This window comes from Mirounga leonina, unplaced genomic scaffold (genome assembly GCF_011800145.1).
Source record: "Mirounga leonina isolate KUSES-001 unplaced genomic scaffold, KU_Mleo_1.0 Mir_101595, whole genome shotgun sequence".
Lineage (NCBI taxonomy): Eukaryota > Metazoa > Chordata > Mammalia > Carnivora > Phocidae > Mirounga > Mirounga leonina.
The window spans coordinates 3,235,701-3,307,789 of NW_023270158.1; the positions used below are offsets into that span (position 1 = coordinate 3,235,701).

Below are 72,089 nucleotides of genomic sequence, written 5' to 3' on the forward strand. Positions count from 1 at the left end.
TAGGAGCGTGCAGCTTGCCCTGGACCCAGAGCTCTGCAGAAAGCTGTGGATGAAGCTAGCTCTTGCATTAGTGAGAAGTTCCATAGGTGTAAGCACTTCCGGCCATTCTCTTTGTGACAGACAGACTGGCCAGCTGGAGTCAGAGGAGACGGGGACACCAATATGAATTCTTCCCTCCACAACAACCTCAAAGCCTATACAATTTGGGGAATGAGGGAAGGGCAAGAAATGGCAAAGGCTTGCATTGTTGTGTCTCTACACAGTAACTCATCATTCAAGTAAATTAAAACCTCAAGGAATATTAACAATAATGACTGTTACAACTACCTTGGGAAGATAAGATATGGAGTTGCTATGAATCAGACAGGCTGGGTTCATATTCCAACTCTTATTAGCTTAATTTCTTTTTACCTCAGTTTTGTCATCGGTAAATGGGGATAATTTATTTTTATTTTTTTTTGTCTTTTTTTTAAACATATAATGTATTATTTGTTTCAGGGGTACAGGTCTGTGATTCATCATCAGTCTTACACAATTCACAGCACTCACCATAGTACATACCCTCCCCAATGTCCATCACCCAGCCACCCCATCCCTCCCACCCCCCTCCACTCCAGCAACCCTCAGTTTGTTTCCTAAGATTAAGAGTCTCTTATGGTTTGTCTCCCTCTCTGGTTTCATCTTGTTTCATTTTTCCCTCCCTTCCCCTATGATCCTCTGTCTTGTTTTCAAATTCCTCATATCAGTGTGATCATATGATAATTGTCTTTCTCTGATTGACTTATTTTGCTTAGCATAATACCCTCTAGTTCCATCCATGTCATTGCAAATGGCAAGATTTCATTTCTTTTGATGGCTGCATAATATTCAAATGGGGATAATTTAATTATATAATCCCTATGTGCTAGTTAAGATAATGCTAACTATCATAGCAGAGACATCTTCATGCCGCAGTGGCTTAACACAATTGAAGTTTATTACTTGATCATGTAAAGTCCAAGTGGATGTTCTCCTTTGGTGGATGGCTCTCCTCCATGTGGTAGTGATTCAGGGACCCAGATTCTTTCCATATTCTGGCTTGACATCCGCTAAGGCCCTGAAGCCCTCTGCTGAAACCTCTGCATCCCGTTGACAGACAGAGGGAGAAAAAGTAAGAAGGCACACTAGCTTCTAAACCACTTTGAGGTTGAAAAAGACACATGCCACTTTTCACTCACGTTTAATTAGGAAGAACTAGTCACATGGCCAATCTAGGAGCAAGGGGGTATGGGAAATACAGTCTAGGTGTGTACTCAAGAGGAAAAGTATATCACCTATTGCTGCATTACAAGCCATCACAAAACTTAGTGGTTTAAAACAACAATCCTTTATTTAGTTCACAATTCTGTGGGGCAGCAATTTGGGATGGGATCTGCTAGGCAGTTGTGCTGATCTAAGTCAGGCTTACCTGATCAGCTGAGTGGGCTCACTCATGCAAATATGGCCAGCTGCTGTGTTGGCTGGGGACTGGTTGGTCTAGGATGGCTTTAGCTGGGAAAGCATGTCTTTGCTCCATTTGTCTCTCACCCTCCAGTAGAGCAAGAGCAGAAGTCTGCCCAAGTCTGGTGAGGCTCGGTCTCAGAATTCACCCAGCGTAGTTTCTGTTACATTATATTGGCCTGTTCCCAGAATCAAAGAGTGGAGATATAGAAGCTGCAAAGCACTGTGGCATTTTTTACATTCCATCACAAAAAAGAAATATATTTGGTTAAACGGGTTGTCTGTAACATGCTTAACAGAGTGCCTGACATTATACTAAGTGTCCAATAAACTTATCTATCATACACTATCATTATTATCATTTATTGAATACCTACGTGTCAGGCTCTTTACTAGGCCATTTACATACATTGTCTTATTTAATCATCACAACTATCCCACTTTATAGATGAAGCAACTGAGACTCAAAGACATGAAGAAAACGACTGAAGGTCATTCAACTAGTAATTGATGGTGCCCAAGCTTGTACTCCATATCACCCTGGGTCTTAGCTTTGCACCCTAAAATGCTGAAGGAGAAACTAAACTTGAATCTGAGATGGTATTAAACATTTAGGAAAGTCTGGGAAGTGATATGAAAAGAAAAACTCTGGCCTTATGACCTGAAATAAAAAGGTGAAGTCCAGAGCCAGTTTGGGCAGATGGCCCTCAAGTTGGTAACAGCCCATGTCAAGGACAAAGCAATGATGATTGTTGTGACTCATCTGCTGACCTATGCTGCCCGGTTCTTTCCCTTATCAGAGAGCATTGGGAAATTCCGTCCTGACCAGAGTCCATGTTAGTGTTAGAAAATCTTGGGTAGGGGGAAGGAAGTAGAGGAGAAGTGGGTTTAAGATAGAAAGAAAATCGGCCTTGGAATAGAAAATACCAGAGCAGAAGAAGAGTTTGAAATGCCCTTGGCCAGATATTCCCGATCTCTCTTTGGAATGAAGATACTGATAAGGTAGCACTTTATTGAAACTACACATGAGGCTTGGTGAGCATATGACTTAACAGACGTAATCTCACAGTGTCCCAGAAGTCTGCAGCCCACAGGTTGGGAACCAGTGAGCTAGTTCAGAAAAGTAGATAGGTTAACTTTGAGAGCCAATGCTGTTAATTTAGCAGTGGTTCCTGGAAGCATTGTGTTGAGTGGACTCTGAGGACATCTCTAGATATTCCTGGAAAGATTTCTATGACTGATTATTGATATCTCTCACTGGCCTGGACAGAGATGGTGGTATCATGCATGCTAGGTTTTTGCCATCTGTGATCCAGTCATGTCTTCATAAGAGGAAACTGTGGCTCAGAAGGATGATGTGATTTTCTCCATGTTACACAGTTAATAGCGGAATCAGGTCCATGTCCTTGGTCTCCTGATTAGTACATTAAGCATGATGCATTTTTTAATTTTCTTTCCACATTTGCCCCCTTTTTTGTTTGAAAGCCTGCTTCTATGCCAGATATGATATAATTTCCTTCATTGAAGAAAACAAAACTAAACAAGGCTTATTTGGGGATTTGCCTGGTGAATTTAATTGATTGTTGAGACAAGGCTTTCAATTCTGGTCTATTTCCACATCCATTCCCCTGTTATAACACATTCGTGCCCAAGCATTAGACTTTGAAATTAGAGGACTAGTTTATTGTTGAACTAAAATCTGGTGCAATTCAAGATGACCCAGTGAATGCCTCCCCCCCGCCCCGGCTCTCTCCTTCTTCAAACCTCCAAGGTCCCTCACTCCTTTTCTATTTTAATACTTTTCAGGCATCTGAGATTAATTAATTTCTACTTACTCATATGCACACCCACACACAACCCCGTGGAACTCATGGGTCCCATAAAACCTCATTACACTAGAGCTGGAAGGGACTTCGGCTTCATCCAGTCTATTTTCTGAGAAGACTAAAGCACGAAGAGCGAAGGGCTGGAAGTTTTCAGGGTTGCAAAGCTGGAAGCCAATTTTCCAGAATCCAGTTTGCCAAATGGCCAATTTGCTGAATGGCCGACTCACACCACTGTCTTGTTTTTATGACTTCTTGTTTAGACAATGGGTTTTCATTTTGTCTTCATGTTAAGGACTATCCCATTTGCCTCTGCCACAGCTCCCTCCTCCTATAGCTGAGCCTGGGGAGAAGAGAAAAGGGAGAGTGAAGAGCATGAGAAGACTGTATAAAGAATATGAATAATTTTTATTAGCATATTCTCTATGAATAATATATACAATAAAAATGCTGCATATTCAGAATGTATTTTTGACTAAGATTCTATTAATGAAGGATACTAATAAAGAACATATTCTTATGACTTCTTTCCTCTTATGAGTCAGAGGATAAATAGATTTTCCCTGTGCCCTTCAATCTTCTTCAGTCCCTCCCCTCCATTCCCCTCCCTTCCCCCTCCTTCTCTCTCTCTCTCTCGCTCGCTCTCTCTCTCTCACTCTTGTCTTCAGTCCTACCAGCATTTCTTCATTTTCTTTCAGTTCCCTCAAAACACCAAGCCCTTTTCTGTCATGACCTTTGCATTTGCTGTTCTCTGTGCCTTGAATGCCTTACTACCTCTTAGCATCCCTGACATCTTTTAAGTCTCAGATTAAATGTCTGCTTCGCTTTACCTGATCACCTAATATCTAACTTCACTCCTTTACCCCACATATCAATTAGCTTTCACCATGTAACCATCCTAAAATTTAGTGGCTTAAAACAACCATTCATTTAACTCACATCTACAGACATGTAAGAGAGCTGAGCAGAGATCAGCTGAGCTGGCCCAAATCAGAAGTACCTGGTCAACCCACAGAATTATGAGCTAAATAAGATATTTATTGTTTTAAGTCACTATGGTTTGGGGTAGTTTGTTACACAGCAAAAGCTGACCAGTACGGCGGGGGGGGGGGGCGGGGGGGGCCTGGATTAAGACACCAGACCCAATCAGGGAACAAAATTCGGTCCTATGGGTTTAGGTCTTGTAACAGACAGTTATAATGCCCCACCCTTAACCCTTCAGGCCTTACCATTTCTGTACAAATCTATCTGACTTCCAGCGGCCAACTTATACATTTCTTTGCCTGGGGGCTTTCCCTAGCTGCCAGATTGCACCCTGCCTGTACACACAGTAAACTAGAAGTTCTGGCAAATTGACACCTTCAACCAGGGACTATGGGAATTGGTGTGTAAATTCCCCAGCTTCCTCATCACTTGGATGGGATCATTCCATACTGTTTCCCAGAGTTGCCCAGTGAGATTGAGCTCTAAGAGGTGGTAAAGAGCTTCCATTACCTCCCTGCCCTTGCATTTTCCATTCACGACTGACCTGAAAGTACAGTACAGAACCCAAGGATGAGCCTAGGGTGCTCATGTAGGCTTGGTCCCAGACTGAAGCTGTATGTTTGCATTCCATACATTTGGCATGATGGTTTTGATGGATATGGGGAGAGCTTTTGATATGATTATCAGGGATGGAATGAAGGTGAAGAATAGATGAAGCCAAGGGATAAGAGTGAGCAATGGCACTGGGGGGAGATCTGCTTTGTAACATTATATGGCAAGAAACAAAAGCTGCAAGTTGAGTGTATCCATTTTTCTTATAATAGTCTTTTTTCCCCCCAATAATATTTGTGTGCATATGTGTGTGTCTCTGTTATAATTTATCTATAGTTAAATACACATTTCTTCAATGTATTATTCAGTGAGCTTGACAGTATACACCCAACCCTAACCTTACAAATTGAGATATAGAGCATTTCAATCACCCCAGAATGTTTCCTTGTGCCCCTTTGCAGCCAGTCTCCCACCCCTGCCAGAGGCAATCACTGCTATGATTTCTCTCATTGCCTATTAGTCTAACTTGTCCTATAACTTCACAAAAATGAAGTCATTCAGTATGTACTCTTTTATGTCTTACTTCTTTCACTCAGTATAATGCTTTTCAGATTACCCATGTTGTATATAACAGCAGTTCATTCCTTTTTTATTGCTGGATCCCATTTCATTGTATGACTACAGCATAATTTATTCATCAGTTCTCCTCATGTTGGATATTTGCATTATTTCCTGTTCTATCTATTACGAACAAAGCTTCCATGAGCATTTATGCACAGGTATTCTTACATACATGTATTTTCATTTCCCTTGAGTAAATATGTAGGAGTGAAACTGGTAGGTCACAGGATAGGTGTGAAGGCTTTGGTCTGGTTGCCTTTGTGACTGGCTCAGTTTCCCAAGCCCTCTGACTGGCCTGCCTTCCTGCCCCTCTGGTGGGTCTAGTGTATGGAAGTTCCAGCAAGCATTCTGGGGACGGGCCTCAGATACTTTCCTTTGAGTTTCCGAGCAAGGAGTGAGGGTGGTGTCAGGAAAGAGCATGGGATTAGAAGTTGAGCATGAGTGGGTAAGAGACCAGGGTCTAGTGTTAGTTCTTCCACTAATAATTTCCAGGCAAGTAATTCTCTGAACTTTGGTTTTTCTCTTTGGTTGCTCTTCAAGATTCCTTCCAGATGGTTCTATGTCTGTCTTGTGAGTTCGTAGTAGATGCTAAATTAGAATTTTTTTCCTATGTAGGACAGAGAAAAAATTAAATGATTTATATTCCTCCTGACTTCATAAACATGAAAATAGTTACTATTTCACTGCCTCCTAATAAGAGGAGATGCTAAGGATGATCTTTTGTTTTTTATGACCTGGATGGTCATTTGGCCTACAAAGGGGGGAGCCAAGAGAGACAAAACTAGAAGGAGGAGGAGGCTACAGAAGTAGAGCAACGAGCAGAAGAGGGGAGAGGCTTAAGAGGAGGAGGTGTGTGTGTGTGTGTGGAGCATAAGAGCAAGAGAAAGAATGAGAAACATACACACAAAGGATGCTAATTGCCATAGGGAATAAACTTTGGGGCGAAAAAAAGATGTTCTGAAGCAGTTTTACGGAGTCATGTGCAACGTCAACACGTCTTCTGCATCCTCTCCCCAAGAAACTTTCAGGGAAAGCATCCATTATTCTACAGTCTTTTTAGAGTTGGATATATATTTTGATTTTTTAAAATTTATTGGTGTTTAAGACTGGCTTCGTGGTGACCTCAAGATACAGGAGAATCTCCCCAAGGGGACCTACAACATTTAGGGTGAATGAATGAAAAGTATTAGGGTAAAAAGCTAAGTTGCTGTAACAAAGAGACCTAACAACAGAGTATAGCCTACAGAACCAAGAGGTTTATTTGTCTTTCAGGTAATAATTCAGAGTACATGGCTCAGATTGGCGAAGCAACTCTGCTCCACAGTTAGTCAGAAACCCAAGTTCATTTTATTGTGTGCCTCTGCCATCCCCTAGGTATTGTTGTTATCTGTATGGTTGAAACTAGATTGTGATGGGTTCCAGGTAGTGGGAAGGAGAAAGATAACATGGAGGAGACATGTCTACTATCTTACATCCTCGTCCTGGAAGTGGCTTAAGTCACTTCCTCTCACATCCTACTGGCCAGAATTCAACCACATGACCAAGCCTCATTACAAGGGTGTCTGGGAAATGTACTCAAGTTGTGTGCCCAGTAAGAAGGGGAAAGTGGATTCTAACGGACAGCTGGCAACCTTCACCCGCAACGCAAGCCCTCAGACGCCCCACGTCTTCCATGCCTGGAGGGAAGAACAATATTCTCCAGGCCTCACTGAGGGTTTTACCTGCTCTGGCCTATCCTGCATGAGCTTTGGGCGGGCCTGTTACTTACTAGTTGTTGAACCCTTGCCTGACACCACGTTAAGCCAGAGCTGATTGTGTTTCAGGAGCTGAGTAGAGCAGGAGGGAAGTGGCTTGAAGGGCTTCAAGGTAGCTCACTACCTGACTTTAGGCAAAGGAGAAGTTTGAGCTCAGACCAAAAGAACTACCTGGACAAGCCTCAGAACCATGATCTGAATAAATGATGGTTGTTTTGAGCCACCATGTTTGTCTCAGTGCGGAGCTGAAACTGAAGTCTCAAATCTCTCTCTCTTCCTGGAAAATCCTCCCAATCCAGATGTGCCCTTCCCCACCTACCTCCGTTACCCAACAATCTTTTCTCTCCCCTTGTCCTTCACAGGCCCCAACAGTGTTGACTGGCTGTGACAGTATGTGATTGAACACAGAGCATTTTCCCTCCACGGTGATTAGTCAAATTTTACCCCAGATGCACTTGAATCACCCTTAAAATGATGCCGCTAGGTCTGCGGGCTACAAACGCCTCCTGAGGTGTTGAGTGGTATATCTTAGGTGTTCCTTCATGGTGACACAAGGCCAGTTCCATGAACTGAGCATTTTCTCCCCTCTCACTTTCTTATTCCCTCTCCCTGTCTCCTCCTTCACGACTTTGCCACTGCCATTTTTCTCTACGTCAGGCCCACCGTGACCTGTGAGCCAAATTCACACTGTCAACAGGTTCCCTGGAATGGCATCCTATGTTTGACTTATAACCAGACTCTGGGGGTATCTACATTGCAGTCAATAGCTGATTAGGGCAATAGAGAATTTTCTCTTCAAGAGAAAGCGCTAGAGTTTAATTAATCTCAGAGCAAAATGGTTCATCTCAAAACAAATTATATTTTCTATCTGCTAGAACAGCTGTTGAACAAAGCACATTCTCCAGCAAGTGAGAAGAACGACAACCTGCAGATCTCAAAAGAGAGGAGAATTTTAAAAGAATAAAACAAACAGGTGTGGTAGATTATATGAATGATGGTCCCAAATACTTCACCTGCCTGTGGCATCACAGATCTTCCCATCAAGAGGTGGAATTTGTTTAAAAAAAAAAAAAAAAAGGAGATGGAATCTGTTTCTTCACCCGTTGAGTCTAGTCTGGCTATGTGACCTGCTTTGTCCAATGGGACATTAGCAAACACGAAGCAAGCAGAGACTTGAAACATGCTTGTGTACTTGGGCTTGTTCTTTTGTGGGTCCTGGGACCCTGAGACCCAGGATTGCCTGCTGGACGATGAGAGACATGTAGTTGTCCCCATTGCCCCAGCCAGTATCTTGCTAATACTAGGCACATGAGTGTGACCATCCTAGCACCCAGACTCTAGATAGCTCACTACCTGACTTTAGGCAGAGTGGAAATGATGGGCGTGACTTTTGGACAAACCTCAGAATCATGATCTAAATAAATGATGGTTGTTTTGAGCCACTAAGTTTTGGGATGGTTTGTTATATAGCAAAAGCTGACTGACAAAACCGAGTAGCTGGTATGCATATGTGTGTGTGCGTGCGTGTGTTTCTGTATGTGTGTCCCCCATATCAATTACAGATGTTTCCAACATACTCTGAAATCAGTACAGTCCAGGTAAGGCCTTTTCTTGGATGCTCTGTAGAAACTCTAAGCTCCATAAATAAACACGTAGAGGAATAAGTGATCATTCTTCTTTTCCCTCTCATCCCTTTCCTGTGCCAGACTCCTGAACTTGGATCTTGGCCAGGTAGAAACCTGGCCAAACTGAAGGAAGGAGGTACCTAGAATGGGCTACATCACTCATTTTCCTGGGAATATTGCTTCTCTCTGGCAGCCCCAGCAAGAAGGATTAAGGAAGACATATATGCACCTAAGTTCTTCTCATTGTAAGGAAATGGATAACCATTGGTGCTTTCCTCCTTCTTGTCATGGGGTTGAGATGCCAGAATCTCACAGCCTCCCCCACCATACCTCATGTTCCCCAAGGGTTGGTTGTTGCTGTTGGCTTTCCTAAGACAAGTTCCCTAGGAGCGTCCTTATATATCAGACATGGGTATTGGTTCCTAAAACCACAGATGTAGCATTTCTCGGGGAGTCTTCTTTGGTTAGACAAAGCCCACAGGAGATTCTGTAATGTTAGTTTTCCATATTTGAGTGGACATAGTTGGCCTAATTATTACTTGTCCTATATCAAATATGTTGGTTTTATTTTGGAAGAGACCATAGCAAATCTAGTTCTTAGAGTTCTAATGTGACTGCCAGTAGGGGTCCTTTTCGTCACATTTTTCTCTGTCCTACTTCTTTCTTCTTTTCTCATTTCTATACATGTTTCAGCTATGAAAAATCAGTTTAAAAAAAACAGCTTTATTGAGGCATAATTTATATACTATAAAAGTTACCTGCTTAAAGTGAACAATTCGGTGATGTTCATTAAGTATATAGAGTTATGCAGCTATCATTATGATCCAGTTTCAGGAAATTTCCATCACCTCCAGAAGGTCCCTTATGTCCATTTATAGTCAGTACCCACTCCCACCCTCAGTCCAAGGCAACCACTAATCCACTTTCCGTCTCTATAGATTTGCCTGTCCTGGACATTTCATATCAGTGGAATCATACAATATATGGTAGAGCTTTTTTTTTTTTTTTTTTTGAGAGAGAGAGAGAGCACACAGCGAATGGGGGTGAGGGGGCAGAGGGAGAGAGAATCTTAAGCAGGCTTCACCCCCAGTGCAGATCCCGACATGGGGCTCGATCTCACGACCCTGAGATCATGACCTGAGCCAAAATCGAGTCAGACGCTTAACTGACTGAGCCACCTAGGTGCCCCTAAAAGCTAGTCTTTCTTTGAAAAGTTGATCCATGAATATGGACAAGTTGCCCTATCTTGGTTTGTGTTCCCTCAAAGCAGATGCCAAGGCAAGGACTTGGGGGCAGATAGTTTATTTGGGAAATGATCACAGGAAGCAGAGGTGAGGGAGTGGAGAGACTGAAACACAGAGGGAAAAAATAGAAGAAAAAATACAAAAGAAAAGAAAAGAGAAAGCACACAGTAAGAAGATTACCTCTGTGGACAACTGGGGCTCAATCACATTGGGGATTGCCTGAGGAACCATGTGGAATGTGCTTCTGGGGGAGCTGGGACATTTATCTACCATATTAGTTATCTAATACTGTGTAACAAGTTACCCTAAACTTAGCAGTTTAAAGCAATGATTAACATTTATTATTTCTCACAGTTTTAAGGATTAGGAATTTGAGGTTGGCTTAGCTGAGTGGTCAGCTTGGGGTGTCTCATAAGGCTGCAGTAGAGATGTTGGCCAGGCTGTGGTCATCTGAGGACTTAACTGAGGCTGGAGGATCCACTTCTAAGACAGCTCCCTCACCTGGCTGACAATTCAGTGCTGGCTGTTGGCAAGAGGCCTCAGTTCCCCTCCGCATGGCCCTCTCCATAAGGCTACTTGAATGTCCTCATAACATGGCAGCTGACTTCCCCTAGAGCAAGTGATCCAAAAGAGAACAAGATAGAAGCAGCAATGTCCTTTATGATCTAGCCTGAAAAGTCACGCCCATCATTTCCACTCTACTATGTCAGTTACAAACGTCAGCAGTATCCATTGTGGGAGAGGATGATACAAGGGCATGCATAGCAGGAGTCAAGGATCGTTGGGGTCATCTTGGAGCTTGACCGCCCATCCATTGTCTCCTGGTCCCTCTTTGGTTGGGGGTTGCCTTGTGTGGGTTGAGCAAGCTTGAGGAGGGGCTGGTAAAGCCTTAGGCAGAGGGTATTTGTGGTGAGAAGCTACCAGCCTGCTGGGAAGTATCCAGTGTGGCTATAGGTGAACTCAGAGGTGGTCCTAGGGGCCTGGGGAGGGGGTGCAGAGCATCTGCCACATGCCCCAAGGCTGGCATTAGTGATACGGTTTTGCTGGTCCATCCTTGATAACGAAAAGAGAACTCTTTGATAGCTCAGACTTCTGGGAGGAACAAAATGATAGGTTGTTGGTGAGATGCCCTCTAGGTGACTGCTGTACCACTGAGCTTTGGGCTTTGGGAAGCTCATCATCCCTGTAGAAGGAGCTTCCAGAAAAAAAAAAAAAAAAGCCAGCCTACTCCTAATATTGCTAAGGAATATGCAGTCACAGGTCAGCCCTGTGATTTTGCTAAGTAACAGTCAGAGGCCCGGCTGCATTCTTGACCTATGGGAAGGGGGCTGGAATCAAAGGCAGGAGTCAAGATTTAGGGCCTCTGTTGGCTGAAGGCTCTTACCAGGTGATCTGGAGTAGGAGGAAAACATGACAGATGAATGCCTGGCTACACTGCCAAGTGCTAGATTGAAAGCACTGCCAGGGGCGCCGGGGTGGCTCAGTCCGTTAAACATCTGCCTTCGGCTCAGGTCATGATCCCAGGGTCCTGGGATCGAGCCCCGCATTGGGCTCCCTGCTCAGTGGGGAGCCTACTTCTCCCTCTCCCTCTGCTGCTCCCCCTGCTTGTACTCTCTCTCTCTTTCTCAAATAAATAAAATCTTTTAAAATTAAAGAAGAAAAAGAAAAGAAAACACTGCCATCAAGGGGCTCCATCACTCGTGCTCCCTACTTCTGCTACCTTATAAAGGAGCCACAGCAGGAGGAGAGCAGGGGAAGGTAGGAACAGAGCAACAGAGGGAGAGAGGGGACATGAACCTATAATCTGAGGTGTCTTGCTGCATGGCCAAAGCTAGAGGACTGGCCCAGGACAATCCTAGCTCAACCTGCTGTTCTGGAATAGTTATTAATAGTGCTTGATATATGCTGACTTGCTGAATGAATGAGTGAGGAAACGAGTGACTGGGTCCACGGCTGACTACGCCGGCTTTGTGTAAAAAGATGTGGTACAGTTGGAATGGCTTGAGGGGAAGGAAAGGAGAAGTCATTAAGTCTAGAATTCCAAAGGAAGCCATAGGAGGCGTGTCTTAAAGCCCCAGGTCAAAGCTCTCTTCAACTGTATTCCCTTCATTTAGTTCCAGGGACTGGCGGGGGCGGGGACGGGGGGGGGGGGCAGATGGTGGGAGCTCACAGAAGGAGCTGCTACCGGCTGCTGCGAGGACCAGGTCGTCCAGTGTCAGAAAAGCCCCAAGTGGGAAGCAACCGGCCTTGCATCTCTGCTCTCCAAGGGTCTGCTCTGTCAGCAAGTGGTCTGAGAGCCAGGAAATTGTGTTATTGGTGGCATGGTGACCGTACTGTACATTTTCTTTATAATTTCCTTTTTAGGGAGAGGGAGCCAAGCATTTTGCCACCAAACAAGGACCATTTATGGACTACTCAGTCGCATTTGCGGAGAACTGCTGGGGCTGCCACGTGATCCCAAGCGTAAACCTTAGCCCATCTCAGCCAAGAACACAGGCTCAGCATTCAGGAGAGCAGGAAAAAAAAAAAAAAGGAAAGCCGAAAGCTGAAGCCAGAGTTCTGCACAGACGGCTGTATGGTGGCTAATTTAGAAGGGAAATTGCAACATCTCCAGTGGTGGCATTAGATTCATCATTCCCAGCTTGTCCAAAGACACTAAAAGCTTCTTTGTACTTGGATCTTAAATTCCCCAACAGAAATTTCTATTATTTTTCTTGTAGATTTTAGAAATAAAGACACTTCTTAAGGAATGAGACATTGAGTCATAGGACCTGGCTCCCCTGTTGCTTGCCATTAGGTCATTGTAGAGCTGCCTAGCTTTTCTTTTTTTTCTTTTTTTTCCGGTACGTCTTTTTCTTCTAAGATGGGAATCACTAGGCTGACCACATCATTATAAGGTTAATGCCCTGTATACTCTTACTATGAATATTTATTATTTGCATCCTCCCATTCCAGTTCTTCTCAAGCATCATTCTGACACATACCCCTTTAAAAAATCTCCGCCAAAGTAGAAAGCTTCTCAGTAAATGGTTGTAGCATCTACTACGATGTACATGTGATTAAAGTGTAATAACAGCAGGCTAACACCATAGATGATAAGTAGTCATGCTCTAGTTGGAAGAGAGAGGATGAACAGAATCTAAGTAGGCAGGCAGGGGCCTTCAGGGCCTTCAGGGAAGGAGAACAATATTGGCAAAGTGATAAGCCAGGGATTGGCAAACTATATGGCCCTTGGGCTGAATCTGGCCTGCCTCATTTTTGTAAATAAGGTTTGATTAGAAGACAGCCACGTTCATTCATTTATGTATTATCGATGGCTGCTTTCATGCTACAAGGGTAGAACTGAGAAATTGTGACTTGAAACTATATGGCCCCTGAAGATTAAAATATTTACTATTTGGATCTTTATATACAGAGTTTGCTGAGTCCTGGCATAGACCAAGGTGGAAGTGGTGGTGGGGGGGGTGATTTTTCCTTCCTGGTTTGGGTATTCAGAAAATGTGGGTTTGAACAGGAGTAGAGCTTCAAAGCCATTTGGCAGGATATAGGGAGCAGGCTCATGGGGAGTGGAAATACCTTTTCTTACCCTGCAGCAAACTCAACCTCAGACCCAGACACTGAGAATCTAGAGGGATGGAAACTATTTACATTTATTAAATACACCTATCCTTCCATCTGTCCGTCCATCCATCCACCCATCCACCCATCCATCTGTCCACCCATCTATCCACCCATCCCTCCCTCCATCCATCCCTCCCTCCCTCCATCCATCCATCCACCCATCCATCCATCTATCCATCCATCCATCCATCCATCCATCCATCCATCCATCCATCCATCCATTTATCCATCTTCTCACTGAGTATACATGTACTTTTACAGAATCATTTTGTTATTCAAATAAAACATGACCCTTGTAGGGAAAAACATTTAAAAAATACAGATGAGCCCCCCCCCCCCAAAAAGAGGAAAACCACCCGTAATTTCACCAACCACTGATAACCACAGTAACATTTTGGTATGTGTCCTTCTTAATCTCTTTTCCTACATGGAAACGAAAGTTTTTACTGAGTGCCTCCTACACAGACCAGGCAGTATGCTAAGCAATGAGGACATAAAATGGTGGAAGGTTGGTCTTGACCTCCAGGATAGAGAGCAGTGTCCCAAATCATTGCAATCTGGGCTGAGAAGTGCAATAGTAGCTGCCTGAAGAGATACAAGGAAAGCAGGGCAGAAGGAGCCATCACCTCTTCTTGGCCTGTTATAGTCAAGGTGAGCCTTAGAGGGTGCCAGGGAGTCTGCCCAGTGAGCAAGAACATTCCAGACAGAGGGGAAAGTAACTGATGTTTCCCATGTGCCTCGTAGGTACCTAGAAGTTTTCTTGAGAACATCTCATCTAATCATCAAAACAACTCTAGGAGGTGGATATTATCATTTCTATTTTACAGATGAGGAAATCCAGACTCTGAGAGGTTAGGGCATTTGACCAAGGCCATTCAGATAGCTTGGAACGGAGGCAGGATTTAAACTCAGGTCTGTTGCCCATGCTTCTCTCATTTGATCATGCAGCTTTCCCAAAATAAGCAAAGTCATGGTGGCCACCTTCACTGATTTTATTTAACAAATATTTACTGAGCAGCCACTATGTACCAGATAAAGAATATATTGACTGTATCTTCAAGAAGTCCTAAAGGATCTCTCATTGTGTGTGTGTGTGTGTGTGTGTGTGTGTGTGTGTGTGTGTGATGGGGGAATCTATGTACAAAGTCAGGCTATGCTTTGGCTTTACACAGAACTTGAAACTGATCTAGACTCCAGCCATGTATATTGAGTTTCTTCCCTCCTTGCAGGGCTCTTGGCCTCTTCTTGGAGGATGTGGACCAATCACGTCGCATTGTTTGCCCCCTAAAAAGACCATACTAATTGAAGATTTTTGTATGCTAAAGAGAGAAGTTGCCAATCATTCATTAGTCAGTTAACAAATTACCAGTGCTCCGGTGGGTTTGGGATGTGTGTATAAAGCAGGGAAGGAGTCAGAAAAGTAACATCTCTTTCCTGGTTACCACTGTCAAGAGAAATGGCTGTCTAATTGTGGACAGAAGACAGAGGTCTGGCTTGACAATTAGTGCTGTAGGATTTCTAGGGAAAGGGCCTCATGGTGGACCTAAGGGATGAGAAGAAGCTTCCTGGAACAGCCACATTTCCAACATTTCTTGTCATGGCTGGCTGGATAGCAAGCATCTCCACAAGAACACCAGGAGAGGTTAAAATCTCCTTTTAAAAACCTGGGAGGTGCTTTAACTTCCAAATTCCACTGGGAGGGTTATGTGAGGATTGGAGGGTGGGGATGCTTCGCACTCTCGCTTTCTCTGGAACACACACAAAGCCACCCACAGAGTTAGTGAGTTGCACCATAAAATATGGCATGGCCATAAATGAAATTACAAAGGAATCGCTTCCAAAGGCTTCACCTTGAAACCTTAACTTCTACATTGTGAGCATACCATTTATTACCACTGCTGCTGGGAAAGGGAGCTGTTAGTGTAATGCAGAGAAGAGAGGACAGGCAGTGTAAGGAGCAGAAAATGATAAGATTTATTGTGGGAATAAAACCCAGGGCAAATCGCCTCTTGTTAAATGTGTGTGTTGGCCCCAATGTCAAAGCAGTTGACTCCAGGCAAACACAGTGGTCTTGCTGGAAAATTTTCTCAACAACTCTGTGTCTCTGTTTCTCTTTGTAGAATGGCGTGTTGAGTGAGGATTGGTGAGTGGGCAGATACTTGATTCTCTTTTAGGTGCCTTGGTCCAACTGCCCCTTTACTTGTTTGCTCGTGACTTCTTCACCCAGGTAACCTCCAAAATGGTTGCGGTGCTCATGACTACCTCACAGCTGTTCCCCAGCCCTCACCTGCTGATGACTCTACGACAGCCACCCAAAGCATGCTTGTAATCAATATTGAACAGAGCTCTCTTGAGGGCCTCTTATGGGCCAGGTCCTGGGCTGGGGACGCAGTAATGAACAAGAGAGACCTGGTCCTTTCCCTCAGGAGAGTTACCTGAGCTTGACCTCAGGGTCTTCTTACATCTAGGAGGTTGAGCAACCAGTCAAGTTGATCTTGGAGCTCAACAGCTTGAGGCCCCATAAGAATGCCTTCCCTCCTCCTATTTTGGGGAATATTTAAAGCTCAGAGTTCTAGCTTACCCAGAGATCCTAGCGTTCTCTTCTGGCTTCCTGTCAACCACCACCACTACCCAGAAGCTGTCTAACGTGGGGCAAATGACCCAAACTAACTAGACCAGCACTGTCCATTAGAATTTTCCACAATGATAGAAATGCTCTGAATTCGTGCTGTCCGATATGGTAAGCACTAGCTACAAGTGGCTACTGAGCACTTAAAATGTAGCCAGTCAGGATATGCTGCAAGTGGAAAATATCAAAGCCATAGTACAAAAAAACGCAGAATATCGCAGTGACAATTTTTATGTTGATTCCATGTTAAAAATACAACAGTTGGAACAAAGAGTAAAAAAATACAATAGTTTGAACATGTTGGATTAAACAAAATATGCTGTTAAAATCAATTTCACCTGTTTCATTTTACTTTTCTATTGTGCTCCTAAAATTTTTTAAATTACATATGTGGCTTGCTTGCATTATATTTTTATTAGACAGTGCTATTCTTTTTTTTTTTTTAATTTGAGAGAGAGAATGAGAGAGAGAGAGAGCATGAGAGGGGGGAGGGTCAGAGGGGGAAGCAGACTCCCTGCCGAGCAGGGAGCCCGATGCGGGACTCGATCCCGGGACTCCAGGATCATGACCTGAGCCGAAGGCAGTCGCTTAACCAACTGAGCCCCCCAGGCGCCCCTAGACAGTGCTATTCTAAACCTTGGCTTTCTTATCTGGAAAATGAGGGGGATAGGCCAAAGATCGGTAAGGTGCACTCATCTTGAAGACTCTATGATTCCCCCCTGACGCCTGATGCACTATGAACTGACTACCCAGCAACGTGAACCATGGTCAAGGTTAATGTAGCAGGCTCAATCAGCTCTGCACTCACATCCCCTCAGCACTTATTATTCTAGTACACCTGAGGGCATGCCGGCTCTTCTCCTTAGGGTTCCCTATCAACCCGCAGGAGGGGAGGCCAGCAATGCCTCTAGGAGCAGCCCGCACCCAGTCATGGATGGGAGTTGGAAGGTAAACACCTCGATTTCCAAGCCCCTCCCCCCAGGTGGCACACTCTAGGCCAAGTTCTACACAGTTTCCCAGAGGTCCCCAGCAGGATTGAGCCTCAGCACCCACAATGGTACCCTGCTCACTAATATTCCCTTCATTGGCTTCCTTCCCTTCCCTGTCTCACTTCCCTATTCCCCTACAATGCTTTCTGGAATCACTTCCTAAGTAAACGACTATACTTCTATCCTTTTCTTAGAGTCTGCATCTGCATAGATGCAACCTAAAATAGTCAGTTCCTAGCCCAATAAGGTAATGATGTTTAAGGGCACCTTCCCAGGAGCCTTTCAGTGGCTTTTCCTGTTTTATCAGCTCGTCAGAATCTCTGGCACATTACCAACAAGTACATGCTTAATGTCATTCTTGAGTCTGTCCCTTTCCACAGGACTGCAGACATGACTACGGGCACTCTCTCCTTGCCCTCCCAAACACGCTCCTCACATGAATGGGCACTTTGAGCTACGTTGCGCCTGCATTAATGATTTCTATTTTAATGCTAGTTTCCAACCTCAGTTTTCATCAGACTGAGCTCCTGGTTTCATTTTCTCCTAATTGCAATAAGATGCCCCAAGACCTCTTAGGCATGATGGGTCCCGGGTGGGTGTAAACTGTTTGCTGCTGTTGAAAACACTCTGGGAGGGAACCTTCTGGGATCTGACAGGAAGTTGTTCCAGATGTCAGAAATCCAACGCCAAAAAATAAAAATAAGCTCCAGTTACTAAACTGATCAGGGTCTGGCATTTCGGAAATAAGAGAGCCTCTCGGATGAGCAAAATCTGAGCTCTCTGGAAATGGTCCAGAGATACAGCAAATATATGGCTGAGGAATGTTCTGGAAGTTAGAAGATGGATTGTGGCCATTTAAGGAATCATTTTCTCATGTCACATCAAGAATTAGAGTCCTAGGGGCGCCTGGGTGGCTCAGTCGTTAAGCGTCTGCCTTCAGCTCAGGTCATGATCCCAGGGTCCTGGGATCAAGCCCCGCATCGGGCTCCCTGCTCAGCGGGAAGCCTGCTTCTCCCTCTCCCACTCCCCCTGCTTGTGTTCCCTCTCTCTCTGTCAAATAAATATATAAAATCTTTAAAAAAAAAAAAAAAAGAATTAGAGTCCTAGAAGAACAGGAAAGGATCTTAGAAATTCTCTTATCCACCGTATACCCTCTAATTGTATGAGTGAGGAGCACTGAGGCACAGAGAAATGAAATGATGGGTCTATAGACACATTGATAGTGAACTCAATCTAGAAACAAGTTCATTGCTTTTCCCACAACCCCGGAGCACCACCCCTGGTCTTTGTACAGAAGAGCCAGTGATTCCAGACCAACAACCATTGCTCCCACCCCCATCACCAGGGAGACCTGGAGGGTCAGGACAACCAGGAGAAAGACCAGAATCTTCAGAGCTGTCTCCTGGCTGCACAAGACGATGAGAAGCACAGTTGGTAGCTCCCCGAAAGAGATTACCCAGGGTCTAGTTAGAGGGCTGGTGTGTGAAATGCACTACATTACAAATTAATCCAGCCTGCTGAAGCATCATGAGAACCGGAAGAATATTTTTTGGTATACCTCACGCCCTCAGGCTCTGTGCTAGGCCCCCAGGGATCTGAATCACTTGGGCACTGCTCTGAAGCTGTTTATAACTGAAATAGTGAAGACTAGGCAGACAGTGAACCAATTCAAAATATAGAAACATAATTACCAAGTTTCTTTCACCAGATATTTGGTTGAAGTCTGCCATGTGATTTACAACCCCCTCCCATTCCTGGAATTCTCCAATAATTCCATGAATACGAGTTGTATCTTATCCCAATGCTCATTAAATCCTTTAGGGATAGAGATAATATTTTTATTCATTCACTCACTCATTCATTCATGCACTCAGGCATTTATTCAACAAATTTATTGAGTGCCTTCTAGAAGTCACTAGGGATGGGAGGGAGTGCTAGGGGAAGTAGAGGGCAGAATAAAAGATGTCTCAAACCCTTTAGTGCCTTCCCATATTACTCAGACTCTAAGCCCAAGTCCTCAGAACCATCTGTAAAAATCTCTCCTGATCCCCCATTCCTTTACTATACCTCTGGTATCTTGATATTCATAGTCTGGTTGGAGGTAGAGAAGGCTGTTATGTGAAGTTAGAAGGGATGACTAGTTTCATTCATTTAATGTATTTAATTCATTTATTCACGCATCCACTTATTCGACATTTAGTATGACCTCCATGTCAGGGCCTGTGCTGAATGCTGGGTTATTGGTGGTAAATGATGTTTCAGGTCTCATGAACCTTATAGTCTGTAGAGAGGAGCTCTAGCGAGAAAACAGATTGGCAAATGTCTAAACAATCATATATTTTGATAAGCTCTCTGAAGAAAAAACAGGATGCAGGGAAAAGAATAATGGGAGAAAACTAATTTATACTGAGGGCCAGAGAAGGCATCTCTGGTGGAAGTTATCTTTATTTTTTTTAAATTTTATTTTATTATGTTATGTTATTCACCATACAATACATCACCAGTTTTTGATGCAGTGGGAAGTTAGCTTTAGATTGAGGCCCTAAAGAGGAAGATTAGTCAGGCAGGGGTAGAGGTGAGAAAGGAGATTTTTCAGGCAGAGGGAAAAGATTGCCAGAGCGGTTCTGAAGTTGGCACACCCAGAGTGCTCTACTCCACGGGTAAGCTTCGGACACTCTCTGCACGGGGCATGCTTGTGGACCACTCTGCCCTTGGGCAACCAACCAGTGAAGGCAGGTATGTGGAAGGGGGTGGGGTAGAATATAATGAAGGTCTCTCAAGGTACAACCACCTCAACACATAAGAGTTCTGGGAGGAGGGTTATAGAGAATGATCCCGTGAAGCTGACACCCCTACACATACACACACACACACACACACACACACACACACCCTCACCCTCACCCTCCTACTGGGACACACTTTGTTGGCCAGAATTAAGTAGGGTCCACTCCTGTTTCTCCCAGGGACAAAACATGCAAAACAGGAAAATTTCTCTTTGCTTTCTTCCTCGGCTTCCCTAGGACTTCATGCCACAAAAGACATCCTGAACCTAAAATCAGAAGGCTCTTCCACTTGTTACTTGAACTTGAACTACTCGATGCTTTTGTCTGTAATATGAAGATACTGTGTTTGTCCTATCTCCTCACAACTTTTATGCAAAGGTTTAAAAAATTAGCATTATAAAATGTGTATTTTTTAACTTGAGACTTTATTTTTAGAGCACTTAGAGGTTCACAGCAAAATTGAATATAAAGGTACAGAGATTTCCCATACAGCCCCTGGCCTCCACCGCCCCCCGCACAGTCTCCCCAAATACCAACATCCTCCACTGGAGCGACTATTCTGATAACTACTTAGCCTATTTTTACTTTTCTTCCTGAGTGTAAAACTACTTGTACCAGAGTAGACGAATTAAATTGCAGCCCCTTTGTACAAGGCAGAGCACTAGTTGTACATGGAACGAGGACCTGAAGCTGAAAATTATTTCAATTTTGCAGTTTTCCTTTTGAATGTTTGCTCTCCAAATCTGGCCAGCATCACAGCCTTCTATTCGAGGAGTTAACTTCAGTTGTTGCTTCCTTAGTAGTCAACCCTCCTCCCCATTATAACATTTTTCTTCTATTTGAAAAGCTGTTGTGAAAGTGCTAGTCTCTGAAAGGGATTAAGTGGGTTAATTTGCATTAAAAAGCCCCTTTATTTAGCGGGTATTTAAAATCTCTAAATACCACCACCACTCTCCACCCCTCCCCCCAGATGGTGACTGGGAAGGTGGGGGGCGGGGGGGGGGCACGGACTCCAGCTATAAGAGGTCTGAGACTAAACCCAGCCCAGCCCATTCCACCCCCCCCTGCCCTGCCCCGCTCCGGCCGCCCCCCCCCCACCCCCGGCAGATTTGGAAATCTTGTCTTTCGTATCAGGTTGCACATGAAATCTTTGTCAAATCTTTTTTTGTACACACTCATAAATAATACTACCCAGAGTATCACTAATAGTCGCAAGACACAGTGGGTGAATTTCAACGACTGAACTGCCGTGGAGAAAATGAATGGACTGTTAATAGGATCGCTCTCAAATAATAGCTAAATTATTAAACTCTAGTGTGTGTGGGTGGGTGCCACTTCCTTAGTGTGGCAAACTAGATTTGGAGGTGCCAGGGCGAACGTCTCAGGAGTATTACATTGCATAGCTCTTTGGAGGGATGTTAAGCCCTTCTCTAGCCTTCTGGCTTTTAGCAGAGCTCATGTTGATTTCTACTTTTTGTTGGCTTTTATTGGTAGAGGGTGTAGCAAAGAGTATTGGTTTTCTCCCACATCCCCTTGGTATCCACCTCTGTGCCAAAGGCTCTTTGCTGCAAACACCTGCAGAGCTCAGCCAGCGCCGGTGGGAATTTTTCTAGCCCTAGGAGCATCTGGGCCCGCCCTCAGGGCAAGCCCGAAGTGCTGGAGGGCTAATCCCCCCACAGCCATCCTCCTCTAATGAAGGCTGCCAGTCGGGGGCTGAATACCCAGCTGCCTCTCCCCTCCATTGGAGCAACTCTGGGGTGGGGTAACCCTCGGGTCTGCGGCAACCATGGGCTCTGGGAGTTCCCCAGCAGAACTGAGCTCTGGTGACCCCCCAGGGGTCCATAACGTCCCCTTCACTGGCTGCCTCCCCTTCCAGTCCCACTTCCCCCACTGCTGTTCCCTGGAATCACCAGCCGAAGAAATGACGAGTTCTCAAAAATCCTTCTCTTAGGTTCTGCTTCTAGGGTAACCCACAGCAAAACAGAAAGTGAATGTAAAGATTTTTTTTCCTACCAATTATCATGAAGCAAAGGCACCACTTTATCATTCCCTTCCACAGAGCAGCTTTGCCGAGTCCCCTGCTCTTACCGGATGGCAGCACGTTGCAGTGGAAACGCCATGAACCTGGGTTCCGATCCCGCCTTTGCCATTGACCGGCTGACTGACTTGTGTGACCTTGCTCAAGTTATCTTGCCTCAGTGAACCTCAGTTTCCCCACTTATAAAAGAGGGATAATGATATCGCCCTCCAGAACCGTTAAGAGAATTAACTCGGCGCCTGGCACGCAGCAGCTGACCAGTGAATGTCAGTTCTTTGACTTCCTGTAGGTCGTTCCCAGTCTACCAGTACAACGAAATGTTCCTGTCCTTGTAGCTTTTGTCACGGGACAATAAAATAAACAGATACCCAGAGCGAGAATATATCAAGATTCGAGAGCTTTCTCTGATTACGAAGCAATGGTAAAGATAACTGTGAGGGAAACCTTATCTGGTTACAATTTTTTTCCAGTCCCCTTTTTAGCTATTTATTTAAAAAAAAATCTGACATTACAGATTAAACTGGATTGTATTAACATGCTACTCTTGCATTCTACTATGGCAAACAAACAAAAATATTCATGTGCAAAAAAACCCCCAAATAAAACAAAACCCAGAGAAGCATATAAAACTAAATATGGAACTGAGCTCTAACAGCTGAATGGAGAGAGGATTTGAAACAATTTAAAAATCACAAGTTTATGGTGAAGTGTAAAGAAACTGAAAATTTACGGACTATTTAAAAACCGAAATTGCTGACTGTTCAGAAACGACCCAGATGGATCAAGAGGGGTGAGCAGCCAAAAGAGCTCATAGATGAATCTGCATTGTGTCAGTCCCTTGCCACGCTATGCATCTCCGAGGGGAGCCTGGCACTTAGGTGCTGAACCGGGCTAGTGCTGGCAGCAGGCCCAGTGGTGGTAGGCTGCCCGTTGGTAGGTCCTTTCACAAAATTCACTTGCAATTTTGATCTCTACCCAAGACATCTGGCGCATCTTACCGATTTTGGCACCCTGACACCTCATCCTGCGGCCAATTAAAATGCTTGGAATGGTGAGTTCATGAGTCGTCTCAGTAGATGCATCCAAACCTGCCCCACAGCCTTTGACCTCGGGAGAGTGGATTCAGTGTCACTGAATGCAGGGTGGCCAAGCATCAGAGGAAAATGAGACTGTTGCTTTGCCAACGGGAGCAGCTTCAGCTTGGCCCATGTGGGATGGGCCACAAGGAAGGGCACGCCATCCTTGAATGGTATAGGGCTCTGGAGGGAGTCCCTCCAGCCCAGGGTCGAGGCACATGGATGGGCACCTGTGAGAAGAGCTCCCACAATGCAAGGATGAGCGGAGAGTTGGCTGACCTCCAGGGTTGGGGTGACTCCACCGTGACCAGACGGCTCTGTCTGACACACTCCGTGCTGGATTGCCAAATGCCAGCAATTGTCACGGCCTGCTCAGTTGAGTCGGGAAGCATACTGCCAGCCACCGGGACCTGGGCCCCTGCGCTCTCTCCTAGTGTTTCCTTGACCTTGAAACTACCTTTCCCAGGGAGAGAGCCACCCTGATGATCCTGCCAACTTCCTTTACACGTGTGAGGAGCTAGATGGTGAATGTGACCTTTAATCCATTTTCAGTCCTAGCCTCTGGCTACCCGCAGGGCCCCTGTCGCCTTCCCGCCGATCCCTAGTGTTCCTCCCCTGGCCTTCTGCCCTTTCCCCTTTCCACCCACTCCCCTTTTCTCTTTGGGCCTGCAGTTTGAGGCTTTCAGCAGGACCAGTGACTAAAGAAAGGGCTTGACCATTCAAAGTCCAGCTCCCCAGAACTCTGCTGGACATGGAGACAGGTGTGATTAAAGGAGACACACCATGCGCTAAGCATGAAAGGAAAACAAGTGATACAGCTGATGATATTTACATGAAGAGATTTTGTTCAACAAAAGACCCCACTAAGGAGGAGCAAGAGAAGATACTAGCAACTCCTATACCCAACAAAGGACTTTTATCCAGAATAGACTAAAAAAACTCCTACAAATTGAGAAAGAAATAGAAACTCAGTAGAGAAATGAGCAAAAGGCTTGGACATAAGCTGCCCAAAAGAGGATATCCAAATGATCAATAAACATAATAAAATGTGCTCATTACTAATCAGAGAAATGCAAATTAAAATCTCCACTATACATCGAATAGATTGCCAAAAATTAAAACATCTGACATTACCAAGTATGATCTAGGATGTAGAGCAACTGGAACTCTCATATGCCGTTGGGAGGAGTCTCAATTGGTGCCCTCAGTTTGGGAAAGAGTTTGACATTATCTGTTGATGTTGAAGATACTTCTCCCCTATGCCCCTCCAATACATACTGTATAATTCCATTTATGTAGCTTTCAAAAACAGACAAAACAAGTGTATAATTTAGGTATGCATACGTAGGTGGCAAAGCAATAAAACACTGCAAGGAAGTCATTCCCATAAACTCAGGGAAATGAAGAGAGGAATTTGTAATGGGCCAGGAGGACAGAGGAGTCTAGTGGAGAGGTTGGCTATGTTCTTTCTATTTCTTGACCTGGCTGGTAGTTACAGGAGTGTTTGGTCTACAATAATTCATTATGTTACATGTTTGCACTTCATGTACCTTTCCATTTGTGTGTTGTATTTCATTTTAAGAAAGCTTAAGAAAAAGCTTTCTCCAAGTATGCTCTGAGAAACATTGGTTAATGGGATTTTAATATGTTACTTACAGAAAGGATTCGATGGTCAAACACATTGCAACACTGGCATAAATAAGGATGAACAGGTCTTTAATATGCCAGGGTACATTGTGACATTCCAAGAGGAAGCAAGAGTATGCACTGATTTATGTGACCACGGAGCCCTTTTCCTAAGGGACATTTTACAGAGCATATACTTAGAGAAAGTGATGGAAAAAAACACCCAGCAAGTCCCAGTTTTACGAGCCTGTTGATCTGGTCCAGCCAAGGGCTTCACGAGCTTTATGCAAAGCCTAAAATGCAAAGTAGCAAGCAAATTAAGTTTTAAGTTGTGCTGCCCTGGAGGCCCTCACTATTCTTTTTTTTTTTTTTTTTTTAAAGATTTTATTTATTTATTCATGAGAGAGAGAGAGAGAGAGAGAGAGAGAAGCAGGCTCCCAAGGAGCAGGGAGCCCGATGCGGGACTCGATTCCAGGACCCTGGGATCATGACCTGAGCTGAAGGCAGACGCTTAACCATCTGAGCCACCCAGGCGCCCTAGCCCTCACTATTCTTAAAATTTTCATAATTTCAGGTGTTTACTCAATTGATTCCGAATAATGAGTCGTGAGGTGTCAGCCCGCACCCATACGCATGCTTTCTGCCGCGTTTGTTCCAGTTTTCTTAGTTGTTACATTGATCATTGTTTGTGCATGGATGGAGCAACCCATACTTGCCTACTTCTTGTTTTAGGCCTCTCTCAATTTATAAGCAAAGTCATTCTGATGGGACCCCACATCTGCCCTAACGCTGGTGCTGTAATTCTGCTCTCACTGGGGCACGAGGTCAGTTAGCTTTCATTGTATAACTACCCCCAAAAGTGGCTTAAAATGACAACCACAATTCTGTGCTCTGGAAATTTGGGCCGGGCTCACATGGAGGAGTCTTCTGCTGGTCTTAACTGGGTGTCACTCATGTGTCCACAGGCCACTGCTGGGCCAGCTAGGACATTGGCCGGCAGTTAGGATATTGGAGGCAGCCATTTTAGTTCCAGACATGGATTTCTCTCATCATCCATCACGCAGCCCTGAATGGGCTTGTTCACGTGGCAGCTCTAATGAGAGTCCCAAGAATAGCAAGAGGGGCGCCTGGGTGGCTCAGTCACTTAAGCGTCAGACTCTTGATTTCAGCTCAGGTCATGATCTCGGTCCTGGGGTCAAGCCCCGTGTTCAGCTCCCCACTCAACAGGGAGCTGAGCTCTCTCTCTCTCAAATAAATAAATAAACCTTTAAACAAAACAAAACAAGAATAGCAAGAGAGGGATAGCCCCAGTGTGCAAGTGCTTGTCAAATCTTTGCTTGTATCACATTTGTTATTATCCTATTGGTCAAACAGATCACATGGCCAAATCTAGGGTCAGTGTAGATGGCGACTACACAAGGGTATGGATATAGGGAGACTGACTGAACAAATCGCAGCCATTTCTGAATCTGCCAAAGGTATTTCTGGCATGATAGCTGTTCATTATCAAAACTATCTCTAAAACTTCGCTGATCTATGGCACCTCTGGTACCAGTCAGATTCACTGCTGAATTATATTTTTATTTATTTATTTATTTATTTATTTATTTATTTATTTATTTATTTATTTATTTTTAAAGATTTTATTTATTTATTTGAGAGAGAGAGAATGAGAGACAGCACGAGAGGGAAGAGGGCAGAGGGAGAAGCAGACCCCCTGCTGAGCAGGGAGCCCGATGTGGGACTCGATCCCGGGACTCCAGGATCATGACCTGAGCCGAAGGCAGTCGCTTAACCAACTGAGCCACCCAGGCGCCCCCTGAATTATATTTTTAAAAACAAACCTGTTCATCAGTCTTTTCAAGGAATGATCCAAATACGGAAGGCTGATTGATTAAAATAGAGATCTATTACATTTTCAAAGATATGATGAAATGTAAATAGTTTCCCCTAGGGAAAGTGTGCAAGATGATTATTCAAGGAGAAATTTAATTATAACCTAAAAAAAAAAAACCACCAGGAATTCTAGCAGATATGGATTATCATTAGATTGTATTTGTTACAGAAATACAAAAACTATGACCTTTCCTTTAATTCCATTTGTTTTTATTTAACAAAATCTGTTCCTTGGTTTTTTTTAACATGACTCTGTCATGGTTACAGTTTAACTGTTGCAGACTTCCAATTATTATCCAAGACTGGACATATTAACTCTGTCTGTTGGAAGAGCAAAAGCCTGTCATGTTGGGTAATAATGGCTGTGGGAGGCAGTCCTGAAAAGGCAGAACAGTCCCTGCTTTCTGTTGTTTTCAGGCATGGACAGTCTATGGCTATGACCATGCTAAGTTGGAAAGGGTCTCACATCTTCAAGTCCTAACAGTATTTGGGGGCAATTTCTCTCAGCAGATGGCAAGGATCATCAGGTGACTCCAGATGGGAATACCAATCTTGATTCCATTTGACCACTTAAGGCCACCATCTTGTGCTAATTTTATACTATCAAGGCCACAAGAAAGGATTGTCAGTAAGAATTTTAGGCTCTCAGTTTTGTCATCCAGAGTTAAGATGTCCTACATTTTGCTTTGGATGACATTGAAGTCTACAGATTATATGGAATTTGATCAAATCATAGTTTTTTCTAAACTTTTTAAGTTGAGATGATGATGATGATGATGATGATGATGATAATGATGATAGAGAGTAGCAGCTCTGGCCAAGTTCTTGACAATAATCATATCACTTAATCCTTACGGCCACCCTCTTATCTCTGTTTGACATGGGAAAAAACCAGAGGCACCAAGAAATTAACTTGCCTAAGGACCAGTGACTTGTAAATGATGGCATCACGATTTGAACCCAGGTCTGATTCTCAAGTTCTGCTCTTAAGTACTCAGCCACACTACCCCGTGTTGAGAACTTGCTGGATATGTCTGAGCATCATCATCATCGCCATCATCATGTAAACTTTTGCTGAGCGCTCACTGTTTGTAGTGTGGGCAGAACTGTGTTGGAAGTGTGGCATAAAAATGCCTCTTGCACAATAGAACATGGGATAAACAACCTTATAAATAGCTCTCTCTAGTTGGCAGCCTTGGTGGAGAGGGAAAGCATAAATTAAAAGAACTTTGTCAATTGACAAACCTGCTTTTAGTTAGAAGTTTAACACCCTCCATCGCCCTCAGCAGATCTCTGTAAGTGTTGATAACCAGCAGCAAAATGGAACAATTTGATTTCCAGCACATCTTCTCTACCATATCCACCCCAAAACCAATGTATTTGATGAAGTCATATGAAGTTAGGGAACCCAAGAGAGACCAGAGAGCATCCTGGATATCTCACAGCTGTAACTTTCAGATACCAAATCCTTGAGAAATGACCTTTTACATTTATGTATAATTTTGTCTCTGTCTTAGGTCAGTTAAAGGCACAGACTCGGGAAACAGACTGCTTGGGATCAAACCCAGAGCTGCCATTTTACTAGCTGTGTGACCTTGGACAAGTCATTAGACCTTTCTCAGCCTTCATTTCCTCAACTGGAAAAAGGGAATGATGACAGTATTCTTTGCAATTGAATTATTGTGGAGATTAAGATAATATCTGTAAAAACACAGTGTCTAGTACATAGTAAGTGCTATTTAGTTGTTAGTTATTAATATTATTATTCTGCCAAACAGCTTAAATCTGGTAGAGGTTTTCATTTTTTTTAATTAAAAATTTTTTAAGTAATTTAAGAAATTTAAATTAAGAAAATTTTTAATAGAAAAAGCAATTTTTTTCTGATTTAAAAAGTAATGCATGTTCATCTGAAACTAATGATGTACTATGTTGGCTAATTGAATTTAAATTAAAAAAAAGTAACACATGTTCTTTGTGAATGTTTAGAAAATGCAGAGTTATACAAAATTGCTTTTAAACTTTTAAGCATCCAAAATTTACTGGCCTGAGATAACATATTGAACAATCCAGAACTTAGTGGCTGGAAGCAATGATCATGACTTCATTCTGTGTTTGGCAGGTTAGGTTCAGTGTATCTCTGCAGTCTTCTGGATGCTTGGCTGAGGCTGGGTGGCTGAGCATGGCCTTTTTCACAGCTAGCGGTTGGCAGGGTATTGACCAGGACACCTCAGTTTTCCTCCACATGACTTTTCCAGCAGGCTGTTCACTTGCTGGAGAACAGGCTCTTCATCTCTTCATATGGTGGTCTCAGGGTTCCAAGTGCAGCAACAAGAGGCAAAGCACCAAAGCCCAAGCATTTTTCTTGCCTCTGCTGGTACCACATCTGCAGATGTCCCATCGGCCAAACCCGTTACATGGCTAAGCATAGATTTAAGTGGTCAAGAGACAGATTTCACCTTTTGATCTGAGGACAGCCAAAGTCACAGTGCAAGGGTACAGAGATAGAGATAGGAATAATTTGTGCTGATTTTTTGCAATTCAGCTCAGATAAATACTGTTAAAAATTATGTCTATATAGGGGCGCCTGGGTGACTCAGTCGGTTGAGCGTCCGGCTCTTGATTTTGGCTCAGGTCATGATCTCAGAGTTGTGGGATGGAGCCCCACATGGGCTCCGCGCTCAGTGGGGAGTCTGCTTGGGATTATCTCTCTCTCCCTCTCCCTCAGCCCCACCCCCCACCCCCCCACACGCACTCTCTCTCAAATAAATAAATCTTTTAAAAAATTACATGTATATAAAAAATACATATGTGTATTGTGTATGTATGTATACATATACATATACATATATATTTTTTACATGAAAAAATATACAACCAAAGTGATCATATTTTTTTATGATTTCTATATATTTTTTTAAGTGATGATATTAAACATGGTGATTTGTACCTCGTGTTTTTTTCCCCTTAATTACATCCTGGGGCATTTTAATGTCCTCATTTTAAGATGTGCATAATATTACATTGTATGGATTTACCATGACAAATTTAAACAAAGTGTCTCATAGGACTTACAGGGTGTTTCCAATTTTGCAATAAACTTCTGAATATGTAGACTTTTATGCATTTTTCTAATTAGTTCCTTGGTGTACATGTTTCAAACTCTGACATATTGCAAGAATACTCTACAGAAAGATTCTATCCAGAGATGATACTCAAAATACTCAGCAACAGAATGGATACTGACCTCAGCATAGAGCAGGGTCCCCAAGGTAACCCTTTCCTTGCTGGATTCAGAGGTCCAGGTGACAGGAGAGAGGGCCAGAAGCCAAGGCAGTGAGTGGTTCTCAAAGGTGGTGGTGGTGGGATATCTTATTTCCCTGTACAAGGGTACTAAATCTCAGCCACGGAGAAATGTGTGCAATCTGTTTTCCATCACCCTCCCCAACCGGAGGTGGTATCTATTTTTTTAATCTTTGCCAATCTTATCCATGATAACAATAAAAATAATATCATCTTTTATTTTGTATTTTTCTAACCATAAGTGAGGGCACTTTTTTATGTTTCACCACCACGTGTATTGGGTTGTTATTGTTGCTTTTGATGAATTGCCCATTTATGTCCTCTGCCCATTTTGGGGAGGCATTATTCTTTTCATTAAAAAGCTAGTATTGGGCGCCTGGGTGGCTCAGTTGGTTAAGCGACTGCCTTCGGCTCAGGTCATGATCCTGGAGTCCCTGGATCGAGTCCCGCATCGGGCTCCCTGCTCGGCAGGGAGTCTGCTTCTCCCTCAGACCCTCCCCCCTCTCATGTGCTCTCTGTCTCATTCTCTCTCTCTCAAATAAAAAAAATAAAAAAAATAAAATAAAAAAAGCTAGTATTTATTGATACCTTACAGTGTGTCACTACACTAAGCCCTTAACAGGCATTACCTGTTTTAATATTCACCATGACCATGTAGAGTTATTATGATTCCCATTTTAGAAATGTGAAAATAGAGGCAGAGATTCAGTAATGTGCCCACCAGGATCTTGTTTGTAAGTGCTGGGGCCAACAATCAAATCCAGACAGCCAGATCCTGTGACTGAGGTTCTTAATCATTCTGACCTATTCTCTTGTTACTGCAGTATTTACTTATAAGAGCTTTTTACATATGGATATTCATTGTTTTAATACATCTTATACATTTTTCCTACTTTATCCTACTTTTAACTTTCCTTATGGCATTGCTTGCTGTATAGGGGTTTAAAAATCTTACAGATGCACTTTTCTGTATGAATTTTTTTTCAGTTTGAGGTTTAATTGACAAATAAAATTGTCATGTATCTAAAGTGCACACCATGATGATTTGATACCTATGTGCATTGTGGAAAGGTTCACCCCATCGAGTAAATTAACACACTCATCACCCCACATATTTACCTTTTTTTTTGGTGAGAACACTTAAGTTCTACTCTCAGCGAATTTTAATTGTATAATGCAGTATTAGCAACTATAGTCACCATGTTACATATTAGAGCCTTAGAATTTATTCATCTTAGAACTGATAATTTTATACAGTTTAAAAATATTTGATATGGTCAAATATCTCAAGCTGTTTTCTTAATGGATTTTGTCTCTAACAGCATTCTCAGATGTTCCCTATCAGGAAGATATAAAAATATTCATTTTTATTTTCTTCTATATAGAACTTCAGAATTGCCTGTGTTAACAAAATATATGTGCTTAGGCCCCCACTCAGACCTGTTGAATCAGGATTTCTGCAGCGAGAGCTAGATGTTTATGCTTTAATTTTTTATTTTTTTTAAAGATTTTATTTATTTGACAGAGAGAGACACAGCGAGAGAGGGAACACAAGCAGGGGGAGTGGGAGAGGGAGTAGGAGAAGGAGAAGCAGGCTTCCCACTGAGCAGGGAGCCCGATGCGGGCTCGATCCCAGGACTCTGGGATCATGACCTGAGCCGAAGGCAGACTCTTAACGACTGAGCCACCCAGGCGCCCCTAGATGTTTATGCTTTTTTTTTTTTTTTTTAAGATTTTATTTATTTATTTGACAGGGACAGACACAGCGAAAGAGGGAACACAAGCAGGGGGAGTGGGAGAGGGAGAAGCAGGCTTCCCGCGGAGCAGGGAGCCCGATGTGGGACTCGATCCCAGGACCCTGGGATCATGACCTGAGCCGAAGGCAGACGCTTAAGGACTGAGCCACCCAGGCGCCCGATGTTTATGCTTTTAAAGAGATACACAAACTTACAGTCCAAGAGGACGGGTAAATAGACACATTTAGCTCATTTTCTCAAAGCACGTGAAATTGACTGAAGAAATAATAAATTAAGAATATATCTATGAAATCAATTCCAGATGGGTTTTTAATTGTGAAATCCCAAGCTTATAGAATAACATGTAGGAGAATATCTGATATCTGTATTAGAGTTTTCTAAAGAAACAGAAACAGAATATATATATATATACATGGAGAGAGGGAGGGAGGGAGAGTGAGAGAGATTTTAAGGAATTTCCTCATCTGACTGTAGGTGCTAGAAAGTCCTAAATCTGCAGGGCAGGCTGACAGGCTGGAAATTCCAGCAAGAAGTTGATGTCTTTTTTTTTTTTTTTAAGATTTTATTTATTTATTAGAGAGAGAGCACAAGCAGGGTGAGCGGCAGGCAGAGGGGGAAGCAGGATCCCCGCTGAGCAGGGAGCCCGACACGGGACTCCATCCCAGGACCCTGAGATCATGACCTGAGCCCAAGGCAGACGCTTAACCAATTGAGCCACCCAGGCATCCCACGAAGTTGATGTCTTGAGTCCGAAGGAAGTCTGGAGGCAGAATTCCTTCCTCTTCTGGGGACCTCAGACTTTTCTCACAAGGCCTTCAACTGACTGGGTGAGGCCCACATACACTCTGGATGGTAATCTACTTTCTCCAAGTCTACTGATGTAAATGCTAATCACACCTATAAAATACCTTCACAGCATCATCTAGACTGGTGTTTGGTCAAACAACTGAGCACAATAGCCTAGCCCAGTCGACAAAGAAAATTAACTGCCATGGACAGCAGCTTTATGACCCTGTGGTAGGAAAGGATTTTTAAACCACACACACAGAAAGTGAGAGAGAGAGAGAGAGAGATTTTTTTTTAAAGATTTATTTATTTATTTGAGAGAGCGAGAATGAGAGAGTACCTGAGAGCGGGGAGGGTCAGAGGGAGAAGCAGGCTCCTCGCTGAGCAGGGAGCCCGATGCGGGACTCGATCCCAGGACTCCAGGATCATGACCTGAGCCGAAGGCAGTTGCTTAACCAACTGAGCCACCCAGGCGCCCGAGAGAGAGAGATTTGATAAATGGTTTGAACCAGGGGAAAATGTTGTACAGTTCTTCCTCCTCATTTGAGATGCCCCCAAATAGACCAGAACCCATATTAGAGAATATGCTTCATGGGGTCATTGCAACTTGCTTCCTTGCCAGAGAGTTATTTTCTTACACTTCTGTGATTCCTGATAAACACCAAGAAACACAGTACAAGAACATAAAAGAGACAAGTGTGTTTTAATTTAGGCTCCACAAACCTAGATATTAGCCATGGTACCACAATATCCCAAGCCAAAATACCAAACAGTGATGGATTTATTGTTTGCCTAATTTAAAACAAGCCTGATTTATTTTTAAAAATGCAACCTCAAAACACAGCTCACCAGACGTGATATGGAATGTATTACATGCCTAACCAAAACACAAAACGCTACTCGGTACAGTGGATTTGAAAATTATCTTGCTATTAATAGAACTCCCGGATGGCTGTGATCTGTTGGATTTGATACATTCAGGTTTTGGCAGCTGCTGGGGACTGAAAACAAGACGTTCCATACGTTATGCCTTAATAAAGAAACAAGGTCATAAAATAGCCCTTTGGTGAATTTTTTAAAAAAGATTTTGAAGAGCCCAGTTTCATCTTAATACGTCTGTGTTGCTGAGTATGTTTGGCAAAGCAGCAGTGTGATTAACGGACTCCTTCTCTGGAACTGGGTAAAATCGAGAGCGGCTTGGGGTACCGTGTGACCATCACCTCTTCAGGTGGCGTTACACAACCGCAGCAACTACTTTTATATTTCGAGGGTCTGACACTGAGCTACCGATTGAAATGTTTGGATTGAGGACCTTTACAAACATATCTGTTGGACCGATAACTTTTTCAAGAGTTTAAGGTAACACTGATCTATTCTGCTAGGCTCAAACTATTTTTTAAACATTTCATTGGAAAACCTTTCTACCTACTGGCCCCACTAAAAACAAGCTTTTTTTTTTTTTTTTAGTTTTTATTTTAATTCCAGTTACCCTACAGTGTAATATTAGTTTCAGGTGTACAATGTAGTGATTCAGCACTTCTATCCATCAGCCGGTGCTCATCACAAGCGCACGCCTTAATCCCCATCACCTGTTTCCCCCATCCCCCAAACAAGCTTTTTTAAAAATTTTAAATGAGATTACAAACAAAACAAAACAAAATTAAAAACTTCAGTGAATTTTAGGGTTTGGTTTTTTTTCATTTAAAGAAGTACTTGTTTTAGGTTGGATTCCTGGTAGTAGACTCTGAGATGGGGGTTCATAAAAACCAGTAAGGAAATGCAACTGGAAAGGGAAGAACCAAGGAGGGCGATGTATCAAGCCAAGTCCCCAAGAGGGTGGCTTGGGCTCAGTCCTGCTCTGGGGATAGTGTAAGTATAAATACTGGAGTATTTCTAGACACCCCTCCCCATGATAATCAGTGGATTGAGGTTCACTGCAGCTTAGATTCCTAGGCGCTTCTGGATGTCCTTGCATGGACAAAGTGGGTTCTAGCAGCCTGTGGATTGTCCTCCAACAAAGAGATCGAGGGGCCAGCTGGGTGTGGTGAGGGCAGTGACAGGTGTGTGTGAAGGTGGTGAAGGGCGCTAAGGGGGTACGTGCAGACATATGTCAGCATCTACCTCGCTGTTCCACAAGGGCATAATTTGTCCGGGTCTCTCCACAGATTCAGAGCAAGCCTACGTATGAAGGGAAGGAGGTACTACGTAGGACACAACTGGTGTCTCTGCCCCCCAGGTTGAGTCAGTAGAACGAAGTCAAAGAGGAGCTCACACTGGAGATGGGCAACTCTGTTACTCTTCCCTCATGAGGGCAAGCCCACCAATAGTCCCCAAAGTCTGGGAGGTGGTGGACAATGAACAGGTCTGGAGGGCAAGATCAGAAAACCAATCCTGAGGGGAACACTTGGGTCAAAGACAGAAAAATGAGCTCAAGCCAGGGCTTCACTGAGGAGAGGAAAGAGAAGGGGCTGGGGGGAAACAGCTGGAACTGGAATAGCCATTATTATAATCATAATACAAGATAAAACTCTATTGTGCAACATATATAATAATGCAATAAGTGATTTATTTAAATAACCATTATACAAATTGAATGCAATACCCACATTTTGAGTACTCAAAGGCCACCTGTGGCTAGTGGCTACTGTATTGGACGGTGTAGCTCTAGAACATGCCATCATCACAGGAAGTTCTGTGGGACAGCACTGGCCTAGAGCTTACCGAATGGATCAAGGGTTGAGATGTAATGGGCCTCACTTGCATCTCAAACTCTTGATTTCTTCCTCTCCATATTCAGCTCATAACAAATCAAATTTTGCCCATGGGCTTTCCCTGAAAACTTGGCAGTAGCTTGTTAAAGGGCAATAGTATAGAGAAACTTTTTAAACTTTCTGTCTGGGGTTACCTTCTTTAAATGACCTTTGACTCCTGAGTTTTTAGCAATTAAATGTTAACTCAGCTTCTTCTGAGGGGACCCCAAGCGTTCAAGCGCAAGCCCTTCGTTAATGGAGTGACTCCGGGAAATGGTGGTGGGCACGAGGGAGGAAGAGCGAGGAAGCCAAGGAGGATACACTATCAGGCCAGTTTCTCGGAGGCAACTCTGGGATCCACGGCTTCAGAAATATCTCACCGGATGGTGAGAGAGCTGGGGCATTTATCCACCCTTTCTCATCAGTCCTTGGTTGAGAGATGTTGGGGGACAGCAAGGACAGGAGCGCCTTGGGCCTGCTGTGTGTGGCAGCAGAGGAAGCCCACGGACAGAGAGGTGCCGATTTCAGGCATTTAGGCCGGCACGCAGGGACAAATGGCGAGTGTTGAAGGACAGGGGTGGACGTTTACGCAGTCAGCTACACGAACTTATTTTTATTTTTAAGTGGACAAAAGAGACCCAAGAGTCTCAGAGTACAGCCTTTCCAGGTCCTTGTAGGGCTGCTCCTCTCATGCGGAGGACATGATGAATCACTGCCAACTGGAAAAACAAAAGAACCTTTAATGGGCAGTTTGACCCCTGGTCAGAACATCCCAAATAGTTGAGAGAGAGGACAGAGCCTTTGGTATTAAATGCCTTTGAATTGAAAGGGCGGGGAGGCAGTGTTCTGGCTTTTGCACCAGAGAAGACATGGAACGACTTCTTTTAACCGCTTGTCAGAGGCTCCATGGTGGCTCGTGCATTCTGGAATTTCTGAGACAGACTTACCAAATGCTTTCTGCTGAGGCTGACAAAGCCAAGCTGGGGCATCTGCATGCCAGGAATATATGGATGCATATGTGCCACTGTTTATCTGTTTGCAAAATATGCCGTATGTTGACAGCCTGACATATGTTGAGCTATATGGAAGATCAGTCGGAGGGAAAGAAGAGCCAGAGCATAAGAGAGGAGAAGGGAAAATATGAAAGTGAAAACGAACCCTTGTGAGTTTGGCTAGACGGTGAATTCCTTGATCCTAAGGTGTGTATCTCACGGTGGTACATATGGAAAGGATCTTGGCGATGATCTGCTCTGGTGCCCCTCGTTCCTAAAGGAAGAAATGGAAGCCAGAGTTCTCATGGCCCAGTGAATAGAAAGTCAGGGGTAGGACGCCCGGGGTTCTGACTCCATTCCAGTTCTCCTTGCATTCTGAGCTTCAGTTTCTTTCCCGCCCGCACGCTCACGCACCTGCCTCCTGTCTTCTGCCCTGTCTCCCCCTGTCCGTCCAGTCCCTGTCCTCTCTGCCAGGGCCTTTGTCTCCCCTCATCCCTAACGCATGTTGTGCTCCAGCTGAGCTTCAACATTCACTGTCCCCTGAGCATAACATCGGTCCCCTCTCCCGTGGGCCTTTGTCCCCATTGTTTGCTCCGCCTGGCATTCCCTCCCCTTTTAGCCTAGCTATCACAATCCCCACCGTCTGCAGGGTCAGTCCCTTGGTCATGCATCCTTCCCTAGAATGCAAAGCTGGAAATAGTTTCTCCGCCCTCCGTACTGCGGTCACACTCTGTGTATCTATGAGACCATAGTTCAGCCTTGTATTATAGTTGTGGATACTCATTTTTTTTTCTATAAAATTATAATCCACTCGCATGCAGAGATTCTTTCCTCTTTGACCCTCCTCAGTGCCTGTCATAGAAGCTTCAACATAGTAATAATAGTAATTGGCAATTACTGAGTGTTTACTCTGTGTTAAGCACCACGTTTAAAGTTTTACATGAATTAGCTCAGTTACTTCGCCCATTAACCCTATGAAGTAAGTACCCACCATTAGTCTCATTTTATACTCGAGGAACCTGCGACGCAGAGAGGTTAGGAAACTTGCCTAAGATAACACAGCTGGGAAGTCAGTCTCAGGGCTGCTGATGCTAAAGTTCAAGCTCTTACCCACAAGGCTAGACTTCCTTCCAAGGACCATCTGAGGGTTTGGATTGATTTCACTGCTATTAAATACTGAAAAGATAATTTTTATTTAAAAAAACAAATATTGGAGTGTATAAGAGTAGTTGTCCTCTCAGGAAGAAAGCAAAAAGGAAACACTAAATAAATCATTGAGATCACTCAGATTTTCCTCAGTAAAAAGTTAAATGAGCTTCATCAAATTATTTAAAATTTTTTATCTCCTCCATCGACCTAAAGAGTAAAAATAAGTCCTTGTCCTCCCCCAGAAAAACAATTTTATAAAGTGTAGTGTCATTTATAAAACCTTTAAAACCCACAGAAGGCCAGAGAACAACATGAGTCATTATTAGTTGGCTAAAATCTTATGAGGCTGGGGCGCCTGGGTGGCTCAGTCGTTAGGCGTCTGCCTTCGGCTCAGGTCATGATCTCAGGGTCCTGGGATCGAGCCCCGCATCAGGCTCCCTGCTCAGCGGGGAGTCTGCGTCTCCCTCTCCCTCTGCCTCTCCCCACTGCTCCTACTCTCTCTCTCTCTCTGTCTCAAATGAATAAATTAAAAAAAAAAATTCTTTAAAATCTTATGAGGCCTCCTGTCCATTCAGAAGTGCTGGAATCACTGAGGAATCTGCCATTCTTGGGTGGGTGTGGGCTTCTTATGCTTTATTTTTATCACCTCAGCTGGGACACAGCCAGCTACAGCAGGGGCAATTCCGTGGCAGCCTGAAGATCAATAGAAGGCTCCCTTTCTTCCCTGAGTCCCCAAGCCACTACGTAGCTGGCTGAAGAGATTTGACATGCAAGGATGTGTAAGCCACCACTCCCTCAGAACAGGGCCTTCTGGAGCATTTGGCCTGAAGAAAAGAAACCCGAGGGGTTAGATCACAGTGGGCCAGAGTTACGATTGTATTTTACTTGGGGGAACCACACGGAGGTGACGGGTCAGCCGCAAGGGGGACGCAGCTTTGGGTTTAGGCGAGAGGCTGCGTGGCCACATGTTGGACAGCGGGGAGGGGGGGACGATGCTGGCTGAGCGACCCACACCCCCTCAGCTGCACTTTTCTCCTCTGTCAAGGGGGACTAATGATACTCAGCGGAAAAGGTTGTCCTGATGACCTCATAGCACATGTGGGCTTCCCAAACTTGGGCCATCCCCCTATCACTGCATCAGTCAGGCTCATCGCGAGGAAAGTTTAGTAAAGGGATCTGTTACAAAAGTGTGAGGCAGGCTCGAGGAAACCAGCTGAAGGGTGGTGCGGGGGCCCAACTGGGGAACTGTTTAGAGAAGACAGCAAGACCTTGGCCCAGCAACCGTGCAGGAGACTGAGCAAGCATCCCAGCCTCACTCTCCTCCTGCCCCCCATCTCCTGCTGGGGCTCCCCATTGGCTGTGCTCAGCCAGAAGCAAGGGAGCCCACGATGTGACCCATGAAGACCAGCCTCCCGGGGAGGAGGAGCAGAGAGAGTGGCTGAGTGGGGATGGGCAAAGGGAACCAATCCAGCATACAGCCTCCATTAGCCTATGCCCATCCCCCCGCCCCCCGCATTAGCCCCCCACTTTCAGGAGCTGAAACACATTTACTTTAAGAAAGAGACTTCTTAAGTCGCATCCTAAGCAGGGATATCATGAAACTGTGAGTTGGAAGGGCTGATTTTTTTTCTCTAGAATATACACTTGGGGAAGTTGGGTGTCAGCTCAGCCCTTGGAACATAGTAAATACTCAGTAAAGTGATTGTCTCTGTTGCTGGGAGTCACAGATGAACGTGCAGTGGTGCGCCTCGTCCATACTGCAGCTAACTTGTAAAAAACGTGTTACTGTTAAAAATACGATCTTTTCCCACTATATTTTCTAACTGGATTGCTAATTTCTAGAAAAGATGATATAAGTGAGTTTTGTGTGTTTGTTTTCTAACTGGCCCACCTTAATGAATTTGATTATTTGGCCCATTGGTTTTTCATTAGATTCTTTTGGTTTCTCCAGGCAAACAAGTAAATCATCTGGGAGCGTTGATACGTTTTTTCTGCTTATTGCTATTTAACATCTTACCACAGTGACTAGAACCTACAGGCAGTGTTGAACAAGAATGGGACAGCAACAACAACAACAACAACAACAAAGAATGGAACAACAGCGGTGAGATCAGGAATTCTGTTTCTCTTTTACTTTAATGGAAATGCTACAAGCTCTCTTGTCCTTTGTTTGGTAACATTAAACCTGAAGTTGACTGTTGGCTAATGGGAGATACTCTTTGTCTAGTTAAAGGAAGTGTTCTTATATTCTTAGTTAACTAAGAATTCTTATCAGGAACGGGCATTATGCGTTACCAAATGCCTCTTAGACCTTACAGTCCTGGAATAAATCCCGCCAGATTATGAAGTATAATTCTTTAAGTATATTGCTTTACTTTCTTTTTCTAGAGGAGTTGCATCTTGTTTGGATAGAAGGTGAGTGTGTGCCTAAAGGTCATTTTCAGGATGTTGAGGGACCAAAACGAGTACATAAAGTGAAAATGCAAATTATTAATGATGATAAAGGATAAATGTGTAAGAGTGAAAGTGTATGTTGTGCATACAGTGATGTTTAAAACAACGTTGTGTCAGAAATAACTGTAGTTGCAGGCTTTCAGCTAAATGGGAACATTCCTCAACAGTCCATGGGCCACTGAGTCTCTCTTTTACCTCCAGCACCTTAGCAGTTTCTTGAAGAAGATAGAGACTGCAAGTGGGAAGATTCTGGATATCCCAAGTTGCATGTTCAGGATAGAATTCCAAGCTGAGATAAATCTGGGTCTTGCAGATCTTCCTACTTTTCTGAAACTAGACCCAGCATCAGACTGTTCTCTTTTGTCTCTACTTAGGGTGGGGTAAATTTATCCCAGTGTGAGCAAGGACAACTCACTAAGCAAGTGACAAGGCAAAATATAACGTAAGAAAGTTACGGGTATGTTGTGAAAGTTGTCTGTTGGGGGGCGCAGGGCCACACCCATGGGTGGGATGTACTTCACGCTGGTAACCTGCATAAATCCAGGCCACCCCGTGGTCCGCCTCAGCTCAGTGCTGCATTCAGAAGAAACACCACTCCAACAATTCAAAATAATTGAAAAGCTATTCAGATTTTTCCTGTGGAATCGACAACATGTAAAGAAGCCATCCCATTCTTAACACACAACCAAGTTCCTCGCCGCGCATCCTTTCCCCCAAATAGCAATTCATCACAACCCAGCAGTTGCCCCTCTTCTTCCCACTGGCTCTCGAAAAGTCCCCAGGCTTTCTCTCCAACTCAGCCTGACCTGGCCTTTGCCATCCTTTACCTTCTAGATCTGTTCTTTTCTCTGCCCTTCTTGCTCTAAAGCAGTCAAGCTCTTTTTGGCTCAGTGCCTCGCCCGTGGCCCAGATCTGCACGTCAAAGCCCAAGAACTATCTGGCAAAGGTAAAGCCCTTAGCAGGCGGTGTTTCTATTTTGTTTTCTTTTGTTTTTCTATAACACAGGAAGCAAGAAAATTCCCAGGCAGTCTCCAAACCTCTGCTTACCCGAGACTTTAATTTCCCTCCTCCAGCAAACATTACACCATGTTCTAATCTGACAGATTCTAATCCCCCCACTCCCACCAACTAAAATGTAGAACAACGAATAAACACCAAAGGAGGTCAAAAGCAGGGAGACCAGAGAGAGCTGGGTCGTCCCGGGCCTGGAAAGGGAGCTCTGCGGGTGATGGCAAAATTAGGGTCGCACAAAGTGCTGTCTCTTCTACTTGGCCTGGTTCCCCCGAAGCTGAAGTTTCCCCCAAAGTATTATTAAGGCCTCAAGAAAGAGGTAGAGGAGGAACCAGGAGGCGTGACGCTGTCTTTCTGCATCTTGAAGCTGGAGGCTTTTCAAGGGCTGAGGGGCATCTGGCGGAGGAGGAGGGCGCTGCCTGCCGAGGGCAGTTTCTGTCCGGGCCGGAGCCTCGGCCACCCTCTCCGGCTCTAAAGCCCAGACGCCCCCCTCCAGCAGAGTGAGGAGCCTATTTTTAAAGACCAGGCAAACTCTGAATGTGGAATGACTTCTCCTTTTCTCCACCCGATGCCAATCAGTGACTCATCAACCATTTCTAAATGACTATGTTTTCATTCCCCAGTTTCCTTCCCACTGCGATATTAGAGAAGATTAAGTGCAGCCCCTAGCTGCCTCCCTGTTTTTCTGCGTCTTGTTTCAGAGATGGTACTGCCCCCAAAATAGAAGCATTTCACTGAATGCTGATCATTTCGTGACAAGCGAAAACACTCGCGCGCGTGGGTGTAGGGGAAGATCTGTAGGACTTCCAGGAGGACGTTGGGTGAAACCAGAAGGAAATGGAATGTGGGACCATGAGAAATGGGATGCATCACCTGGGTGCCATGACCTACGCTCAACCTCGCGCCGGCGTTCTGAGCCAGAGCTTTTTATAAAGGACCCCCGACTACACTTGGTATCGTCAGTTGCTACTGCGTGCTCGTCTCTGCCAGATGTTTGGTTTCCTTTCTGAGCCGTTCTGCTCTCCCCTACTCCTACCCCTGGCGCCTGTGCCTGCCCCCTCACGATGCCTTCTCTAGTGCCCCGTGGTCCTGTCAGTAGCCGCAGGGAAGGCGATCCCTTTGCTGGGATTTCCTCTTCCTACTCCTACACCTGGGCGTGACTGTTTCCAAACGGAGCCTTGTCTTTTGCTCCAAGAGCAAAGAGTTTGGTTGGTAAATATAAACCCATCCATCATTTCCGGGATAATGATGCTCAGCCTGCCTGCTGCTGATGGGCCTATGGTCTTATATTCTGGAAAACAAACAAACAGAAAAACACCAATACCGGTCCACAGATGTCCCTCCTTTACTGTTGCAAGTACCTTCTATTTGCCCTTCTCTGTCGTTCTCCAGCCTGCTCTGTGGCCTGGGTGCTTGATCTATGTGGATTATGTCAACAGCGTTCCCTTATCGACAGGTTTCCAGTTGGGTCCAAACTGTGCAGAGTTCTGGAAGTAGGTCAGAGGATTGGAGGACAGTGCGTTCTGGGTGTTTACTCTGCTCAGTTCCCTCTTTGGGATGACTCCGTCCCTTCACCTAAGGTCATTGCTTCTTTCAAGGAAGGCTACATGACTCCTTTTGTCTGATGACCTCTCTCCCCCCTCATCCCTGAAGGCAGGCCCAGGGGTGGTAGCAGTTCTACCTCTGCTGACTCCAAGTTCCTGAAAGTTCCCACCCGCTGCCATTGTGCAAGGAGTCCCTTTAAGAAAAGAACCCTCTTGAAGTCATCCTCATTTGAATGTGCCATCTGTTTCTTGTTGGGGCCCTGACTGGCCCTATCTTTCTCTTCCTGTGCTACAATTTTTCTCTCTCCTCCTGCAGCGTCTCTTGGCCTCCTCAGGCCTCTAGCATGACTCATCGTGGGCCTTTCAAAACAACTGGTGACCCTTTGGGAAAAGGCAGCCAAAGGGGTTACAGTGAAAGGGATGACCTTTTTTGAAGCAAGAAGCACAGCCCCAGGAGATCCTCAGTCTTCTGGGCTAAGCGTGATGCACATGAGCATCAGTTGGCCAATGTATACTTGCTGGGAAGAAAGGCTGAGGATGGATTCGGCGCGGGATTACCGACTATGCCCTCAAACCCCTCCACATTACAGTCTACTTGTTCTGAGCCTGCAGCGCTTCTTCCTCTGTGAACCATTCCCAGATCATTTAAGGCCACAGGATATCTATAGCAACTGAATCTCAATAATCATAATGATCATAATCATGGTAATGGCTGCCAATTACTAAGTGCCAACTCTGAGCCAGGCACTGCGCCTGGTGTTTTGCCTCTGTAAATCAAATGGAAGTTTCCATCTCGCTCTTAACGGTTGCTTCCCCCACGGTATTTGGGAAAGGGACAGATTGGACCGCCCCCCCCGCCCCATTCTTCAGTTGTCCACCCGCATCACTCTGCTTTTCCGAGTCTTGTGTTACTCCCGGCTCCACCAGGGGGCGCTACAAACCTCCCTGTGGGTGGAGTTTGGGAACTCCGTGGAGGGGACCTTCCCCTCTATAAGTTGCTGTTCCCTCTGGAAAGATCTCGGAGAGCTTTCCGGGGTGATTGGGAGTCCCCGATCTCACTTTCCTCCCTAACACAGCTAGACAGTTATGTGGGTCTGACATTCCGTGCTGAAGTTTGAGGAGCATCAAAGAGGGGAAAAAAACACACGTGAAGAAAAGACTGTGAAACCTCAGGTGTCCTGAGGAGTTTAGGCGCTCACAGGGGGGCTCTTAGAGGCACACTCCAGTTCCTGTCCTTGTCCCCTACCCTCAAGTCTTCTCCTCTCTGTGGAATCTCCTCCTTCTTCCACCTCTGCATCTCCCTTTTGAGATGTTTACCCCCTAGAGCTGTTCTCACCCCAGGATACACCCTTTCCTCCAGCAGGACCTTTCCCTCCGTGTGCATTAGTCAACACGTACCTCTGCAGCCGCCCATGGGTACTCTTCTGCCCACTGTCTCCCCAGACCTGCCTGCTGACCTTGTCAGATTGTCCAATGGTAGCTGTGGATCTCTCTCAGTCTCTCAGTCTTTCTCCCTCTTTCTCCCCTGCACACACGTGCACGCACACACACACATACACACACACTTACAGGGATTTCCCAAGGACAGATATGAATTCTCAGAGCCAACACAGTCTACGCCCAGAAGGGGGAAGAGAACTATTTCCCCAAGTGCATCCACAGTATGCAAGACCCCTCTTTCACAGGGCACATGGTACCTCACAGTGTTTACAATTGCAGTTGGTTCTTCCGTCCATTTTTCCCTTTAAGTTGTTCAGCTTTGGGCCTCTGGGAACAGGCTCTTTAGTGGCTTCCCCTTTAGCTAGACAAAGACCCAGTTCAGGCGTTAAAATAACCACCTGTGAGAGCCATTGCATTTCTTTGCTAAGGTTCCTCCTTTGCCCTGGTCTCTGTCTGGGGAGGGGCTTGGTTCCATTGCCCCAGGTTCCTATACCTTCGCTATAGACCCTCACAACCCCCGGGGGTGGCTGAGGTTCTTTTCACACATCTTTTGCCCCAGTGAATGACTCATCAACCTTGCGAGCTAGGAATTGGCCTTCTTCCTTCTCTCTCTCTCCCTATATCACATCCACAACCAAGTCTTTGAGATGTGATCTCTTTGACTTTTTTTCTGGAATCCATCGACCTCACTCCATCCCCCTTCTCCACCATGCCCACTGCTTCCTCCACATTGGCTGCCCGTCCCCTCATCATCTGTCTCATCATCTGTCCCGTCCTTATATGATGTTGCTCTTCACTTTTTAAAAAAAAATATTTTATTTGTTTTTTTCTTTAAGTGGGCTCCACACCCAACATGGGGCTCAAACTCATGACCTCAAGATCAAGAGTCATATGCTGTGCCCTCTGAGCCAGCCAGGCACCCCTGTTCGTCGCTTTTCACTACTTGTATGTGATTGTGCCTCCCCCATCTGAACTGTCAGCTCCATGAGGGCAGGGGTTTCTCCATCTGATTCCCTGCTGTGCGTCTTGTGCCTAGCGCAGGGCCTGGCAGGTAGTAGGCACTCAATACTGATTTGCTGAATGAATGAGCAAATTGTTGAGTCCAATTTACTTATCTCAGAGGCGAGAAAGATTAGGCTCCTAGCGCTGCCTTGCATACAGCAAGCTGTCAGGGAATACCTTGTGGATAAATGAATATTTCTTTTGCTCAAGGCTGCATAGGTAATTAGTGGCTGCATTTAAATCAAGTCTCCTAATTCCAGTTGATTCTTAAACTTTGCTGTGTGTTAGAAACCCCTGAGACGTTTAAAAAATCCTGATGCCCAGGCTGCACCCTAAACCAATCAAACCAGAAATTTTTGGTGGGGTTGCTGGTGGGGACCAGAGTATCAATATTTTTTGAGGGGGCGGGGAGCGAGAAAGAGAGAAAGAGAGAGAGAGGGAAGTGGGGGAGAGGCAAAGGGAGAGAGAGAGAGAGAGAGAATTCCAAGCAGACTCCACACCCCCAGCATGGAGCCCAACACGGGGCTCGATCCCACGACCCTGTGATCACGACTGGAGCCAAAATCAAGAGTCAGACACTTAACCGACTGAGCCACCCAGGAGCCCCCAGAGTATCAATATTTTTAAAAACTTTCCAGATGATTCCACTCAACCATATTAAATCACGAGGTAGGACCCAGGTAATCCCATACTTCTCATACCGCATCTAATAGAAAAGCTTTGAGAAAAATCAGAAGCCTTACTGAGCGAATTGAACGTTCCATTCACATGTGCAGAAACAGTGGCGGCTTGTGAGGGGAGGGGCACATCATTGTGTTGGGTTGGGACTGTCCCGTGGGGAGAACCATCATGTATTCATCTCCAGAAGTGAACCTTGAAGGCAGAGAAATGGTTTTGTGAGGTGGTTGGAGGCACTGGAAGAAACTAAGTAATGCCAATGTATGTGAGACTGGTTACTGGGAAGCTGATCCCTAAGAATCCTATTAGACCACAGAAGAGTCACTCCAGGGACTTGGGGAGGATTCTTTGTTGGTGCCATTTAAAGTGGACCAACCTGAAGCTGTGTTTGCCAAGGAAACCATTTTCGACAGTGATGGAGAAAAGGCCGTAGGAGTCATTTCCCCCTGGAAAAACATCGTGCGGGCTACAGCAGTGCCCCGTGTCTCATTTCAGCCCAGAATTGCTAAGCCCTTTCACGGAGGCTTGTTTTCAGAACTGCCACATGCGAAGCTGGGAATTATGATTTAAAAGAGGAGTGAGAAAATGCCTAGGGAATGCTTTAAGTCATGGAGATCAATGGGAGAGAGTGCCGTGCTCAGGGATCTCAACTCTGGGCCCCAGGCTCCCCCTCTTTGGGACTACCCTAACCACAGAGGGCCAACTTCATCCAAGTCAAACTCCTTACAGTGACAACTTCTTAAATTCATGACAGGAGTTCTTACAATATGAGGAAACAGCAAAGGAAACCACAATTCAATAGCACAGAACAAGATTTGCTTTTCTCTATTTGTAACATACATAATAAATAGATGCTGACATTGATATATAAAGAACTCTTATAAAGTAGTTAGGTATTATAACTCAATATAATGTTTAATTAAAATACTATCTTTACATGGTTAATACTTCTATTTACAATGAATTGCTCCAGGGGATTTTGCAGAGCTCTGAAGATACATGCAGGGGCAGACCTGTCAATTAGTTCTAGGTTTTAGCCACTCTGGCATATATGGGAGAACAAGACTAAGGAGGAAGAAAGTTAATACATATTTCAGGGATTTAATAAGATGGGATCTTCTGGTTTTGGTGGGAAAAACCAAAGCAGTCGTTGTAAAGTTGTTGGTCCAAACGGAAACTTGATTTAGGTATCTTCTCTTATCTTCCAGATCACACAGTTCTCTTTGGTCATCTCCGTTGTACACGCTGCTTTGTACCTGTGGTGTGGACATAGTCTATGATGGGCATTTCATGTGTTTTAAAATCGAAAACAATAAAGCAGCATACACGAGCTCAGCTTGGACTAATATTGAACACCACTGTTTGGAAACATGGAGGCTTAAAATTGAAAGGGTCATTTAGTTCAGTTCCTTCCCTCTAGGTCTTTGAATATTTCACACCAAGATGTTGAGTTTGGAGGCATTCTAAAAGATCTCTAGGACTGGAGGATCTATCAACTCAGTTCAGGGTTTCTACCGTCCAGAGGCTTATATTATCTGGTTCATTTCACATCCTAGCATACTTTTTTCCTTGATTGAGCCCAATACTTCTTGTTTAGGAACACTAAAGTATCACAAGACAGGTTCTAGGACCCAGGAGGGCTCCGTGGGCTGTGGGATACCAGGGAGGGGGTCACCTTAGAGCTGGACAATGAAGGAGTGGAGCAGAGGGGGACTGTGTCCTGCTTTTAAATAGGTAAGGACTATTACGCAACTACCTACCAATATAGAGCAAGATAGGTGAAGTTCCCTGGCATGCTGGAGCTCCCAGTCCAGCCAGTGACATGAGAATCATAGTCATTCACATCATATGTGACCCCAGAGATCAACTATCTCAGCATTTCTATTTTATGGACACTGTGAACCCCTTTGAAAGTGACATGCCATCTTTTCAATCCCTTAACATGTTAAAAAATCATTTGATCATTTTTATATAGTGAATGATTTAAAAAAAGAACCCAATTTTAAGCAAATACTGTTTAATTTTGGATTAATGAGTAAAGTTACACTAAGAAATTAATTTTAATTCAATTTTACTACTATTCACAATCTGTAAAGACAAATTTTGATATTTGTCTATTTAACAAAGGATGCATTTTATTGGCCTTAAATTGCTTATGTAAGAAACATTGGAATATGTCAACAGATTGATTTTAAATTCACATATTGTATGTGGTCACAGACTGAATGTATATTAAAGTTCAGTAGTCATTTAAATGTACATTCAGGGATCAAATGCGACAAAAACTATTTTCATGAGATGATGTTAATAATTCTTTCATTTTGTGCTTTTTATATGCGACCCATGTTGGGGTTTTAAAAAATAACCTGTGGTGGTATTTGCAGGTGGGGCCTTTGGGAAGTGAGCAGGGTTAGATGAGGTCATGAGGGTGGGACCCCATGATAGGACTGGTACCTTTCCAAGCAGAGGAAGAGCTCTTCCTCTCTCCACATCATGGGAGAAGGCAGCCTACAAACCAGAGGGCCCTCCCCAGAGCCCAACTATGCTGGTGCCCTGATCTCAGGCTTCCAGGCTCCAGAACGCTGAGAGATCAGTGTCTGTTGTTTAAGTCACCCTGTCTATGGTATGTTGATATGGCAACCTGAGTGGACTAAGGCATAGTGTGACAGGAAAGTTCTGGTGCTGTTATTTATGAGCATAACAATTCACAGTGTGGATAATCTATATTACCCCAAAATGCAAATGCAAAATGGATATAATCATCATAATACTTTCACTTTTGCATTAGTTTTTCAGGTACCGCTAGTATCCTGATATGTGCATAAGATTTGGATCCGTTGACTACTGATCTAAAGGAAATGATCATTCTATTTTTGCTTTTTGTGTGTCTCATGAACTTCTATTTCAACATTAGGAATTCTTATGCATCTTTTTTTTTTTACCTGGTGGTCAATTGAGGGTGCAAGAGAAATGATTTATTGTTCTTAGTTAACACAATTAGGACATTAGAGCAGTAAGAACTAATGTGCTGGCTGGCTGTACTGAGTTGAATGATGATCAGCTGTGTGAGTTCTGAGCAAGCCCCTCTGATTTCTACAAACTTTGATTCAAATGAGGATGTTTTTAGATGGTTAGTTCAAAGGGGGGAAATGAAAAATTTATATTCTTTATTAATTAAAAAAAAATGGAGGCAGACAGGTCAGGTTCCCATTAGCAGAAGCCATGGTGGGGCATGTTTGCTGCAGATGCTTTAGTGAGGGAGAGTGAGCTCTCAGGAGGGACCTGTGAAGTGTGGGGGACGCAGAGTGGGCAGGGGAAGGAGCTAAGCAAACGTGGATTCAGGAGAAGGCAGCCTCAGCTTGATCCCCTGGAGAGTTCTGGAGTGTGAATATCAGCACAGAGTGCGTTCTGCACTGTTCCACTGAGTCACTGGCCATGGGCTGCCCTTCGCTGGGGGGACTTGAGCTCCTGGGTGGTTCCACTGCAATGCAGGCAAGCCTCCAGAGCAGGCTTCAGCTGTGAGCAGCGAGCATTTGCAGCAGCGTGGGGCTGAGTCCGGCAGCCAGGGGAAGGAAGCTGGAAGGGAATCAACATCATCTACTACAGACATCATTTCTTTGCGTTCTTTGCATTATTTTAAGTATATAAACCCCCTAGAGCCATCTTTTTTTTTTTTAACTTAAATTTTACTTGGTGAACATACAGTGCAATACTGGTTTCTGGAGTAGAACTCAGGGATTCATCACTTACATGCAACAGCCAGTGCTCATCACAAAAAATGCCCTCCTTAATGCCCTTCACCCATCTATCCCATCCCCCCATCCTCCTTCCTCCATCAAGCCTCAGTTTGTTCTCTATTGTTAAGAGGCTCTTATGGTTTATATCCCTCTCTCCCTTCCCCCCACCCTTCCCATATGTTCATCTGTTTTCTTTCTTAAACTGCACATATGAGTGAGATCATATGGTATTTGTCTTTCTCTGACTGACTTATTTCACTTTGCATAATACACTCTAGCTCCATCCATGTCCTTGCAAATGGCAGGATATCATTCTTTTTGATGGCTGAGTAATATTCCATTGTATAGATATACCACCTCTTCTTTATCCACTCATCAGTCGAGGGACATTTGGGCTCTCTCTATAGTTTGGCTATTGTTGAGAATGCTGCTATAAACATCGGGGTGCATGTGCCCCTTCAAATCTGTATTTTTTGTATCCTTTGGGTAAATACCTAGTAGAGCAATTGCTCAGTCATAGGGTAGTTCTGTTTTCAACTTTCTGAGGAACCTCCATACTGTTCTCCAGAGTGGCTGCACCAGTTTGCATTCCCACCACCAGTGTAGGAGGGTTCCCCTTTCTCCGCATCCTCGCCAACATCTGTCATTTCCTGACTTGTTCATTTTAGCCATCCTGACAGGTGTGAGGTGGTATCTCATTGTGGTTTTGATTTGCATTTTCCTGATGGTGAGTGATGTTGAGCATCTTCTCATGTGTCTGTTAGCCATCTGGACATCTTCTTTGGAAAAGTGTCTGTTCATGTCTTCTGCCCTTTTCTTAAATGAGTTATTTGTTTTTTGGGTGTTGAGTTTGATAAGTTCTTTATAGATTCTGGATACTAACCTTTTATCTGATATGCCATTTGCAAATGTCTTCTCCCATTCTGTAAGTTGCCTTTTAGTTTTGTTGGTTGTTTCCTTCGCTGTGCAGAAACTTTTTATGTTGATGAAGTCCCAGTAGTTCATTTTTGCTTTTGTTTCCCTTGCCTCTGGAAGTATGTCTAATAAAAAGTTGCTAGGGTCGAGGTCAAAGAGGTTGCTGCCTGTGTTCTCCTCTACGATTTTGGTGGTTTCCTGTCTCACATTTAGGTCTTTCATCCATGTTGAGTCTATTTTTGTGTATGGTGTAAGAAAGTGGTCCAGTTTCATTCTTTTGCATGTTGCTGTCCGGTTTTCACACCATTTGTTGAAGAGACTGTCTTTTTCCATCAGATAGCCTTTCCTGCTTTGTCGATGATTAGTTGATCATATAGTTGTGGGACCATTTCTGGGTTCTCTATTCTGTTCCACTGATCTATGTGTCTGTTTTTGTGCCAGTACCATACTGTCTTGATGACTACACCAATAGAGCTTGAAGTCCAGAATCATGATGCCTCCAGTTTTGTTTTTCTTTTTCAGGATTGCTTTGGCTATTCAGGGTCTTTTGTGGTTCCATACAAAGTTTAGAATTGTTTGTTCTAGCTCTGGGAAGAATGCTGGTGTTATTTTGATAAGGGTTGCATTAAATGTGTCGATTACTTTGGGTACTATAGACATTTTAAATTAAAAAAGTTTTTTTAAAGATTTTGTTTGAGAGAGAGAGAGAGCAGGAGCAGAGAGAGAGGGACAAGCAGACTCCACACTAAGTGTGGAGCCTAACTTGGGGCTCGACCCCACGACCCTGAGATCATGACCTGAGCTGAAATCAAGAGTCGGATGTTCAACTGACTGAGTCACCCAGGCGCCCCGGGTAGTATAGAATTACTATTAAAATGATGTTTGTTCTTCCAATCCATGAGCATGGAATGCTTCTCCATTTCTTTGCGTCCTCTTCAATTTCTTTCATCAGCATTCTATAGTTTTCGGAGTATAGAACCGTCTTTTGAATTCACAAACTGTTTGTTATGGAACAATGATTATTTAATATTGTTTAATGGGAAAGTAAGCACCACGAGGGCAAGTCTTTGCTTTGTTCTGTTTAATTCACAGGTGGCTCCTTGGTTCCTAGAATAGTCTCAGACACATTAGTAGATTTTTGTTAAATAACATCTATGGAATGAATGAATGAAGAAGATCTAGAACCCTAGTATTCTGAATTTTGGAGGATTGCTTTGTAAGGAATTGGCACTCCTGTCAGTCAGAAGTACATCTGAGTGCATGTATATAGTATCTGAGCCAAATAGGGGGTTGTTTTTTTCACAATACAAGAAATTTGGTAGGGGTGGGAGTCCAGGTCTAGGGAGCACTCTGTTCTTTTATATCCCCAGAGCCTTACTTCTGTGCATGAGGCTTCCATGCTCATGTATGTGACAGTCACAGGACAGCCCTTCCATCTCAGCCCCAAGTCCATTCACCAGGGCCAAGGAGAGAGAGAGGAAGAATCCAGAAGGGCAGCACCTTGGCGGAAGAAAAAAACCAAAATGTTCCTTGAAATCTCTAGCAGCTGTCCACGTAGATGTTTTTATCCAGAACTACATCATCTGGCCAACCCTAAATGTGAGGGAACCTGGGATGGTGAGCAGATTGGCTGGTGTCAGCGCCACCTGGAACGAAACTGAAATTCTGTTAGAAAAGAAGTAAGGGATAGTGGGTAAGCAAAGGACGGTTTCTGCCACTGCAGCAGAACTATGGAAGTCCTATGGGTGGTTCAAAATGACTACCCTTTCCCAAGGGCAAATAAAGGCAAAATAAAATAAAAATGAAAAATAAATTTGAAAACTCAAATCCTTGTTTTTTTCTTTTTCACTTTCCCCAGTCTTTTATTATGACTTTCCTAGCGACCAGGGGTGAAGTTCTCTCCAGAGTCAGTAGGAAATACTTTAAACATGTTTCAACAGAAATCCAACTGTTTATTTTCGTCTTAGTGGCCTGATATTCCATCTGTACACTAGTGAGCGTATAGGATGGTCACTTTTTAAATTCTTTTCTCTTAAATAGGAAACTCGGACTCCTGGAATGTTTCTGCTAGTGTTGCTGTTACTACAGGAGACTCCTAGGTGCTATCGTTCCTTACGGTGAGTCTTGTGTTTCTCCATGGAGAAGCTTTCATTATTTCCAGACTCTCATTGAACGATTATGAGACCGTTGAGACAGGATGAGAAATAAAAATGTCTACTTTGTGCACTGGGCTGTTATTCCTGGATCTTTACAATTGAGGTGGAGAAAGAAAACACCTCCGGAAAAATAATTTAAGAGGCACGGCTGGTCGGTTGTCTCACATTTGATCCCAGGAGCCTTGTAGTTCATGCACAAATATGAAAAGGGCCATGTAAGTAAATTTTGATGACATTTTTTATTTAAAAATCTCCTGCTGACAAAAATCACCTTTCCCACCAAGCATAATCTCGGTGCCCAATTTAAAGGCTGGCCCGTCCAGTAAAGTATCTTTGGGCCGTGAGTTCCGGAGTTTCATCTACAGAGTTCTTTGTCTGAGTGGTCATGCTGGGTTGGAATTAGTGTGTTGACCTCTTTGTGCCTTTGTGTTTCCCATTCATAAAAAAAAAAAAAAAAAAAAATTGGCTATAGTTTTTGGTTGTATTGATGTGGAGGCATGGAGTCAAATATCCTGACCCCGAAATACTTATCTCACAGTAGCAGCATCACTTTCCGGGGCAAGACACCATTTCTGCAAGTAGATTTGTTAGGTCGATCAGAAGGGTCAAACCGTTCCTTCCAAAGAACCAGACTTTTGCCCACTATTGCTAATTGGCTAGATACTGGTTGTTTGTCTGTTTATTCTAGCACGTCTTGTGCAATATCGTATATTATTTTCTCAGTGAGCTTCCTGTGGGGATGTTAACTTGTTCTACACCCACATAAAATACTTTATTCTCTGGTTTTCTTATTAGATTTACTAACATGTCACTGTTGTACCATTACCATGTGACAGCCCAGGAAGAAGAAAGAACACGCTATTATACAACTCTTGGCAAAGCCAACGCCAATGTAGGGAAATCATTAAGCTTCGGAAAGTTTTAACTTTCTTGTGCTCAGTTTCTTATCATTAACCCAAGGCTTGTGTTCTTCCCCGACCCCCTCATCTTGTAAAGGAACTAGAGGGAGAACAGTGGACAGAAATCAGGCTGAGCCACAGCCGCTTCCGGGGCCTGCACTTACATCAGTGATTCATCAAACTAATGGGGAGTTCTAATTCGGTGCTTTGCTCCCCTTAAGCCCTGTAATTGCGGTGTCTCTGAACCCAAAGGAAACACATTGCGCTCTGCGTGCCCAGGCGCATAGCTTTTAAATCTTCATAACTCTGTAATTACTACAGCGCTTTCCTTCAAATCTGGCTCAATTTCACTTCCTTAATGAGCACTACAATCTTGATAAAGTTTGCAGTTTGCTGCCTCTGCTGTTCACAAGGACTGTGTCCCAGACTGATAATGCGAGTTGTTGATTGCACTCCCTCAAGTTCCTCTCCAGAAGAGCTGATTTATTTCAGGACCACCACAGTCAAAAGCACTTCCTCTGGGTCAAGGCCCGCGCCGGGCGTTTTCCTCACAGAAGGGTGCTTGGAAAGCAAATTCTGCACAGTTCAAAAAAAGGGGAGGTGTGGGGGGGAGAGCTTATGAACCCTTAGGGAATGGCTGTTTAGCTTTATTAGCACCATGTGCTCTAGAGACTGTGCTTCATTTTACCCAACTGAAGACTTTGCTTTATATTAAATATATTTTATATTTAAATATATTATAAGTAAATATATTAAATACATATTTAATATAAGTAAATATATTAAACACCGACTTCCTCTTTATAAACTGAGCCCCGCCAAAGAGTGAGAATTACAGATCAGCTTAAAAAAAACAAAACGAAACAACCACCTAATTTCCACAATCTTTCTCCTACCAACTGGTTTCCAGGATTTTTAAAAGACTTGTTGGAAGTGCCATTTCATGACTCTGGTCAAAAGCACATCTTCTCTTACAGCTGGCTGGAGGGCCTCTTAATTTTCGTCACTGTTTTGCTTTCAACCATGTGCTGATGCTTGGGCTCAGCTTTAGTTTTCCCGTTTGTAAGCTGGAAGACCCAGCACTGAAGCCGCTGTTGCGTTTAGACTCCCTGGATTCCCCCCAGACCGGGTTAATCACTCTGGGATTCTGAATTGCGCTTAATTCTTATCTCTATTACAGCTTGCTGGCGATGTACTACCTTGATTTGTTTACATGTCTATTTACCCTATAAGATTCCACCCTTTGAGAGCGGTGTTTATGTCTTCTTTCGTTTTAGATCCCTGACAGCCAACAGAGGCCTGAGCACCCAATGGATGTTTGCACTCAGTAAATAAAGCTTCCAGTAAATATTTGTTGCATAACCAGAAGAACGAATCAGTGAATGAAACTTTCCTGTTTGCTATCACCATCTGCTTTAACTCTGTCCGTTATTTTGATGTATTTGCAGTTCTGACTAGATCCAGATTTGGCATGTTTAAAATTATATTCAGTTGTAAAATGTGAGGCTAGGAGTTCTGAAGATAAGAAAGAAGTCAAAATTTCTGCCATTGGAAACAATGTGAGCAATCAACAGTTCTTTGCAGGGAAGATAAAAAAGCTGGTTAGAACAGTCTTTGGATTCACAGTCTTTGGCGTTTTGGAAAAACCACTTACTAGCATTATTTTTTTTTTCTGCCCATGTTTCCCTGTCAGTAAAATGCAGAGAGAAACCCTTGTCCTTCACACTCGATAGGCTAAATGAGGATTTTTGAGGAAGAAAAGCACAAACTGAAACAAAGGAAAACCTTTGGGAGTGGTGTATAGCCTTTCCCCCCCTGAAAACTATACGCAATACCTGTGCTTATGTGTATGGTGGCTTCATATTTTGATATATTAATGAATTCTTCCCCCTGGTCTTTCCTGGGAACATAGGTACACAAAGCCAAATTTAAGGTTCTTGAACCAGAAGCGCGTGGACTTTTCAAGAACAAAGCCGTGGAGGCTTTGGACACAATGTTTACGCTGTGAACCTTAGCTCTGGGAGAATGCATGCTCCCTCCAATAAGCTGGCACCCACCCATGGGCTGCTGGCTTCCTCCCGTGAACCAGCAAAGCCAAAGGAGAGAGGGAGTTGGTGAATGTCAGAGCTCAGCAGCTAACATCCAACTTGGGAGAACCTCCTGGGGAGCATGAAGTGTGGCCTCCTGGCGTGGGAGGGAGAGGGAGAGTAACATCTCCTGCAGTCCTTCTGTTGACTGTGCGCATGCCTTCTTCTCATATGTTCTGTGGCTGTCTCATCTTTAGCTTTTATCTTGCCCTAAAGTTGTTTTTCTGTGCTATAACTTCATTCGTGGGTGCAATTCAAGTGTAGGATAGCCATGAGCTCCAGAAAGTTTTCTGCTTGAATGTGAACCATATGACTCTCCAAGAGTTTCCCAAGAATGGTAACCTCTCCCTCCTCCTCCCGCCATCGCTACCCACTCTCGGATCTGCTCTTCCTCCTTCGGCAAGTACAATGCACCTCCATTACCAGATATTCTAACATCACATTTCTTGGGCATACCATATTCATTTACTTCCAAGTTGTTGCTTTTTACTTATGTAAACTTGATATATTTCTCTATCTGTAAAGTGGTTTGGGTAACTTGGGTTGGGATGGAATGCTCATGATTTTTCCCAATAAAATTAATGAAAATACTTTTTATTTAACAGCTTTTTACTTAGTGGCAGGGCTTTCAGGAGTGAATTAGAGTGATTAGGTGAGGAATCGGTGCCACTGGGTGGAGGAAGGGAGACTCCGGTCACTATAATTACATGATTATGCTAACGAGCCCATGTATCTCCTGGAATTTCTTAGACAAAGGAAATATTTTTCAAGCATAAATAATGATGGTGCAGCATCAATACTGGGATATTTGAAACAGAGCACACATTTTTGGTGAAGAATCTTTCAGGAAACTGTTTTGTTGCTTGGGAGGCTCTAGAGGAACTTGACTGCTGGCACTGGTTCCCTGTGGGCTGCGGCGGGCAGGAGCGTGACTGTGGGGCGTGGTGACATAGATGGGGTATTTCATTCATTTTACAATGGCCTTAGGTTTATACTGACCAAACATTAGCGTCTATGGGGAAATTGTGCTGGCCTTTGAGCTGCGTGAGTTTGACTGCTGGGAATTAGGCCATGGGGTTATTTTTAAATGCTGCCTTTCCTTTCCATTTTGGCTACAAGCTCATGGTAGTAAAGGGGCGCATGGGGCAGCGGGGGGGGGGGGGTGCGGTATGTGATCAGGAGAGATGAACATGCGCATAAGTAGGTATAGCAGTCTGGCTTCAGACCCCAACCTTGATTTCATCAGGTTTTTGTGGGGAAAGCCAGAGTAAAATGGTGCGATGGGGGATTTGAGTAAGGAAGGCACAGCTCCTGTGGATGTGTGGAAAACGCATCAGCATTAAGAATATTCATACATCTCATCATGATTACATGTGGTTGCTACACTTTTATTGATTTCAGTATTTCAGTTCTATACATTAGGAGCCAAGCTGAAGAATGTGTGTGTGTGTGTGTGTGAGAGAGAGAGAGAGAGAAAGAGAGAGAGAGAGAGACAGGAAGGTAGGTCACATAGGAGAGGCTTAAAATGGGAAGAGGTACAGTGAGGCCAGGAGGCTGTCTTAAAGCTGTCCTTGGATAGCTAACACATAGTTTTTATTTAGGTGGTGTTCCAGATGTAGAACAATCACATTTCTTTTTTTTTTTTTTTTAAAGATTTTATTTATTTATTTGAGAGAGAGAATGAGAGAGAGAGAGAGAGCATGAGAGGGGGGAGGGTCAGAGGGAGAAGCAGACTCCCTGCCGAGCAGGGAGCCCGATGTGGGACTCGATCCCAGGACTCGATCCCAGGACTCGATCCCGGGACTCGATCCCGGGACTCCAGGATCATGACCTGAGCCGAAGGCAGTCGCTTAACCAACTGAGCCACCCAGGCGCCCCAACAATCACATTTCTAAAGGTGCCTTTATTCATACTTTACAGTGGACTGAGAATGGAAGGGATCAAAAGCCAAAATCAAAGCTTTTAATTTTGAACCAAATGGCTTTATTAGCACATGACTAGGAGTCCAGGAGATTACAAAGAGAGTTTTCCTTTTTGCATAGTTGACGTGTGCTTTGAATCGTTTTGAAATCTTGACTTCAGTCTATGCTGACCACTTCGGGGCAGGCCCCGAAGTCCCTAGCCTGTTCTTGAACTTAATTACCTGCTGGAATTCTCCTCCTCCTGGACCTGGAGGAAGACTCTTCCTCTTCTGTGAGACTCTTTTGCCCTGTCCTTCAATCAAGCCTGGTGGTGCCGCAGGGGCCCTGGGGCCCAGGAAGGAACTCACCAACGATCCCAAGCTCCTTTTAGGAGTGACAACCCAAGCCGGCTCATTGCCCCTGTGAGTGCTCAGCTGAGCCCACTCCACTGGCCCCCTGGGTGCTATTAATAGGACAGTGCTGGGTGAGGGGGAGTGACAGGCAGGGCTGACTTGCCACAAGGCTTGCTAACTGGATGCCTTTAAAACCCCTCATTGTTCTTTATGCCTCAATATGTTTAGGGAGGAGTGTGTGGCTTGGCTACCTAGCAGAACTCATGTTCAGAATTTTGAACATATTAAAAAGTCAAGCTGAATTTGAAAACAACCAGCTCTAAGCTTTTTAGATTTGTGAGATAAAAAACAACTCCTAAAAGACCCTTTTCCAAAATATTTTCTTTTTTCATTTTTTGTTTGGAAACAAAACCAAATGTAAAGTTGCAAGAAATGTACGACTCCCAAAATGCCCTTTACCTAGACTCATTATTTTGCCATATTCGCTTTTTTCTCTTTGTACATAGACATGACTATTATCATCATTATTGTTGTTGTTACTGAACCGATTATGTGTACCTTGCAGACATCATGACCCTTTACCCTCAAATTCCCAGCCTGGATCTTTTATGAACAAGAATGTTCCCTTGCCAAAATGTTATTAATTTTTTTAAAGATTTTATTTATTTATTTGACAGAGAGAGACACAGTGAGAGAGGGAACACAAGCAGGGGGGAGTGGGAGAGGGAGAAGCAGGCTTCCCACCGAGCAGGGAGCCCAATGCGGAGCTCAATCCCAGGACACTGGGATCATGACCGAGCCGAAAGCAGACGCTCAACGGCTGAGCCACCCAGGCGCCCCATGTTATTAATTTTTTTTTTTGGTAGAATAAGAGAAGGAAGGGTCTGTTGAAGCCTTTATAACCAGAGTGTGGGCCAGTCCAAAGTGCTGACTGTGGGGGCCCTGTGCAGGCTCCCACTAAAGGCAGGGAGAGCAGAGAGGAGGCACTACCGCAGGGCTGGAGGACTTTATTGTTGCCATAAAACATATTTTTTCCATGTTCTCTTTAGACACAAGAAATGAAGGCTGCATTCCCAAGATCTGGCTTGTGGCTTTAAAATAAAAAAAAAATATTTTTACAGTATTCTTTCTGGAGGGATGAAAGCATGTGTTTTATTAACATTTCCCAAACTCTTTTTTTTAGGTTTTAGGCTGACAGCATCCAGCCTGCAGACTGCAGCAATCCAAATACATGCATTTTTAGAAATTATACCTTTCAATTAACTGCAGGGGAAAACTTTCTTCTGTGAATCATCTCTCTGACAGAGAACTCGAACATCCCTGTATATGATCAGCCCAGTAGGTAACACGCAGGTGATCCGGCTTATCTCACCTAACGTGCCAATGAGTTTTGCAAGCAGTTTTCTGGGGCTTTCACTCATTGGTGGTTTGGGCCTCATTGATGATACTCTTTAGAGATCTGGCCTAACGCAGGTGGCCAAGAGTTGCCTGGGAAGAGGTATCAACAGCATCCTGGCCACTCTGGGAAGCGTCCAAGCCTCATCACCTCCCACCCAAGCTGTCCCACGACGCTTACAGAGCCCGGGGGCTCTCCGAGGGGCAGCCCAGCTTTTCCTGCTAAGAACCCAAAGGACTCGCTCAGAGCTGGAATTCGGCGAAGCAACTTGCTCCAACACGCCAGATCTGCCGCAACCCCAATACCCCACCCTCCTGCCTCTGCGCTCGCTACCCACACCCCCAACCACAATTTGAGGACTTCCCGCCCCCACCACGCTGAGAGTCTCAATCCTAACCCCTTGGATGCGAGTGTCTTTGCGTCGGAGCGCGCCGGGCGCGGCGAGGCCACCAGTGACTCCCAGCGGCCGCACAGGGCGCTGCGCCCCCCTCGCCCCGGCCTCCCTCCGCCCTGCGTCCGCCCCGCCACCCCCGCGCCGCCTCCTGCGCTCGGGCTGGAGGCGGATTCCTCTCTCCGGGTTTTCAAAGCGCCTTTCCGAAACCTCCTCCCCGCCCAGAGAGGGAGTGAGGTCCCGGGCGCAGTCGCTCCCCGGAGCGGCCGAGGGGCGCGCGGGGAGAGGCCTGCGCCGGGGTACTTTCAAACTGAGGCGCGCGCACACACTCACACCGAGACACACACACCCAGACACGCACGCACGCACACACACACACACACATATACACGCCCATTTATATAGGCGGTGGCGGCGGCAGCGGCCGGGGCGGCGGCGGCGGCGGCGAGGCAGGAATGATGGAGCTGAGCCAGCCGACCCGGGTCGGAAGCAAGTGAGGAGAGCCCAGGCGCACCCCGGGATTTCTGTGCCCCGCTCTTGTCATCCTACCCAGGGAACGGTGCGCCCGGAGGAGGACCAGGTGGACTGATTTGCCAGAGGGGCGGGGAAGAGGAGGAGACCAGGTGAGCGGAGGAGCCCCCGCGTCCCCGGAGCGCCCGGTCGCGCCTTTGCCCGACTCCTGCTCCCTCTCCGCCCAGGTGGGCGCGCCCGGTTCCCCGCTCGCAAGGGGCGCTTTGAGGAGACCAGAAAGTCTCAGCCCGGCTTCGCGGGATGCCTTTCGCCAAGAGGATCGTGGAGCCGCAGTGGCTGTGCCGGCAGCGGCGCCCGGCGCCCGGCCCGGCGGAGGACGCTAACGGAGGCCCCGCCGAGCCGCCGCCGCCGCCGCCGCCGCCCCTGCAGCCGCCGGGCGGACGGGACGAGGCCGTGGCGCCGGGGCCGGAGGATCCCACCCGCGCGCCCCCCGCGCCTCCCGGGCCGCCGCCGTTGCCCGCGCCGACCGACCAGGCGCAGCCGCCGCACGGAGAGGCGCCAGCAGCGGGCGAGGAGAGCGCGGCGGGGGTCGCGGAGGCGGCGTCCGCGGCCGGCGAGGCGTCCTCGGCGGCAGCCGCGGCCGTGCTGCTCATGCTGGACCTGTGCGCGGTCAGCAACGCCGCGCTGGCCCGTGTCCTGCGGCAGCTCTCAGACGTGGCCCGGCACGCGTGCAGCCTCTTCCAGGAGCTCGAGAGCGACATCCAGCTGACCCACCGCCGCGTCTGGGCGCTGCAGGGCAAGCTCGGCGGCGTGCAGCGCGTCCTCGGCACGCTGGACCCCAAGCAGGAGGCAGTGCGTGAGTACCCGCGCCGTCCGCCCGCCGGGCGCTCCGCTCCCGCGCCGCACCCTCGCGCCCTCCTCGGTCGCCGCAATCCCAGCCCCGCGGCGCCGGGCCCGCTGCAGCTTGCACCTTAACTCTCGCCTCCCCACCCTCCCCTCCTCTGGGACCCACCCCAGTCCTCCCGGTGCTGGGAGTTCCCGCTGGGCGGGAGGCGGGGATGCGGTCGCGGAAGGGGGTGGGGGGGGGAGAAAGTTAAAGGGGCGGCCTGGGAACTCGTAGGCAGCCGCGGGCTGAGAGGGAGAGTGTTGGGGACGCAGGAGGCAGAGGGGTCCGTCATTCATTCCCGGGACTCGCCTTCCCCGGGGGTGGGGATGGGGGATTGGTGCAACTTGTGTGGTTTCCAGAAGTCCAGCCCCGAGCCCTGTAGTACCCTCCGTGCGTGCTTGGGGGGGCTCGAGGAGTAGCGAGCGTCCTTTTAGGGCCTTTGTAACGCCGGAGCCGTTTTGTCACTCTTACTGTTACCTCAGGGTCTGCGCCGAGCCCCGAACTTGTGCCTTGCGCTTGCGTGCGACGTAGCGCGGCGCTGTTCGCCGCGCGAGCCAACTCCGAAGCCTCTGCTCTAACCTTGTGGCCCAGGGGGGCCGCGGGGATGGGCGTGGAGGCAGGAGTGTCCCCGGCCCTGGGCATCTTTCCTGCGCCCCCCAGCACAGGGTTCCCACTAAATGGCTCTCGGTGCCGTCTGCCTTCTGAGGAGCCTGGAGGTGTGTCCCCGCCCCCCCTCCACCGTGTACTGTCGCCCAAATCCGCCCGCGGGGGGAAGACCCTTGGGCATCTTTGCTGCCCTTTAACTTCACTCTTGCGACACCCTGGGGCTCCCAGTAAATGTCATTCGGTGTCATCTGCCCTCCCAGGGGCGCTTAGGTCGGTCAAATCAGGCGGCGGCCGAATCCTTTAGGAGCGAAGCGACGGTGGGCGGGGGCGCTAGGCCCGCGCGCCGGTCCTTTGGCGCCTAGTCCGGCTGCGACGCTCGCAGCGAAGGTGATGTCAGCGGCTCTGGCTTACATAAGAAGCGTCCTCGGTTGCTGCAGCAGCTGCGCCGGAGCGCGGTGGCCGCGGAGCGCGCGGGGCGGGGGCGCTGTCGCGGCATCTTTCCTCGGGGATTTCCGGGCACCTCTGCCCTGCAGCCCAGCCCCCTCGCCGATGCTCCCCACTCGCGCACTCCCCCCCAAACAAACAAAACCCTCTGCACCGCGCCCCGGGAATTCGCTGCTTTTCTGCAATAACAACAATAATAAGCGTAATGAATAAATGATGTGCGCGATCGGTTTTCGCAGCTATAAAAGACCCAGAGTTGGGTTAATGACTGGTTGTTTAAAAGGGCAATTCCGGGATGAGTTCTGGAAAGCATTAGGACTGCCGTAGGCCAAGTCGTATTTTACTTTTGGGACTTGAAATGAGCGCTTTAATCCTGCCTCCTTTTTTTTTTTTTTTTTTTTTTACCCCCAAACCACACAGCAGGGACAAGCCCTTCACTTTCTACAGCGCTGATATCTGGGGAGTGCGGTTGGGGTGAGTGGTGGTTTCACTTCAAAAGAACTGGAGGGAAGTTTTGCAGACAATGTTGAGTGGTGCTTACATTTCTCTGTGTGTGTGTGTGTGTGTGTGTGTCACATCGCTCCTTAAATTAGATCTCACACAAGTGAAACTCAGTGCTGGAGCAGAATGTGCCCCCCTTCTCCCCTCTTTCTTTAGAGACAGCAGTGGGCAGTTATGTGTCTGGCATTTAACACAGTCCTTTCAGGCCCTTTTACAGGAGTGCAAACTAATGGTGGATGGAGAAGAGGATTTTTGATGACTATATACTCTTCATATGTATTTATACACGAATAGATAAATAAACATGGGGCTAATTAATACCCAGGGATGAACTTAAAAATCTCCTATTTTTAAATTTTTCTAAAACATCATCTCTACACTTTGTGTCCAGACCTTTCCCTTCTCTTGTCCATATAAATTTAGGATGGCATTTTTGTTTGATGTCATAGAAAACGTTACCTTCGGGAGGAAAAGCACAATATTATGTGTTTTCGTTTGGGTTTCCTAGCATGCAGACAGAGAGACAAGGATTTCTGTGTGAGTAGTTTATTTGAGGGGGGATTCCAGGAAGCACAAGGAGGTGGGGAGTGGGGAGGTGGGTCAGGGAGGGGAGGAGAGCTCATGCATGTTGTGAGCTGCTTATCACTGTGGGCAACTGGGGTTCAATCCAGCACACACCTCAGAAGTGTTCCACTGAGGAGTGAGGGAAGCTGGAGTATTTATTTACCCACCAACTTCTACCCCTGATTGATGGAAAGTAGCACTTGGAGCATGAACTCCCTGGCTCCTGGGACCTGCCCCATGTGTGGGCTCAGCATGCTCCTGGGCCAGGTAGAGAGTTACAAAATGCCTATGTTGTGAACAGGAATGTCTGCAGGGGTTCTCTGGGGAGGGCAGAGGGGCTATGGGTGGCTACCAGTGGCATCGACTACATTATGCATCTCCCTTCAGCACTGCTCAAGGCCTAGGGGAGTTTCAAAGGGAGAGGAAGCCTAAAGGAGACTCATGCGCCCTTTTCTCCTCGTTTGAAGGTGTCTGGGTGCCTCCATACCCCCTGGATAGCCTTCTCACCCTGATCATTGTCCCTGTGTAGTCTGCATGCTGCTTCATCCGTGCACAGCTGCTTTCTCTCGCCTTGAGCCAGGCTGGGATGGCTTTTGCAGGGGTGACATATCTGACACACACTTTAGTGAAGTCCCTCTGGAGGCTGGTAGACCAGTTGGACAGTGTGACTGGTGATGGTGGTCAGGACTAGGGAGGTATCTATAGGGACCGTGAAAAGTGGTAGGATTCTGAATTGACAGGATTTATTAATTGGTTTGGGTATAAGGTATGATTGGAAAAAAACAATTATGGATGACTTCTAGTTTTGTTTTGTTTTGTTTTGTTTTGTCTTAAACAACTTGTAGAAGATGGTACTATTTCCAGAAATGGGTGAAGAGTGGATATTTTAGCGTGTGTGTGTGGCATCATTAGTTTTGTATTTTTGCCATATTAACTTGAGATGCCTTATGTGTCTTAGACAATTAGATGTGTGAGTTCTGAGCTCAAGAGAGAGGGCTCAGACTGGAGACACGAGTGTGAGACATGGGTAGAGATGGCTGGCGGGCTGCTGAGCTGGTGGTGGGGGGGATGGGGTGCTCTTACATGATTACATTGATTTTTCTCTGTGTGTGCATAGTGGGGTCCTCAGCTGAGATGGTGTTGGTAATGTGAGGAGAGAAGGCTTGGTGTTAATGTTGTCTCAGGGAGGGAACATGGATGCAGTAAGGAAATGTAGCAGGATTACCTGGCTGTGTTGAGAGCCTTCTGAGATTTATGGTCATAAACTTGAAGTACGTCCAGCTTTTCAGTCACTAAAACCTGAGACTTTGGGATTACTTCATGAGCCTCGACCCCAAGCCATTCATCCTTAGACATTTTAATGTCGTTGGCTTTTTGGTTGCTGTTGATTGTATTTGTTACTGAGTTTTAAAGTAAGTTTTCTAATGAACTTTAACATTCCTACAGAAAAGTGCAGAGACCATGAAAGTACAGTTTGGTTAATTTTCACAAAGTGAACAACTCTTGTAACCATCACCCAGATTGAGAAATAAAGCATTACTGTATCCTGAAACATCCTCCCCAGGCCTTTTACCAGTCACTATTCCCGCCCCCCCCCCGCGCCCACCAACAACGGTAACCACTATTCTGACTTCTACCCACCTCAATTAGATTGTCTTGGTTTTGAACTTTATGTAAGTGGAGTCACATACTATATACTTGTTGGATGAACAGTGCTAGACACAAAATTACATTTGTAAGATTCTTCCTGTTGTTGCATATATAGTAGATTGTTCATTCTCATTGCTGAATAAAATTATGCATTGTGTGCATACTCAATTCATTGATCCATTTTCCTGATGATGGACATTTGGGTCATTTCCAGTTTAGGGCTACTGCCACAAACATTTTTTCACATGTGATTTGATGAACTGATGTATCCACAGCTGTTTGGTATATATCTAAGAGTGGAATTGCTGGAGCACAGGGGAGGGATATGTTTGGCTTTAGTAGCTACTGCCTACCAGTTTTCTAAACTGGTTGTACCAATTTATAGTCCCAGAAGTGTATGGAAGTTCCAGTTTGCTCCACATCCTCACCAACACTGGTACTGTCTTTTTTTTTAAATTAACATATAATGTATTATTTGTTTCAGGGGTACAGGTCTGTGATTCATCAGTCTTACACAATTCACAGCGCTCACCATAGTACCTAACCTCCCCAGTGTCTATCACCCAGCCACCCCATCCCTCCCACCCCCCCACCACTCCAGCAACCCTCAGTTTGTTTCCTGAGATTAAGAGTCTCTTATAGTTTGTCTCCCTCTCTGGTTTCGTCTTGTTTCATTTTTCCCTCCCTTCCCCTATGATCCTCTGTCTTGTTTTCAAATTCCTCATATCAGTGAGATCATATGATACTTGTCTTTCTCTGATTGACTTATTTTGCTTAGCATAATACCCTCTAGTTCCATCCACGTCATTGCGAATGGCAAGATTTTATTTTTTTTCCTTTGGAGAAAGTCTGTAAAACTTTATTGAGGGAATTACAACAGTGAAGTACCCTACATAAGAGTAGTTTCCATGTTTCAGCTTGTCCTGGTTTAAATCTGGGGTAGTCCTTCACCTGCTTCCGGCATTTTAATGGGCTCTAAAAAGGGTAGACTTGGCCTCTTAACATCAGGATCATCTTCAGTTATACCCCCAGCCTTTGCCTGAGGCAGCTTCTGGAGATCAGCTTCCAGGTCCTGTCCTTGAGCCACAGGTCCTCCTTCAAGTTCCTTCCCTTGATCAGGTAGAATATCCTGACTCTCAGGTGGTGCCTCCTTTTGTTTCAGTTTCTCATCACTGGGTACACAGTGCTGGTTAGACCCTGGATCATCTTTTCTTTGTTTGGATTTGGATCTGGATCTGACTCGACCACTCATAGTTCACCCAGTTGAATTCAGCTAGCGAGAAAGCTCACCGCAGAGAGAACACGACTGCCTTGATGGATCTCAGCTTGGCTCTGGCAAGATTTCATTTTTTGATAGCTGCATAATATTCCATTGTGTGTGTGTGTGTGTGTGTGTGTACACACAGATCTTCTTTATTCATTCATCTGTTGATGGACATCTAGGCTCTTTCCATAGTTTGGCTATTGTGGACGTTGCTGCTATAAACATTGGGGTGCATGTGCCCCTTCAGATCGCTACATTTGTATCTTTGAGGTAAATACCCAGTAGTGCAATTGCTGGGTCATAGGGTAGCTCTATTTTCAACTTTTTGAGGAACCTCCATACTGTTTTCCAGAGTGGCTGCACCAGCTTGCATTCCCACCAACAGTGTAGGAGGGTTCCCCTTTCTCCGCATCCTTGCCAACATCTGTCGTTTCCTGACTTGTTAATTTTAGCCATTCTGACTGGTGTGAGGTGGTATCTCACTGAGGTTTTGATTTGCATTTCCCTGATGCCGAGTGATGTTGAGCACTTTTTCATGTGTCTGTTGGCCATTTGGATGTCTTCTTTGCAGAAATGTCTGTTCATGTCTTCTGCCCATTTCTTGATTGGATTATTTGTCTTTGGGTATTGAGTTTGATAAGTTCTTTATAGATTTTGGATACTAGCCCTTTATCTGATATGTCATTTGTAAATATCTTCTCCCATTCTGTCCGTTGTCTTTTGGTTTTGTTGACTGTTTCCTTTGCTGTGCAAAAGCTTTTTATCTTGAAGTCCCAGTAGTTCATTTTTGCCCTTGCTTCCCTTGCCTTTGGCGATGTTTCTAGGAAGAAGTTGCTGTGGCTGAGGTCGAAGAGGTTGCTGCCTGTGTTCTCAAGGATTTTGATGGGGATTCCTGTCTCACATTTAGGTCTTTCATCCATTTTGAGTCTATTTTTGTGTGTGGTGTAAGGAAATCATCCAGTTTCATTCTTCTGCATGTGGCTGTCCAATTCTCCCAACACCATTTGTCTTTTTTCCATTGGATATTTTTTCCTGCTTTGTCGAAGATTAGTTGACCATAGAGTTGAGGGTCCATTTCTGGGCTCTCTATTCTGTTCCATTGATCTGTGTGTCTGTTTTTGTGCCAGTACCATACCGTCTTGATGATGACAGCTTTGTAATAGAGCTGGAAGTCCGGAATTGTGATGCCGCCGGCTTTGCTTTTCTTTTTCAACATTCCTCTGGCTATTCGGGGTCTTTTCTGGTTCCATACAAATTTTAGGATTATTTGTTCCATTTCTTTGAAAAAAAGTGGATGGTATAGGGATTGCATTAAATGTGTAGATTGCTCTAGGTAGCGTAGACATTTTCACAATATTTGTTCTTCCAATCCGTGAGCATGGAACGTTTTTCCATTTCTTTGTCTCTTCCTTAATTTCTTCTGTGAGTATTCTGTAGTTTTCTGAGTACAGATTCTTTGCCTCTTTGGTTAGATTTATTCCTAGGTATCTTATGGTTTTGGGTGCAATTGTAAATGGGATCGACTCCTTAATTTCTCTTTCTTCTGTCTTGTTGTTGGTATATAGAAATGCTACTGCTTTCTGTGCATTGATTTTATATCCTGCCACTTTACTGAATTCCTGGATGAGTTCTAGCAGTTTTGGGGTGGAGTCTTTTGGGTTTTCCACATAAAGTATCATATCATCTGCAAAGAGTGAGAGTTTGACTTCTTCTTTGCCGATTTGGATGCGTTTTTTTTCTTTTTGTTGTCTGATTGCTGAGGCTAGGACTTCTAGTACTATGTTGAATAGCAGTGGTGATAGTGGACATCCCTGCCGTGTTCCTGACCTTAGGGGGAAAGCTCTCAGTTTTTCCCCATTGAGAATGATATTCGCTGTGGGTTTTTCATAGATGCTTTTATGATATTGAGGTATGTACCCTCTATCCCTACACTCTGAAGAGTTTTGATCAAGAAAGGATGCTGTACCTTGTCAAATGCTTTTTCTGCACCTATTTGGTACTGTCTTTTTTTTTTTTTTTTAAAGATTTTATTTATTTATTCATGAGAGACAGAGAGAGAGGCAGAGGGAGAAGCAGGCTCCCAAGGAGCAGGGAGCCCGATGCGGGACTCGATCCCAGGACGCTGGGATCATGACCTGAGCTGAAGGCAGACGCTTAACCATCTGAGCCACCCAGGCGCCCGGTACTGTCTTTTTAACTGTAGCTACACTGGTGGGTAGGTAATAAAGTTCTCATTGTGGTTTTAATTTTCATTTCTCTGGTAGCTTGTGAGATTGAACGCTTTTTCATATATATTTTTGGCTCTTTGGATACGCTGTTTTGTTAACTGCCTGTTCATGGCCTTTGCTCTTTTTTCAGTAAGTTTTTTTGTGCCTTTTAAAATTGCAGGTGTTCTTTATATATTGTGGATATGCATCATGTGTGAGCTCTAGAAATTGCACATACCTTCTCTAACTCTGTAGCTTGCCTTTTACTCTCTTAGTGTTATCTTTTGGTGAGCAAACGTTCTTATTTTTATGTAGTTTGGTTTATCAGTCTTTTTCCTTATGGTTAGTGTTCTGTTTGCTCTTAAATGAATTCCTCACTGACCCCAAGTTCATAAAGATATTCTTCTATGTTCTAGACTTTTTTTGTTTTGCCTTTGTCCTTTACATCCATGAGTCGTATGGCATTGATATTTGCAAGTGATGTGTGGGGGGGTCAAGATTAATTTTTTCCTTATAGATGCGCAGTTAATCCATTGCCACTTAATGAAAAGACCATCATTTCTCCATTGCACTGCAGTGACACCTTTGTCCTCTATTGAGTGGATTGATTCTATTTTTTAGCTGATATTTATTGAGTTCTGCTATATGTCAGGCCTTGTGCTAAGATATTTATATGAATTACCTTATTTAATTTTCACAATAACTCTTTGAGAGAGGTACTGTTATTTTCCAACCTTACAGAGGGTTAGCAACTTGCTCGAGGTAGCAACAGCTAGAAAGTGCTGGAGCCTAGAATTAGGATCCAGGTCTGAGTCCACGAGCTATGTTCCAAGCACTAGATTTTTCTCCCATGCACTGCCACACAAATCCAGGGAAATTACTATATTAAAATCAGGGCCCCTCTCAATATGCTTCTGTCCCCGTGACAAGCTCCATCTCTTGCTCTTGTACCCATTGTGCCTCTCTGCCTTCTCCATCTATTACCCTAATCCAGTCATACTGAACTACTGGGTGTTCCCCAACTTGCCAGGCTTTCTCATTCTTCGTGCCTATGTATATACTACTCTTTCCTTCTGGAATAGTTCACTGGTTAATTCCTATTCATTCTTTGATACTCAGCCAACACATCATCTTCTCCGTGAAGTGGAACCTGATTCCTTGCCTACCACCTCCCCACCTACAAGTTTTCTAGAACTGTGTGCTAACTTTTATCATAGCTTTTCTCATTCTGAACAGCAGACCCTGTTATGCTCTGTCCGTATTCCTTCAGCCCTCCCCTCTCATGCTGAAGGCTGCTGACTATAAACTCCTAACTCTGCCTAGGGCTTTTTTCCCTTGGCCAGTGGACCATGGTTGGTCTTGAACAGAGGGAAAGCCAGAAGTGCCAGTGAGCTAAATGCCCCTGAAGCCGTAGTCAACCAATGATGGATGGGGCACTGGTGGATGAATGCCCCAGTTTCCTTGCATGTTGCACACCATCTCTCAGCGTTCCCAGTAGGACTGAGCTCTAGCTGCCCACAGTGCTGACTTATTTGATAATGTACTGTGTATTCTCTGCCTTCCCTTCTCCATCTCACTTTTTCATATACCTGTGGGTGGTTCATGGGTCGCCTTCCACAGAAACTACTTGAACTTGTACTCATAGGATCTGGGGGGACCCAGACCAAAACAATCTGTTTAATTTTTGAACTATGACGGCAAAGACCTAGGGCCAGGAGTATAGTAGAGGTGATGTTTCTCACTCTTTTTCCTTGAACTGTGTATCCCAGGATTATTATATTAGCCACATGCCCGGCCCCTCCCAGATGCTCTCCAGTGGGTCTGGAAATAACTTCTTACCCTTTAGAGGATCTCTTCAGTGCTTCATGTGTGAGAAGGGACGTGGAAGGAACTCAAGTCTACTGTGATGAAGACACATCCGCTCAGTTCTTCAGTGTTCCATTGGGCAGGCTTTGAGAGTACTATTTATGGCCCTATGGAATGGGGTCAGTGATGGCCCCAGGAAATCCAAACTCCCTATTTGTGAAGCATAATTTCAGCCAGAGCAGACACAGAAACTGCTAAACCCAGAAAGATACTAGGAAGTAACACATTGGGTGAATCCATCATTTTGGGCTCATATGGTAACGCTAATCATGGGATGATCCTTTCCCTCCCCCATTCTGTTCGTTCTACCACTTGCAAAACCCCCTTGTAGTCTGGTTAATGTGTTTGTGGTTTTTTTTTTTTGGATGTTTGAGTAACTGTGGTTAGATTTCTTTTCCTCCTGTCTCTGCTCAGCGAGCTTCTCTGATGTGTTACGTGAGGAGATCCTAACAGCTCTGTTGAAAGCTGCTTTTAAGTCCATCATGGAACAAGTAAGAAGAAAGCAATCTTTCAAAGGTTAATAATTCATGGTTGTAGTTTCCTCATAACTAGTAACAGCAACACATTTCCTTCTAGACTTTTCTTGTTGTACTGGATTGGGCTTTTAAATCAAAACTGCTGAACTACTTTACCTAGGAAATCCTTGAGATTCTTCGGGGCTGATAATGCTAAAGACGGTAACAAAAAAGATTTCTTTCTTCCTGTTTGTGGAGGCCTTTCCCACATAATGCCGTCAGGAAAGTGTAAATTCCACATAAGCTCTCAGAAACGTCTCGAGTCTCAGAGCTTCTGGTCTACCTTTAATGGGCATTACCTTTAAATTGCAATGACATATGAAATCTCTCCTATTGTCCAAGAGTCTTAAGGAGTCATTGACTTCATATAACACTTAGAAATTTTAGGGACAAGACAATTTTAAACGTAGTTGGAATTTTATTTTGACAGCTTAGTTTTTTTTTTTTTTTTAATTTTATTTATTTGACAGAGAGAGACAGAGCGAGAGAGGGAACACAAGCAGGGGGAGTGGGAGAGGGAGAAGCAGGCTTCCCGCTGAGCAGGGAGCCTGATGCGGGGCTCGATCCCAGGACCCCGGGATCGTGACCTGAGCCAAAGGCAGACGCTTAACGACTGAGCCACCCAGGCACCCCTCAGTTTTTTTTTCTTTTGTTACTTTTTACTGTTAAAACTCATGGAACATGAGATTTTGTAGGACACTCTATTAAAAAATCATGGGAAGAGTATGCCTGGAATAAACCGTCCATCACACAGATTCCTGAAATTTTTTTTTGTATCAAGAATTCCTCATAAATCATATCCTAATAATAAGTGAAATAATGAGGTAGGAGTGGTTTCTCAATGTAAGGCTCTCATTCTAAGGTCTAAATTTGTGGAAACAAGGTTTTGGAGAGCCCTTCTACCAGACTACAAGGCCACAAAGGGCAGAGAGCCAGTCTGGCTCATCTTTGTTGAACGAATGAGACAGGCATGGTCAATTTTTGTTTGACATTAATGTCCATCGCTCAATTCACTAATGAACATGAGAAGGTTTGTGTGTCCTGAAATAGGAATCTGAGGATGTTGGCATGCATATGCTGAAAGATTACTTAATTATGAAATACCTAAGCCCTTGAATGTGAAACTAACCAAGAATAAAATGGATTTCACAAGAGTTGGAGAATCTTGGATCCCAGAGTTGGGAAAGACCTAAGCATCTATCCAATCCAACCTCCCGCCCAGGGTTGCAGAGCACAAAAGGGTCCATTCCTTTCTTGGTATGGATGCCCTGCTAGGACTAAGGTGGCACAGGGGCCCCTGCTCTTTTAACCATCACACGACATTGTCGCTGCGTTATTGCCTTTATAGCCTGCGACTTTGCTTTATAGCAGTGGTTCTTTTACACGAGGTCTCCTCTGTTCCATTGTGCACTTGGTATTTTGAACTTAAATTTCACAAGACTCCCCCATTGTCTCTGTTAAATTGAATCTTGCTTGCTTTGCTCTTTCATTTCCAATCAGTGGTGATGGTTTAAAGTCTTGATTCACTGTGTCAGCTGTTGCCCACAGCATTTTGCTCTCTGCAGACATCATAAACATGGTTCTAGCCCATCATCCACATCTTTGATAAAATGATTGTTCAGTAGGACTCAAGGCCACAGTCCCTCCAAGTTGACGTCCGTTCACTGACGTTCC

The 72,089-nt window shown here is 44.9% G+C and overlaps 1 protein-coding gene and 1 pseudogene across 1 annotated transcript in view; one reads left to right on the forward strand and one right to left on the reverse strand.

Annotated features, from left to right (window-relative positions):
- Positions 1-22,975: 22,975 nt before the first annotated feature.
- LOC118002652 lies at positions 22,976-30,697 on the reverse strand (annotated as a pseudogene).
- A 29,412-nt stretch (positions 30,698-60,109) lies between these two features.
- NHS (NHS actin remodeling regulator) overlaps positions 60,110-72,089 on the forward strand; it is a 347,684-nt gene continuing 335,704 nt past the window's right edge. Inside the window, exon 1 of the mRNA XM_035000245.1 lies at positions 60,110-60,768. Within this exon, the coding sequence (XP_034856136.1) occupies positions 60,213-60,768 (556 nt within the window). The 5' untranslated portion in view covers positions 60,110-60,212. The remainder of the gene's footprint in view (positions 60,769-72,089) is intronic.